This window comes from Condylostylus longicornis, unplaced genomic scaffold (genome assembly GCF_029603195.1).
Source record: "Condylostylus longicornis isolate FDR11 unplaced genomic scaffold, ASM2960319v2 ptg000015l, whole genome shotgun sequence".
In the NCBI taxonomy this organism is placed as follows: Eukaryota; Metazoa; Arthropoda; class Insecta; order Diptera; family Dolichopodidae; genus Condylostylus; species Condylostylus longicornis.
The window spans coordinates 1,218,284-1,290,372 of NW_026577984.1; the positions used below are offsets into that span (position 1 = coordinate 1,218,284).

At 28.4% G+C, this 72,089-nt stretch overlaps 1 protein-coding gene across 1 annotated transcript; it reads right to left on the reverse strand.

The window, feature by feature from the left end:
- Positions 1-3,768: 3,768 nt before the first annotated feature.
- Positions 3,769-54,390, reverse strand: LOC129605837 (craniofacial development protein 2-like). The gene is made up of 4 exons (XM_055515813.1): positions 54,340-54,390; positions 52,781-52,890; positions 4,219-4,851; positions 3,769-4,069 (listed from the first exon to the last, which is right to left on the reverse strand). The coding sequence occupies exons 1-4, from the start codon at positions 54,388-54,390 to the stop codon at positions 3,769-3,771; spliced, it is 1,095 nt and encodes a 364-aa protein (XP_055371788.1).
- Positions 54,391-72,089: the final 17,699 nt, after the last annotated feature.

Consider the following 72,089-nt stretch of genomic DNA (forward strand, 5'->3'; position numbering starts at 1 on the left):
ACATTTTAACAAATAAAAGAAAAGAGCGTAAAAAATTTGATATCTTAACTAAAGATTAAACACCTGTTGAATTTTAAATGAATACCTGGAATAATAATAAATGTATAGAAGATGTATATGTATATATGAATTCTGTTTCGAGAAGGAATTAAAATATACAAAGAGAAAGAGAGAGAAATGATTATAACCATAATCATTAAGAAATTTCGAACAGAAAAAAAATGTCTGTATTTACAGTGGAATTCATTTAAAATATAAGTTAATTTTGGAATTTTGAAAAATTCTAAAACTAGCTAACATATCCTTCAATTATTATGTATTACAATATTAATAATTTGAAAAATTTATTTTTTAAAAATATTATAAATTAAAAAAGTAAATTGAAATTTTTTCTTGCATTCGCTTTCCAACCTTTCTCTTACCACTATTATATTACAATTAATTCGCTACCTTAATTATTAGAAATAAAATTTAATTAAAATTTAATATTAATTATTGCTTTGCCAAACACCCAAGAACTTTGTTCGATTTGCAATTTAGTGAGCATAGTAATCTGTAAACACTGCCTAAAATGCTTTATTTAAGAATGTGTAAACTTAAATGGATTCTACTGTATATTTAATACAGATTATTTTATTCATGTAATATTGAAACTCCTTATTAATTCATATTATATTTTAATATTATACCATATTTTATGAACATGTTATTTAAGTATAAGTATAATGTTGAATTAAAGGGTATAATTTTTTAGGGTCTTTTAAAATATATTTGTAGTAATAATAGTCAGAGTCATTTACTCACTCCTAAAATGCGTCTATATTATTTTTTTTAAATTCGATTCGAAAAGATAAATTTCTTTTAAAGAAATCATTTAATTTTCTTTTATTATATTTTTATATTATGTTTAAAAAGCGTAATAATAAGGTTATTTTTCCAAAATTTTCTTTTGTATTCAAGTGTTTTTTTTCCGTGTTTCTTTTTGTATATTTGAAACTCTTTTGAAAAATTTAAACGGAAGTTGAAATTAAATGTGTCAATTTATTATTCTATTAAAAATAAAGAGAAAAAATTTTAACAATACTTTCAGGAAATTGATCAAATTATCAGATAAATTTGATCTTATACAATAAAAAAAAAAAATAAAGAAAATTAAATTTATTGTGACATTTTTTTATTAATTTTTATTTTGTGGTGAAAAAAAACACAAACAATTTAAGCATGCCTGATTGTATAGAATCAATTTAAGAAATAATTTTGACACACTAATAATTATTGTGTTGCATAATTTAATAATAAATGTGGATGAAATAAGATATTGCACAATGAAGAAGATGTCATTATTAACATATGTATGTACAAAACCGTTTTTGCATATACCTATTGAAAAGTATTACAAATTAATTTAATTACAATCTGGCGAACGTATGGTAGAAGAGTATTATAATTTTACTGCTCTATTTGTAACACTAATAAATAAACTTCCGAAATATAATTTTAAAGTGCGTTCTGAGTTGTCAGTCCGAGCGTCCGTCCTTCTCAGTGATGGCTCAAAAACTAATTGATTAAAATTTACAGAAATTTACAAACGATCTGTTGTAGTAAATACCATGAATCGTATTTCGTTAGGATCCTATATGAAGTGGTTCGGGTAACTGAATCGACTATCATCTAATTTCAAAAGTTATTTGATTATAATTCAAAAACTATTTAAAATGTTGCATTGATATTTTATAAAAGCAAGTGCCGATTGACTCCTCAGGCAAGTGCTATATTATAATTTCAAAAATTATTTGATAATTATCTAAGAAACTGTTGAAGATGCAGTATTAAAATTTTGTACAAACGAATATAATAATATGGCGATCATATTTAAACAGTCAATAGCTATTGAATCGATGCGACCAGATCACGGAAGATGTTTCAATCTGCTGCCGCATGTACCAGATCTTCGATGTTGTTGATTCCGGACCAGTTTTTGATGTTTCGCAGCCACGACAACTGCTTCCTCCCTACTCCTCTTCTGCCTTCAATCTTCCCCTGCATTATTAGTTGAAGAAGCTCATATTTTGTTCCGCGAATTACATGGCCAAAGTAAGACATTTTGCGACGTTTTAAACTCAGGAATAGCTCACGTTTTGTATTCATTCTCTGTAGAACCGCTTCGTTTGTAACGCGATCCATCCATGAGATTCTTAACATTCTTCTAAACGTCCACATTTCAAACGCCTCTATTTTATTGATGTCTTTGATTTTCAAGGTCCAAGCTTCCACTCCATACAGGAGTACTGACCACACATAGCACTTCATGAATCGTAAGCGTAAGTTCAAATTTAACTGCCTGTTACATAAAATCTTTTTATATTTCATAAAAGCATTTCTTGCCATTTCAATACGACATTTTATTTCCATTTCGCAATTCCAGTCTTCGTTTAACCAGCATCCAAGGTATTTATAACATTTTACGCGTTCGATTGGAATGTTGTCGATCTCAATCCTGGCCGCTGTGTACGGCGTTCTTGTTCTACTTACGATCATGTACTTCGTTTTAGATGCATTCATTTTTAATCCGAATGTTTTGCTATGGTGGTTTATTTTGTCGACTATATGTTGTAGGTCTTCTAAGTTGTCTGCAATAATCACTGTATCATCCGCGTATCTAATATTGTTTAAAAAAGTGCAGTTGACTTTTATCCCTACATCAACGTCGTTAACTGCTTCTTCGAAAATGGCCTCTGCATAGATGTTAAAGAGTAAAGGGGATAGTATGCATCCTTGTCGAACTCCTTTTTGTATTAGTATGTTGTTGGTCATGCCATACTTAGTTCTTATACTTGCTGATTGTTTCCAGTACAGATTTTCTATACATAGCATAATATTTTCATCAATTAATATTCTTCGTAATATCTCCATTAGCTTATTATGGTTAACTTTATCAAAAGCCTTCTCATAATCGACGAAACATAAGAAGACATCCTTGTGCACATCACGAAAATTTTGCACAAGTACCTGAATGCCAAACAGAGCCTCTCTGGTACCTGTCCCCTTTGTGAAACCAAATTGTGTTTTGCCCATATGTGGTTCACATTTCGTGTATATGCGATTATGTAGCACCTTCAAAAATATTTTCAAAGAATGGCTCATTAGGCTTATTAACCGGTGATCATCACATGTTTTGGAATTGAACTTCTTGGGAAGCGGAATGAAAGTAGAATTCAGCCAATCTTCTGGATAATTTCCTGTTTCAAAAATGCTATTGAAAATTCTTTTAAGCAGATTAAGATTTGAATCATCTATTAGCTTAATTATTTCCGATGGTATTTTGTCGGGTCCAGGCGTTTTGTTCTTTTTCATGGATTTTATTGCTTTTTTAATTACATCTATCGTTATTGGGACTTCTGATAACAAATTGAATGTTTCAGTTTGGTGTAAATCTCTTGAGGTATCTGAGAATAAGTTCTTAATGTATTTTTCCCACTCCTTCTTTATTTCATCACTTTCAATAATGATTTGCCCATTTTCGTTACGAAGTGTGGTTGTATGTGATCTTCTATACACTCCAGATACTTCTTTAACTTTTTTATGTAAGTTAAAATCGTTGTGATTTTGTTGAAGTCTTTCGATTTCACTACATTCCTTACTGAGCCCATCTGTTTTTGCCTTTTTGATTGAAGATCTTATTTGGTGATGAATACTTCTATATTCTGCAGAGTTTTTGTTTTTGAAAGTACGTCTTTTTTCCATCATCTGCAATATTTCTGGTGTCATTCATTTTTGTTTTGCGACGTACTTCTTGTGACCCAATATATTTTTTGAAGTGTCTTTTAGAACTAATTTTACATGATCCCAAATATTTTCGCTTTCTTCCATAACAGATCTTAGTTGGTTGTTAATTTCAGTAGCCAATTGATTCTTTATATCCGTATTATTTAGTTTTTCCACATCTATTTTGGGTTGACGAAGTTCTCTTCTAGTTCTAGCTAGTTTGATGTTTATTTTAGCTACTAAACGATTATGGTCTGATGGAACATCGGCTCCTGGATATGTACAGACCGACTTTACAGATGAACTAAAGCGTTTGATATGTAATCAATTTGGTTACGAATAATGTTTCCTCTGCTATGCTGGGGTGATGTCCACGTATATAATCTTCGATACGGTAAGCAAAACCATGTATTGGTTATTTTAAGTTTTTGTTCCTGGCAAAACTGTATCAACCGATCACCTCTTTCGTTTCTCAAACCCAAAGCGAAAGGCCCAACTATTCCATCTACTCTTCCTGCTCCAACTTTTGCATTGAAATCTCCTATCACCATATTGATTTCATGAGGTTTTAGTTGTTTCATGAGATAATTAATTTGCTCGTAGAGTTCTTCTATCTCGTCTTCAGATGAATCAGCAGTAGGGGCGTATATTTGAATGATGTTGAGTTTTACTGGTTTAGCATTTATTTTCATTAGCATGATTCTGTCTGAATACGATACACATTCTGTTACATAATCTATAATTTTATCCGTAACTATAATGCCAACGCCATTACGATGAGTTGAGGTATTGTTTCCTGAGTAATAAAATTTTGCTCCTTCTACTCGGCATTCACCCTTATCTGGCCACCATGTTTCACTAATGCCCAAGATATCTATTTTTAAGCGTTGCATTTCTTGTACCGTATTTGCTAATTTACCTGATTCAAATAAGCTGTTGACATTCCAAGTACCTATTTTGAGTGTTGTTTTTGTTTTACCTCCGGGATTCTTAGCACCCTCTTTTTGCCGGAGACTGAGGGCCGTGTTTCTTTTGTACTTGTCATATGATTTTTCTAGGGAAGTTACTTCAGTGGTTTCCCGTTGCCTTCTGAAGGGTTTAAAAGTTTTCCATCTTAAAAATCAGCCGTCCTTTAAGGAAACAGACGCTGTTTGTAGCCGCCTATTGTAGGACAGACGCTACGAGACGCACTCATTATTTAGCCTGAAATCTGTTCAGTTGCCCGGGGGCTACCACGTGGAGGTATAATGAGCACTTGGTGGCAGCTAGACACAGTTGCGACGCTGGAATGCTTAAAAAGCAAACGGTCAACGTTTTCCCTGTCGCTTACACACCCGACACCCCCCTTTCATTGAGTCAGGAGGAATAAAAATCCAAAAATTTCTAATAAAAAATTTTCATTTTTTTCTCTATTACTAAAAAACAAATTTATTTTTATCAATTTAATCAGCTGCTACACCAATTCATTCAGACTGTATCAAACATAATAATGTAGAATTTTGATTTATTAGTTGCAAATTATTTAATTAAATTTCTTTTAAATTTCAATTTTTCAATTTCAAAAAAAAAAATTTTTAACCCAAATTTGTGTGTTTTTCTTTTTCACCAAAAATTTTAATTTATTAATTATTTTTTTAAAATTATTTAAATATACATAAAATATATTAAAGATAAGTATATATATGTACATATAATATATGTATATATAATATTTAAAACGACAGCAATTTACTGAAGATAAAATGAATTCATCATTCAAATTAAAAATGCTTAAAAAAATTCGCTACGAGTATTTTTTTTTTTAGTAAAAATATTGACAGAAAATATCTGAAAATTAATTATACATACGTATAGAGAAAATAAGAAAAATTTGAAAATTAAGACATTTTTTAAATTAATATTTTTTAGCCAAAAAAAAAAAAACAAAAAAAAAAATATTAAAATATTATACTTTAACTAATATCCTTCAATTTTACAGCTTAATTCAAAAAAAAAATCAACCCGCATAACTTCGTTATAAATTTAAAATAAAATGTGAAAAAATTGGGAAAAAAAATTAAATGATTAATTTGATCTAATTTATCTCTGTTAAAATAAATGAAATCATTATTTTAATTATAGATTTTAAGAGAGAAAACAAATATCTTTCCACTCATATCTATGCAGATATTCTTAGTACTCATGTTTCGATCCGATTATACAAAATATGGGAGCATAGTGTGTAAACCAAAATATATCAATTAAAAATCTGGTCTTGAAAGGGGTTGAATTTGCAATTCAATTCAGGATATTTAAAAAATTTAATACAAATTTTATGCAAGTCTATTGCATATGATACAGTTTTGTTCGTACAAATCAATTGGAAATCAGCCCAGTAGAAATCAGAAACAGTATGTATTATAACGGGTGATTTGCATATTTTTATCTTTATTTACATCTCATTTGTGAGTTGTTACAATTTTAAACATCAAATCGAGTTCATCGTAGAGGAACCAGAACTTGTAATTTATCTTTGCCGGAAAAGTTAATGAAGTCAAGCTGTTTACAGCAATATTTGATTTATGTTACTATTTTAAAAATGATTTTGGCTACAAAACGCATACAAGATTCGTTTTGTGTTAGACGTATAAGCAGGGTGCATCACCCTAAACGCCTTTTTTAAAATCTGATTTAAATTATCACACTTTTGAATAAAATATATGATAAAAAAGTTCAAATCTAAAACGTAATCGTGGCTAAAACTAACATAGAATTACATTCGAAAAATATATTACGACGATATATTTATCGATTCAAAAATCTGTTTCTTTAAATTTAAAAGCCAAACGCTTAAAAGATCACCCATTATAATTGCAAATTCACGCAAATGTAATTGTTTTGCAACAAAAATGCAACATAACCGATTCAGTAATTTTATTCATATTCGTAACTTTCCAAACTCACATTATAATATGTAAACAATATTAAAGGTCTCGAACCAGTTTCGATAACAAATGAGTTCATATGCATGTGTCTACATCTACATATTACAATATTAGTATATACAAACAAGATAACTTGTTATAAATGATAAAAGCAACAAAGAAAATAAAAAAACTAAAATAAACTAGTTAAAAATTCATGAATTTCTTCCTTGTTTCATTCAAAAGCAATTTATATAAGATAAATTGTGTCAAATCAATTATAATTGAAAGTCATGCTGTACAAATAATAAACTCAATTCAACCAATTAACAGTAACATTAAAATTTCGTAAATGTCAAATTGCTTGACGCTAAAATGCCTCGTCATACAACATACATGTATGTGTAGACATTTTATGAGATTGTCCAAAAGTGTAAAATTTTGTCAATTTATTTTTTTTTAAGATAAACCTTAAAAATGGGATACTGTCCACATTGCCCATATCTGTAGATAGATTTTATGAAAATAATTGTATTATAAAGGAAAATGTCGTTGATCTGTTCAACTGCAGGGTTAGTCTTATGTAATTTAATCAAATTTCTTTAGAGTAATTTGTTGCATCTAAGATTTCAAATGCGACGTCCTTTTTTATTATGGCTAAAATGGATAAATATGTGTACGATACAGTAAGCAAGCAGATCATAATTGTACAGCAGAAAGTCATTCTTCTATTTCGTATCCAAAGTGTAATCAAAATGACAGAATTGTGGTAAGTGCAGATCCGGTGCTAGCTTGTTCGGCGCCCTACACGGTTTCCTAATAGTGCACCACGTCCATGCGTATCTCACACTGTATCTGATTTTAAAATTACAGGTTTTATTTAATTTTCAGCTTAGTAGAATTTTTCCCTCTACTGAAGCTTCTACGGAAATTCTAACATTGAACGATCGTATATAATACAGCATCAGTTCAAGTTTTTTTCATATTAAAGACTAACTATACAGTTTTGCATTTTGAACTGATCTTAAAAATTTACAAAAAAAAAAAATAAATTTTTGAATGTCAATTTCAAATATTATGAAAAAAAATGCTTAAAGAAAAATAGATTGAAGCTATTTGTATTTGAGCGGTATCTGCGTGTATGTTAGAATAAACGAAGAAATATTAAAACTAAAGCATAACTGTACTTATATAAGCACATTACCTTATGTATGAACGTATTTAAATTTAGTGATTGTAGCTCGAATTGAATGCCAAATTGTCATGTAAATTCTAAACAGAAATTAAATGGTCGTTTATATCGGTTATTCGTTTACAATTTTTTTCCAGGGACGTATTTTGCATATAAAAAAATGTTTAAGAAAAACAAGTTTTCCACAATTTTTAAAACATTTTATTTAATTGATTAAAAAAATATTATTTTTATGATAGAAATATGAAATACTCTTGTTGAAACAGCAATTGGAAGCTTGCAATTTCCGTTCTGTAACTAAGTAACAAACTTTTCGGACTAATTGGATTCTAGAAAGTGAAACCTTCTTTAAAGAACCAAGTTTTACATGGCAACTAGCTTTCTGAAATTTACCTTATTTTTTTAAATAAATCTATTGTAAATCATCAACATTCTACTGACAAAAGACATAATGTCGGTCGGTCCTGTGCTGACTACATCTGATTTTTTTGTATATACGTTAATTGCCGTTATGTGGCTCATATCGTAAATTCTCTGTCAATTACTCTGTGGCTCATATCGTAAATTTTCATATAGAATTTAAGTGTTTCAATATCCATAGATATAAGTAGCATTTAAACTGAACTGACTAATTTTTAGCTATGCGAAAATAAGTTTACCCTGCCAGAGTTAAAAGAAAGAGTCGCCAATGCTTTGTTATTTTTTCCCCATTTCTATAGTATTGCAATTATGTTAAATACGATTAGGATATTTTTACATTTTCTAACTGAAATTTTGAATTTCTTTCTTTTCAATTTACTCTTTTTTTTTTGAAATTCCAACAATAATAACAAATTATTAATTATACACAACGTTTTCCAATTCTTGTTTTATATAAGAATTTTTTTTTTCAAATTTGCATTTATTAGTCTTTAATGGCTATATGCATACTTTTATTTTTCGGGCTGCAAATTTGTACTGATATATTAACTAATCAACTACCAAACAAAAATTTTTCTCAAAATTGCGGATCTCTAATAGGAATTGGAAGAAAAACTAACTTATTTTGTTGTTCGAGTGTGAAGCGAAAATCCATAAAAACAAGGTGGGCCTTCGCTGGTGTGCCTGTCTATGCGAGATCTTTCGCTGAGATTGTGTTGCTAGTGTCCGAGAAGTGTTGCTTGGATTCATCAAAAATGTGGGCTTCGAGGAGGTGCTTTAGGCAAAACACTTGATGATTTCGATAAAAAAATTGGAAAATTTCTATTAAAAATTAAAATAATACAAAATTTCTTTAAATTACTACTTTAGAAAGTGAAATAGCTTTTCTATATATATAATTTAAAACTTGTTCTATTTAAATGACATTGGTAGTAATGAGGTTAACATAATTGTGATAAAATATGCTCATACTTATACCCAAACACTATTTATTATGGGCCAACATTATTTTGTCCATAATGAAGACGATCAATATTTCACTACAATTTTTTTTTATGTATAATTTGAGACTGCAACTGCACACTTCCCGAACATTTGGAGTAATTTTAAGTAAATTCAATTGATTTTATCCTAAAAGTATAAGATTAGTCAAAAATACCAAAAAAAAAAAAAATTTTTTATGAAGAATTTTTAAAATCTTGGAAAATTTGTAAATTTATTACCTCATTTAAATTCTCGTTTTGCTGCTAGGTCTTCAGGAAGAGTTTTTATTATATGTTTCACTTAATTAATATTGTCAGAGTTTCAAAGATTTTTCTTTAAAATGAACAAGAAAAAAATCGAAACAAAATAAAAACAAAAGAAAAATTAATTTTGTATTTTTTCAATTTTTGATCCTTTTCTTCTTGGATTTGGAAGGAGGAAATCAAATTACAAGTAATTGTGATAAAATGTTAATTTGTTATTTTAGGTTTTATACACTTTTTCTTTCTTTTATTTCTTTCTTTATTTATTTATTACCTGGTATTCGCGCCACATTAGTATTTTCTTATTTATGCATAAAATATGTACATACTTGTTTTCATGCGAATCGCAATCGAGCAGTCATGTTTAGAGAGTTTAAGTGAATATACTTATATGCTGTCGCACAATCATTAAATTTGTGTTTAACAGTTTCAACCAATTTTGTTGTTTCTTCAAAATCTATATACCAATTTTCTTTTGAATCACTTCAATTTTTTTTAACTCATTTTAATAGTGAAGGAATGAGAATATCGGGAGGTATGAAAACTATATAAAAAACATACACAAAAAGAAAATTTAATTCCTTTGCACCTGATTTCGCCCGCAGAATATTCATTAAGGTATATTGAAAGTATAGACGCGCGATTTTTTTTTTTTATTTTTTTAACAAGATTTGTTGAGTTTTTTGTTAAACATTAATTTATGAAAAAAAAAAATAATATCAAAATATGATAAAAAATTTGTAGGTACATGTGGTAAATGAAGAGGTTCAATTTTGGTACGGCAAAGATAGGTTGAAGTTTTTGTTGTTTTATTTTTTTTTGGTTTTTCTTTATCATTTTTCTGATATTTTTAATTTCTCGTTATTATTTTCGCTTTTTTTTTCTTTTTTTTTGTTACTGCGATGTATTATAGCGCTGCTAACGAGGTCATTAGTTAAGGCGTGTGTGATGTTATACCATATTTGATGATTTATTACTGAAGGAATTTTATTGACCAATTTTTTTATTTTTGTGTTTTTGAATTTAGTGTTCGTTTTTTTTTTTTTGTGAAAATGTTGTATTAACCCCAGTCATTTAGGTGTGTAAAGTTGGTTTTTTTCGTTATTATTATTTTGGATTTTTTGATTTTTCGGATTTTGTGGCTAAATTTGTAGACAGTCAACACATTTTGAATCTGTTTTGTGTTTTTTGAAAATAAGTTCTGATATTAAAAGTTTTTTATAATGAGACTATAGAAAGATAAGAGTCGCCAGCTCATGGTAAAAGTTGAAAGAAAACGGAATACCTTGATCGGAAATGTTGAATTAGGATTTATTCAGATTTGCTTAAAATTTTTAATAGAATCTTTGAAAAAATTTAATAATAACAAGAAATTATAGCAAAATTTGTGGCCCATATTCTTCAGTGCAATTGAGCCTAAATTAGAGGCACTTGGAAGTCATGATTCTCTACTGATGAAATCACATTGTCAGTCTTACAATTTTAAACTATATAACTTATTTAGAGCAACTTATTTGTATTCTTTAAAGCTAAATACTTTTTATTTTTCTCATGGATTTCGTAATTCCGATATCATCGTGGTTTTATCACTTGAAGCTGAAACCATATTAGTTTACAAATATGTTGAGCAGTAGTAAAGAAATCCCAATCTTTTCAAAATTTCTCTTATCCAGGTCAGATCAGAATCAAATTATTTAAAAAGAGAAATATTTAAATCGTTTGCTTTAAATTTGAACAAAATATTTAAAATTACTTAAAATTTCTGTTACCATATTAGCGATTGATTTAAATATGTTTTGCAAATATAAACGTCCATACGGCAACTCTAATTTGTATGCACGTACTTATATTTATAAAATACATATTCATATAAATACATTGTATAAAATCTTATGAGAGAAAAAATAACAAGAATTTGAGATAAATTAAGTTTTGATGAGAATCGCACGGTTCACCATATTTATGTTTGATTTAAATTAACTTATGCATATTACTATATTAATGTTAATAATTTAAGATAAGATTGAAATTTGCATTGTGAAAATAACTGGTTCCCAAATGATGTACATATATTAATTAAAGTGATTTGTACTAAACAGATAAATTGATTTGAGAAGTTTAAAAAGTTGTTGGCTATATAATTGTTACTATACATATAATAGGGAATAAACTACTGATTTTCAAAATTTTAAAGGAATTATATTAAATTTAATATGAATTTAGAGTACATTCCTGATTATCTTTCTGGTATGGGTTAGGATGAATTTTGGATAGTTTCTATATGAGCTTATTTGTAAATAAACTCATTTTGAATTAGCTAATTGAAAGCTTACTGTAAGGGAAACGTTTGAAATTTTAAATTGTTCCTAACATGAGGTAACTTGTCACAATGCAGATTGTAAAACCATATTTTTTTGCAAGAGTGACCTTATAAAACATAAAGCTTGTACGGGCTCTTCAGTTTTCTTTAAATATTTAAATATTAAATTTCAAATACAAATATTATAGATTTCATGAATATGAAACTACAATCTCTCTGAACATTTATTTAATTAATTACACTGAAAGAGATAAAAAAAGCCATTTTTTAAGTTACGAGTATAAACCACAATTAAAAATATAACACGATTTGGCAATGATCGAACGTAATGTATTTTTTCCAAATAATATTGAAAAGTGTCTATTGGTTTATTCTTATAGGTTGGAAGAAATGTTTGCATAAAATTGCCAAAATGCCATCAAGAACTTAATTCAAATACGAAGTAATTTAAATACGCTCTAGTTAATGTACGGTAAAATTAGTAAATTTTGTTCTTACAGGAAGTTCATTTTTGTGGCTCCAATTTAAGTGAAAGTTTATTGAATTTCAAGTAATTCCAGACACGCATATAGATGGACAGGGTAAGTAAACCAGACGGACAAACAGAAATCATGGGAAAATTCATTTCCATCCAAAATACGGTATGTGAAATTTGGTTCCATCTCACAATCTCCTTTATTGTATGCAGTGCGCGTTCGGTAATAATAAAGAAATTCTGCCATTTTAGTATTTTTGCAATTCATATAACGAGACGGTACTTTACCACTTTATAAATTTATTGATTATTGCTATAAGTTAAAGATGGAAATTATTTTTTGATGATGTTTCTTTAAATGATGCTTAATATGAGAAAGATAAATTTTTAAAAACAAGTGAAACCAACAAAAACCAAAAAAAAAAGATGGTATCGCTAAAATTTTTATTCTTATTTTTAATTTAATTAATTAGGTATGAATATTTTACAGGATTTCCAGGAAGGAATGATTTTGTATTCTGTATATAATAAACGAAAAATATAAATTCGGGATTTGTTGGAATTGATTAGGATTAATGAAGATTATTTTTTTTATTTATTTATATAAGGTTATTTTTATGAGGTGAGTAAGAGAAGAAAGAGAAAAAAAAATCGCGACATTGCGGTTTTAATGTGCAATAATTTTTAAAAGATTTTTCAAATTAATTTTTAAAAGAGTAAATAATTACAGGAGATTATTATAAGAAGTTCTTTACACCTTTTATAGTTAAAAATTACTTCAAATTAGTATAAAAGATTAATGATATAAAAAGTCCGACATATTAAAATTTTGTGTCTCAGAACTTCAGATGGTGTGATGAAGAAATTGTGTGAAAAAATTGTGTGCTGGTATTTGAATGATTATGTTTTACTTAATATTTTTTTTTTGAATTATTTTATATTTTAGTACCTATATATAATTACTCGCCGAAATACCTTAATTTCTTTTAAAATTAATTGAAGAAAATTGTTTGTCATAGTTACTCTCTATAATTTATTATAAGATTGCCATCTGTTGTTAAAATTATTATCATAATTCATTTATGTAAAAAATTTGCCACAATGAATTTTCATAATATGACGATTGTGAAAGTATAATACGAAATATTTAAGATGAAATTAAAATTACTTTATAGTTAAACAATGAATCTGCGCTGAAAATAAAAAGCTTTATTACGCGCAGTTTAAACATTTATAGTCACTGAGCTTACAAAGCTATTCTCATTACTAAGTGCTTAATTATTCTGAAATTTGACCTAGTTTTCAGTACTTTTAACTAGTTCAGTTAATGTGGTCATAGGGTGAATTCCACTTGTTTTTAATTATATTTTTGCAAAAGAGCGGAAGACGTAATTATTTTAAAAAAGTTAAAAATAGGAACTTTCATATGCGCCCACCAACGTTTGTTTCACTCAGTAATAAGCTGTAATGCATGATTAGACCTCAAATTTGCTTTTTCATAAAAATTGTCATATTTTACTATATTTTTACCAAAAGGATTTTTACATTGAATTAAAATCATAATCTTATAAAGGATAACATGATTTCTGTCTAAAATTAAGTGTAATTTAAAGTTCACCATCTTTTTGATCTTCAATTACAAATATACATATATAGATCAAAAATTTGAAATATATATATCTATATATATATATTATAAATATATATATATATATATAGAACAAAATAATTTACAAAATACTTAAATTAAATGAAAAATTTTTTTAAACATATTTTTCATCCATTATTTTTAAAAATCTATTTTAAAAAAAGTATTGAATTACGATGAGCTACACGACGAGTTCATTTTTGTATTTTTTTTCTCATCACAAATTTTCTATAATTTCCTTTTGAATTTGTGCGAAAAATGATTCCCATGACACCAATATCTAATATTTTCCAATTTAGTTTTATTTCTTCGATATGTCAAATGTTTAGATATTGCCTTTTATTTTTATAAAATTTATATTCCCAGAAAGCTTCTGTAAATCAAATACGAATAAATAATGCCAATTTTCGTTTTAGTAAATATCCTTATTGGTTTTTTGGTGTAATATTTGTTTTTTTTTTTGGTTTGTTTTTCGTTCTTGCTCATTTTTTATATTGTCAATATTTTAAAATTCTTATATACATAATATATACAATATATATAAAGAATGAAAATATAATAATAATAATAACAATAATAATAAAGAAAAATTCGCCATTTGTTTTTATTTATTTGATATTTTTAAACTTTTCAAATTTTTTTATAAAAATTTTTAAATTTTGCTATTTTCACAAATATAATTCTGCTGTCTGTCATGATTATTATACAAGTACCCAATAACACACATTATTCATCACACAGATTATCAGTTAGGTAATCTAATTGGAGGAATAACAAAGTATAGTTACTACTGGATATCGATTTTATTAATTAAATTCTGATTTCTCAGGAAAAACCACCTTTCCTGAATATTTAAAGAACTAATCGAGAGATTTTCGCAAAATTATAGAAATTAGAAAGAGTTATAGCTATAAGGACGATGAATTCGTCATATGGTGTGATAAAAACAGTATTTGCCGTAAAATTTTGATTGGTCTTTTTAAGTATCTCAGTATAGAAAATTAAAAATCCAATATTGTGATTATGTTCTATGTTTTATTGTGAATTCATCTCAATGCTTCTTAAACAATATTCCAAAATAATAGATTTTGTATCCACAAAACAAATTAATAGCACAGTTGAAATACAAAAAATGAATATTTTGAATATTTTCAAGCCTTCATTCCTCGAAATTTCACTTTTATTTTAAATTGTCTATATGATATGTTAAGGGCTTACTTTGAAATTTGATAACATTTATTTTTTTTTATTTACGGAACATCCTTTTTTTTCATTCTCCTTTCTTTCCTTTTTTTTAACAATAATAATAAAAAATCCAATTAATTTTATATAGAAAATAAGGATATAAAAATAAATGTGTATTTAGGATCTATAACGAATTTAATAGAAAAAATAAGAGTTCGTTCTTTTTCTTTAGTTTTCTTTTTTTTTTGTTAAAAAATAGAAAAAAATTTTTTTTTTATTAAATGTCTTAAGGTAATTTTGTTATCTTGGAATAGTAGATTTCAAGTTCTAAATATTTTCCACTGAAATTAAAATAATTTGAAAATTTAGGGAAAGTTAGAAAATTTTAGAAAGTATTTCGAACAATTTTTTAAGTAAATCGAAATGAATATGACAGTAAATAGAGTTGGAAGAAATAATTGTAATAATCATAATTATACAATGGATGAGTCATTCAACACTTCCATATAAGCCACCACTGGTGTACAGCTTTTTCCAATGTATGAGTCATTAGGAAATTAAAAACTTTCAAAAAATTCAAATAAAACCGGGAAATTAGAAAAAACATTTTGTTGACTCAATTATAATTGAAATTTTGGGAAATTCCTTAAAAAACTCATATCGTACAGTTAAATATTAATCCAGTAGTTATTTTTTAATAATAGTAACTGTTGTAAACTTACATTAAATTTACCATATTTGGAAATTTAATAAAATTTTCAACCACAAATATTTTTGCTTTTTTTTTTTGTGTACATCAAACAGAGCTTCATTAAACCCGCGAAACGTGAAACCATTTGTATGATCGTAAAATAACAGTCAACAAAACAAAAAACTTTTTTTCTTATTGCTCTTTTCCAAAATATTTTAAATTTTAAAAATCAAGGAAAGAAAAATATAACAACAACAAAAAAAATATTTAATAACTTTTAATTAAGTCATTAACGAATTCAGTCACAATAGGATTAAAATACTAAAAAATTTTAATAAGAAAAAAATATTTATGGTCATAAAAAAAAATTCTTTTAATAATGGGTGAGACTCGTATGTTTAATATTCAATATTTTCTTCGTATGGATCTGAATTTGGCCGGTATTTTGTTATTTTTTACTTTGTTATGCTTTAATTTTAAACCTTAAATTGCAGAATTGGGTTTCGATTTTTAATAATCTTAATACACAATATAAAATACCATAATTTTAGGATTCATTGGGTTAATTAATTCAATGATATTTCAATTTTTGTATAAGGTTTTTATAAATACGTTTTTCGTATTTGATTAAAATATTGTACATACGTGCATTACAGAATTTTGTAGTACATTGCCGAAGTGTTCATAATAAGCTAGATAGTTATTGATAATCTAGAGTTCTATTATGTCACATGTTTTAAAATATACATAATTATTGTAAATATGTTAAGTAAATTATTGTACTAGTTTATTTTATAGCTAGAATAAAATTTTATAGTGTAACTATTCTTAATTATGCCAAATAGTCCAACATTCAAATAGTCCATTTTGACCTATTATTAAACCCTATAATTTAAATTATTGAACCGAAAAACTAATTATTTTTTAAATAAAATCAAATTTGGTATTATTTCATTTTCTAAACACCTTGCACTTCTTATACACTCACTAAATTTATTGTATTATTATTGTTAATAATCAGTGACAGAGTTAAAAAAATACCTTCGGCGAAACAAGAGTTAATAAAGTGATAATATATATTGTATAAAATTAAACAAATAAAAAAAAAATAAAAACTGTAAGATTGTATAACACGCAAATGCAGATTAAATTAAATTGTAATAATAAAAACGCTTAAAAAAAGATATAGTGAACGTTTCTGTTTTGTCAATTATAACCAATAAAAATTTAAAATGCTTTTTAACGTGGATAATTTTATATTATCATAAATTCAATATAAATGAATCTATATATAGGGTGTTTTAGTATTCCTGAAGTTATATATGGAAAACAGTGAAGGTAGATTAACAAAACATTTTTCTTTTTATTTTTTGCTTCTCGAATTATTCAGTATAAAAGTTTGTCGTTAAGCTTACTACATTTTGCTTTATAGAATAGGAGGGGTATGAAAGATATTGAAAACTCTTCAGCCCAATTTGAAAGTCTGTTAATTCATGAAATGTTCTGGTGTTACCGAGATTAAAGACTTCTTTACTTTATGAATAATTTAAGTGATAAATTAAAATTTAATAAGAGAATCTTTTATTTGACTTGTTTTAAAAGAGCGCAAATATTTTTCAACTCTGGCTATTGAATTCTTTTATAGAGTTACAAAATTTTTTCTGTACTTATCATATTTTCAAAAATTATAAGAGAGTATGTAGAAAACACAACCACATATCACAAATATCAATTTAATTCAGCGATATCTTCATTTAAAATTGCATTGTTCCATCACACAATAAAAATAATTCAATAAATAAAATATACCATCGAGATTTCGCACACCTTGTATTAATACAACATATTTGCATATAAAAAAATGCATGTATACATAAATACCTTTAGTGATAAAATTGACATTTAACATGGAATATGATATCCAACTGACATTACATCTTTATAAAAGGCTCTATGTGATTTTCCATATAAAAATGAGATAGAAACAAATAAGAAAACATTGTGATTATATTATTGATTAAAGGGAATATAAGGATTATTTTAATCTCCTGTAGTTTTATATTCGATTCTGAACAGCTCATCGGAAATCACTTAGTGCCCAATAAATTATTATTCAAGTATGAAATTATAAAAAAAAAAAAACAAAAAAAGGAAAATTTTACAAGTTTGTTTTAATTTCAACAAACAAATAAAGAAAAAAAAAATAATGTGAGTATTTTTATGATTTTTTTTTCTTTTTATTGTTAAAATTTGTAATATTGAAAAATATGTTAATGATTCGCCCCCGATCTTTATTGCATTTTATCGAATTCTTATTAAAAGAGAAAAATATACAGTGGTGACACTATGAAAATGTCAATATAATTAACGTTTTAAATTTTATGAAAAGCGATAATTATGCGTGTGTTTGCAATTCTTGAGTAAAAAAGAAGTTGTATGGGATTTTTTATAATTTATTCATTTAGTACTCGAAGAATTTGTGCATTATAGGAATTTTTTTTCTGCAAGTACATGACATGCTTTAAATACTTCAACTGCTTCCAATTATAGATTGAGCAAGGTTTTTTTAAGGGCCCAGAGAATGCAAGAAATTTTGAAGTTAGATAAAATCTTTTCAAAATTAAAAAAAAAATGAATTTGCTATCTTTCGTCACTTAAATAATCCTAAAGCCAATTATAGTACAAAACAAATAATTCTACCGTTTAATCACAAACAATAGCTTTCGAATAGGGTAGGGTTTCAAATGATTTTATAGTTTATAACTTAAAAAACAATACTTCTGATTTTTAACCCTTAAATTTTATTTGAGATACTAACATTTAATTTATATTTCATTAACCGGAAAAAACTATTAATTGGACCAAGCTATTGAATACAATCGCTAAGGCCCTGTATTAATTGTATTACAATAATCACTAAGGCGCTGTATTAAACTGTTAATTTGTTGTTTATTTAAAAACACTTACACAATTCCTCTTCATTTGTTCCCACAGATACGCAAGAAAATGTTATTTTTTTTTACCTCTAAAATTATGCAACAAAATATTATTTTTTTATATTTTTCTTATCAACTATGTATTTTATCACTTAAACTAAATATTAATTATATTTAATACAATTTAAATACACGTATTGTCATTTAAATACATTTTGAAAATATTGTATGACAATGGGGAGCCTAAGTATCCACCCAAACAATTTAATTGCTTCTTTATATGTTATTCTAATATTATAAGCCACAAATTAAGACATTTTGAGATGCCTAATAAAAGTTTTTATTAAGAAAACAAAAAAAGAAGTTAAAATAAACGCGTATAGGTACCTCTATAAAATAATAAATGAATAAAAATGTTTAGAGTTATATAAGAGAAACAAGAAACCAAAAACAAAATAGAATCTTTTACTCTAAATAAAAAAATGCATACATAAAAAACGTATCGTTTTTCATTTTATTGTGCTGATGATACTAAGATACTAAGATCACATACTGTTTTATGGTGTTATTGGTCATTTTTAATGCTTTTGATTCCTTCTTCTTCGTGTTCTTTATATACCTTCCTATATATTATTGCTTGTTTTGTATTTTCTTTCTTTGTTATTTCGACTTACAACAGCGTTATATTTTTTCAATTGATATTTAATAAAATTCCAAAATCCTTTGAGTCGCATTTAAATTTCAAATATTTTATGTGCATATTGGTAACTATTAAGAATCGTGTTGTTTTGGTTAACCACGAAAATTGTTTTTTTTTATTATAAAATATTTCTATTGATATTATGTAAATATTAGCGTTCATTTGTTATTTTCATAGATAACAAAACTAAAATGTTTCTTTTTCTTTTATTTTATTATATTAAAGAATATAAATTTTATTTTAAATGATCATTTTATAAAATTAGGAAACAAAAAATAGAATTTTTATATAGCTATTCATAGTATATTATAATGAAAATATTTTGAATAGAAAATTGATCTATAAAAATGTTTAAGACAATATGATTCGGAGGCGCCTTATCCTGTAGGTTACTAAAAAATTTTTAAATGGAATGTTAAATTTTATTATTTATTTGATTACATAGTTGCTTCAATGGCCTATACCATTAAGAATAAAATGATTTTTAGCCTTTTCCAAAAAAAAAAAAATTCGAAAAAAGTGCTTAACGAATTAGTTTCACTCCTTCCGTCCATCCGTGAATACGTTAACAAAACTTCTACACCTTTCAAGATAGAAAGCTGAAATTTTATAGAGGAAAATTTTTGCCCCCAAATTCTTATTATTGCAGCGAAACCATAAGCATATTTCAAATTTTGTAAATGTTTAATGTTACCATTATCCAAATTTAAAAACAAATCCGCTTTTCATAAATTTTTTGATATTGTTTTCCTTCTAGAATCTAGACCTCAGGTTGTAAGAGTATGAAATTTTAGCGGCTTTAAGACAATAATAAATAGTTCCCCCCCCCCCCCTCAAGTTATCGGCCCCTGAAATTTGTAAAATTCGAATTTTTGACATCAGCTTATATTTCCGAAACTGTAAGCTTTTCCAAATTTCAATTAATGCAGAAAGAAATAAATGTCATGCCATGGAAATATATAATAATTTTTCTTAACTTACGCAATTATCCCTTAATTACGTTATGTTATTTATTAGAGGCGTTAACATTTTTTTTTCGTTTCATTACAAACATTGATCATCCTAAAGGTATGCAATCTTTGAAATATATGTAAGAAAGGAAGTAATTTAATATATATACGATTGAATGTAATTTAATAGCGTGGTAGATATATATAGGTTGTTTTTAAAAATAGTATTTTCACTAGTTGAATGGAAAGCATTTTCACTAGGAAAAGAGCTACACTACAAACCATTAGTTTGTAGTGTAGTGTAGTTAGATCCAACTTTATTACTTTATATTGCGGACATTTTTTTGAGATGAGGAGTTTGAGTTGTTTGACCAATAAAAATAAAAAAAAAAAAATTTTATTAAAATTAGGTGAAGCTCGTGCATTCCTTCATGAAAATTTTATAACAATTTCCTCACAAAATCAACTTATTTTATAAAACTTTAGAACAATTTTCGTTTAATATAAAAATTAATTCAAAATATCACGCTCTTAAAAAAAATCACCAGTTTACTGCCACTTACTTGTAACAGGTGCATTATTTTACTAGAACATATAGTGCTAAAATTTTTTGATGTACCTAAACCAAGTAACTTGAAACAGAAATTTTTTTTCAAAAAAACAAAATTTATATTATAAAATGTTCTGAAGAATTGTTAAATAATAGTCAAAATTTTAAAGAAAACTCTATTCTCTCATATCACATCCCAACCCATCCCAATTGATGAATAAATTTGGAACTCAAACATATTGGAATCTTAACTGTATAAAAGGACGGAAATCTTCAATTTGTTAAAGTACTCCTTTGAATTTTTTTTGAAATAAGTAATAATTTTGTGAAATACATAATTACTGTGTATATATTTAACATTTTTACATATTGTATACCTAATGATAAATTGTTATTTTTAAGAAATAAATAAATTATTAACTTGGATGATATTCTATAGTTTATAAGTGCTTTCAAAATTAAGGTGACGTTGCAGCTTGTTCTAAAAGTAAAAACTAGCTATTTTTCAATAAAAGTTGATAATTTTCAAATAGGGTCCTTTTTGTGATTGGATCTTGTTGTTATATATTATCATCAGCTTATTCAATATGACATGACTAGGCACATTGCAAGATTAAGATTTTTGTTTGTCCTTTTCCTGAATGATTTTAATTTATTTCCTGTGTTAAATGTTATCATTTAAGGAACTGTTATTGTGAAACTACTAATTATATGTTTTACTAAGTGGCGTTTTTAATCAGTTTTTAGGTAAAAATAAACATAACGGGGATTTTACTTCAAATTTTAAACTATAAACATTTAATTAAAATTTTGAGAAAAATCAAATTTTAGGAAATACTTTTAAAGTTCATTTCTAAATTTAGTAATAATTTTTTGAATTAATTGGCTGAATTGCCGTTTTATTAAAGTTTATTATTTTTCATTATAACGCATTACGCACAGATTTGCTTAAAATTATAGCCTCATTCCTTTCTCATCTTTCCTCTTGTACCATAATGAATAATGAGAGGTTACTAGAGCTTCTAATACCTGCCGGAGTTCCTCTAGATAGCTAAACACTTTCTCCTTACTTATTTAATTTTTTTATAAACAACATCACTGTTTCTTCTAGATGTCAGCACGCAATATACGCGTACGATACAACTCTTTTTACGTCCGTGCATAATTATTCAACGGAAAAACTTAAAATTATTCTTCTTTTTTAAAAGTGGAAAATTAAAACTAATAATTCCAAAACTGAGACTGATATTTTCACACTAGAGCAAAAATTAAATTAAAGATTTTGTGTACTGAAGATCAAAACAAGTGAAAATAAATTTTAGCTTATTATTGAAATAGAAAAGTCCGGACTCAGTTGGATTTTCATTAGTATTTTTAATTACATTAGGTTAAAAACTTAATTTCTATTCTAAAATAATTTATTGTTGAAGCCACATTGTTTTTTTTTGGAAATTTAAAAATTCGATCTTTCGATCAGAGTTTATAATAAATGTCGGAATGGGGGGGGAGGATAAGCTGCTTAACTGTCTTATTAAATTAGTTTTACATTAAAGAAATTAGTAAATTTAAATTTAATAAACTTTGATTTTGATACAGCACACGTGATGAATTTGAAGAACAATGAATTAAATTGAATACAAGTACCCTAATTCCTAACTGAAACTTACAAAACATTTAATCTCCTTGAACAAAATCTTGTATAGAAAATCAATTTCAATAATTTTAATGCATAAGTAATTTTTCGTAAAAATAAATGGGAATTTTAAATCATAAAAATTACTTCATTTTAAATAAACATAAAGAATTACTTTGATTTGTAATTTTTTTTTTTGTTTTTCCATATAAAAAATTTTTTAAACCACAAATTGAATTAATGAAAGTATTTCAAAATAATAAAAAATTAATCATAACTTTTATGGTTGAAATTTCATAGGTAACATTGATATTTTAAAAATTTATTTCACATTCAATTTATTCCATATATTATAAGAAATTATTGTTTATTTTTAATTTAATGCAAATTATTAATTAAAAGAATTCAATATTGTTCTAAAATGAAAATGTGGTTAAATATTGTTTTCAAAGCGCATACTTAATACTTTAGCATATTATTAAAATTTTATATTCGAATAGAAAATATGGATTAAACGTGAATTAAATTATTAATGTTACCGCAAGAATAAGCTGACAATATAAATTTTTTTTTTCAATTAAATATGAGCTTATTGTTAAAAAACATAAAAATTTTCTTTCTTTAAAAAATTGTGGTATATTAAACTGCGCATAATAATTTGGTCTCAATTTGTTTACGTAATATTGTACACTTGAGGGTTGTATTTATTTTAAGGGTTGACAAATATTCGAATTTTTGAAAAATATTCAAATAGATTTTTCAATAAATATTGAATAGTAGAAAAAACAATGTGCTTATAAAATTTACAAAATATCAGTGTGCTTTGACTCTTTGGCTCTGACAGAACAACTGATTACAAAATTGTGTATATGATCTTGAACGTGAAATGTCCTACTTTCCTTAAACTGCTCTGTTTAATTCTGAAAACAACTAAAAATTAGAAATTTTATACTATCTTACAGCACTATTTTTATTTGAAATATTTTTAATATTGATCATAGAATTCTAAAAATCAATAATACTAAAATCTTAAATTGAATAACACAATTAAAGCATTTCTAAATTTTCGATGCGAAGTAAAAGAATCAGTCAAATTTGCTTTCATATTACTCCCACATTGATTTGTGCTGGTTTTTGTGAAACTTCATATTTCAAGCTTCAAGTGACATAATTTTAAATTTCTTAAATAATAAAAATCAAATCACATTTTTATTATTAATTTTATTATTAAAAGAACCGCATAACCCTTTTCTAATTTATAAAATCCAAAAAATAAACATAGAAAACATATTCTCATAATAAATTTGACTAAAAAATACTATATGGGTCCTTACATACGTGCAAATGTACACTAACACATATACCTTCACAAATTGTTCTCATATATCTAGTCATAATTTAAAATTAAAAAAAAATTTTATACAATTATTTTAACAAAAATTTCATTATATGATAATTAGATCAGGAACGTGTTCCATAACAAATGGAACCATATTTATTTATTATTGTGTAACTATAATTTTTTCCCATATTTTTAATAATAATTTCATAAAATTAAAATAATTTTCAAATTGGAATAACAAATTGTTCATCAAAATTAAATATTACACACATAATAATCAAAAGCCACACAATGTAAAAAATTCAAGCTATATATATATTTTTTTTCTAATAGAAATTATTATAATTCGATCTTGTGCGCACATAAAAAATAAATTGTATATTTTTTATACGAGCACAAATTATTAGATTTTATTAAAAATACATAGGTCACCCGCATAATTTGAATATTTTTCCAATTTTTCAAAGTTTTCTTTAAATAATATTATTTTATGTTATTAGTTATTATAAAAATTTTGTTACATACATACATGCATATGCACTTATATTGTGTGTAATATAAAATCATATTAAATAAATAAATTTATTTACAAAATTGAAAAATTGAAAAATTCCCATGTTCACCTGAACACGTAGAAAACAAATGATTTATAATTACAAATATGAAATAGTTATACAAAAATATTAAAGTGAAGAAATTTACTCTTTTTGTGTAGGTTCAGCATTCCTTTTTTACACGTCATAGGTATATAAAAAACAAAATCCAAAAAATCATTGTTGCATTTGTTATTAGAGTAGTACTATAAAAAAAAATTTAAAAATAACAAAAAAATGATCTAATTTTTCAATTAAATTGAAATCTTAATTTTAAAACCAAAATAGACTAAAATTTAAAATTCTGAAATAAGACAAATAAGAGATGTCAGACTAAATAAGTTAGTCGCTAAAAATTTAGTTATTTAACATTTTTTATTTGATTATTTTTAAATTGTTATAAAAGATTCCAAAACGACAAAAAGGAATAACTTTAAACTCAACAAAAACTAGTATTTTAAAGTCTCTGCATTTTTATATTTTTATAAAATATTTCGGACACAATATTAATTACTGAACAGATTTAAAATTTATAAATAAATCGATAAATTATTTTATATTACCAAACACAATTATTCATACTACTTATATGTATAATTCTTGGGACATTTTCAATAAAATCGAAACAAATGTGGCTATTGAATCTGTCCGCTCATTCTTCAATATTGCTATAAAAACCTTCAGGAGACAAGAATTATTCAAGAATTACTTTATTTGTAATTTAGTCTTGCAGTAAGAATCTGCTATTTCTACAAAGAAAGTAAATATTTTTTCTGCTACCCATAAAAGTATGCAATCATTATCATCACCTGAATTTATGCAACAATTATGGCATGTTAATAAGTGATATCAAAAGAATAATGTATTTATATGTATGTATATAAATATAACATTATTATTTCTTTTTTAAATAATTTTACTTGGAAATCAGCTACTTTAGAAATCATTGGTTTGGTACAAAATTTATTAATAATTTTACAGGCGCTCTTTGTACTTCTTTAAAATGCAACTTATAGTTGCGTAAATTAATTTTGTGGGAAATTTTCAGTTAAAATTTTTTTTTCTAATTCCTAAATTTTATTAGAACTATATTATTGAAATATGAAAACGTCCGAATATTTGAATTGAATTAAAAAATAAATGCTCTAAATTGAATTCCCAATTTTTTATTTTATTTTTTTCGATAATAAAATCACAGTTTGGATTTATAATATTCAATTTTATTCCTTTTTACCTTTTATTTCACCTCAAATTGGATTTTTATTTTTTTTTTTGTTTTAGATATTAATAATCAAAATATAATATTATTTTCTTTTTTTCTACAATATTTTATTCCCATGGTATTAAAGAAATTTTTTTTTTGGGAAAATAGAGAAAATTCATTTTGATAGAAGAAACCCTGAATAAATATTCCATTTTTATACAAAAATATTTAAAATTAAAAATTGAAAGTTTTGTTTTCTTTTTTATGTGTTGCTGAATTCTATGTTTTAAAGGGCAAAAAAAAAGGTAAGAGAATTTAATTTAAAAAAAAAAATAAATTGAATCCCAATTTGATCATATTTATTTTTCACATATTGAAATGAAATTATTTCACCTTTTCGATTATTTTAGAATAAATTATGGAAAATTTTACTATGTGAAAAATTTAACGAGAAATTTTTTTTTTATTTTTCAATACATTTTAATATTATATAATAATGAATATTTCAGTATGTTTAAATTGGGTATTATTTTCAATAATATTTTGGCACATATTTCTATGCAAATATATGTATGTATATGTATGTACAACAAAATTCTTTGAATCCACAAGAATTCAAAATTTGATTTTAATTAAAATGTTTAAAAAGGTTGCAAAACTTTGCCTCATATACGAGTACAAGTTTGTGAATAAATGAAGGCTTTCCAAAGGATTTAAAATTTATTTTAAAATAATTTATGAGCAAATAGTTTCAAATTTAAAACAAATTTAATTATGCGATTTATAAAAGTTTTCAAAAACTAATATTTTTTTTTTTTCTACTAGGTGAAAAAATCTCGAAAGATGAAGAAGGACGGCTCTATCTGCCTTTTTTCTTCGACAGTGGGGGAGTGTGACTCCTACCCTAGATTGTAGATTGTAGATTCTAAGGGAACTGAGTGGGGACAGGAGCATCCCCCCAAGCCACCGCAGCCATTTTTGACTTATTGTAGCCACCCCACTCTCCCGTCTATAATATCCCCGTCCCAATCACAAAGCCGGAGATATCCCTAAGGGAGTTGGACAATAGTTCCCGAACACTTAGGGACCCATGTCCAAGACAATTGCGGCGCCGAACAGCCAGTGCCGGACAGTCGCAGAGAATGTGCACGGCGGTCTCATCGCCACCCCCACAAAATCTGCACAGGGGGGAGCCCGACTTCCCCAGCCTGTGCAGGTGGTATTTCACCGGGCAGTGCCCCGTGAAGAAATTCGCAATAGTGCGAACCCGGCTCCTGCTCATCCCCAGCAACTCCGCAGCGAATCCGCCGGAGCACGCCGGAACAAACACCTTCGCATGACGGCACCCTTTCGTGTCCCGCCAGTGACGACTGCATTCCGCCGCGAGTAGGCAGGCAAGCCTGGCCCCCACGGCGGAAGAAGGCAGACCACAGAAAGGCAGCGGCTGCACAAAGGCAGCCCCAGATCCCCTCCGTGCCAACTCATCGGCAACTTCGTTGCCCGCATGGCCACTATGGCCCGGCACCCAAATGAGCATCACTCTGTTTTCCGATGCCAATTCCATAAGTGCAGCAAGGCAGCTCCAGACCAGCTTGGATGTAACCTGAGCTGAACGGAGCGCCAGCAGTGCAGCCCTGCTGTCTGAGAACACATAGATGGTGCGGTTTCTATACCCCCTTTCCAAATTGATTCTCAGACAGATCTCTATTGCATGTATTTCGGCCTGGAACACTGTGCAATACGGGTCAAGGGTTGCATATACACGCGTGTCTGGGCGGACACCGTATACGCCCGAGCCCACACCCGACTCCGTTTTGGATCCGTCCGCATACCACACGCTCGAACCCGACCTAAGTACCGGACCACCCCGATCCCACGTCCATCGATCAGGAAACAGAACCCTGTACTTGTGGTCGAAGTTGTACCGCGGCAGACAGGTATCTGACATGGTTATCCTTAGAATCGGATCGCCCTCAATGAAGTCTCTGTGAGTTCTGTGGGCCAACTTTAGCCCTGCCCCGTCCTCGCCAGAGAGAAGTCGGTAAGTCACCAGCCGAGCTTCCTTCAATATATGGAGGTGCAGTGGTGGCAATCCGATCATCACCTCCAATGCAGCGGTGGGAGCCGTCCGCATCGCCCCGGTCACTCCCAGGCAGGCCAGCCTCTGTAGCTTTTCTAGCTTGGCCCGCACACCCGCCTGCTGAGCTTTACGGCACCATACATTCGACGCATAGGTGACGATGGGCCTAGCAAGGGCCGTATATAGCCACAGTGCTATTCTGGGACTAATTCCCCAGGTCCCCCCGATGAAGCTCCTACACGTCCACAAGGCCGCCGTAGCTCTCCCGATAACTCTATCGATATGGGTATTCCAAGAGAGACGATCATCCAGGGTTACCCCCAGATACTTCACCTCCCTCGAGTAACTAATACGTTCACCAAACAGAATTGGGCTCGTTAATCTGTCCCTGCTTCTGCGTCTGGTGAAGGCGACCAAAGTGCTCTTGCTTGGATTTATATTTAACTCAACGCCTTTGCACCACCTTTCCACAACACGTAAATTTTGCTGTAGAAGATCAGAAATAGTGCTCTCAAATTTTCCCCGCACGACGAAGGCCACATCGTCAGCGTATCCCCAGACACGCGCCCCGGAGCCCCTGAGAGCAGCTATTAGATCATCCACTACAATGGACCACAGGAGGGGCGAAAGAACCCCGCCCTGCGGACATCCTTTTGCAGCGGAGATGAAGAGTATATCGTCAGCTATGGTGGACTTAATAATCCTATCCTGTAGCATCCGATTGACCCATCTGCTAGTCGTCGCATCAATCCCTCGTTTGTGCAACGACTCACAGATGACATGATATGGGGTGTTGTCAAAAGCTCCCTCTATATCAAGGAAGCAGCCAACTGCTACCTCCCGCACTTCCAGTGAGTTTTCAAGGACCCCCACCAGACTCTGCAGAGCGAGTACAGTAGACCTTCCCGACTGATAGGCGTATTGAGATTCATGCAAGGGATTGCTTCCCAGTGCACCGTCCCGTATAAATCTATCAATCACTTTTTCCATTGCTTTCAATAGAAAAGAAGTAAGGCTGATTGGACGGAAAGACCTTGGGTGGTTGCTTGGTCGCTTACCCACCTTCGGAATATACGTCACTTTAGCCACCCTCCATGCCTGAGGGATGTAACCCCACGCATAGCTGGCGCGAAAAATTCCCAACAGTGCTCTAGCGATATGTTGGAAACCCCTCTGCAAAAATGCAGGATATATCCCGTCATCACCTGGAGATTTGAAGGGCCTGAAAGAGAAAACAGCCCATCTAATCCTGCCCATCGTGAAGACTAGACGGGATCGTTGCCAGTCATCCCTCCTGGGCCAGGGTGCCCCCGGTTCGATGACTGCATTTGAGTGATTCCGAAGAATCTCCGAGTCAGGAAAGTGCGTTGACGCCATAAGCTCCAACGTCTGCCTTCCGTTCTCAGTCATGGAGCCATCAGGACGTTCCATTAGGCCCAACCTACTAGCATACTTTTTGGAAAGCACCCTGTGAAGACGCGCACTGCTGGGGAGTTCATCAATGCCCTTGCAGAACGCCCTCCACGAGATTCTCTTCGCTTTCCTAATTTCTTTATTGTATTTTGTGAGTGAGTCCTTATACTCTTCCCACGAACCTGACGCTTTGGCCCTATTGAATAGCTTCCTGGTCTTTAGTCTAAGCCTTGAAAGCTCCTCATTCCACCACGGGCACTTCCTATTGCTCCGCCTCGGCTTAGCACGGCAGCTCCCGTGATAGGCATTAGTAATAGCCGCCGTCAGGGCCTCGCTGGCCAGTTCGATATCCATCACCGTTCTGACAGAAGCAGGAACGGATCTAATCCCATCCATGAGGAGCGTTTCGAATTGACTCCAATCTGTGGATTGGGGCACCCGATATATTTCTTCTGCCAGGCCCCCGGAGACCATGATATCAAACCTAATCTGCCTATGATCGGACATGGATGTCTCATTTGAGACATGCCATCCACCAACCCTACTGCCGATAAATTCAGTGCAAAGGGTGATGTCAAGGACCTCTTCCCTAATTGCATTTATGAATGTCGGCCTATTGCCTTCATTCATAATCATTAATTTATTGCTATATATAAATTCAAGTAGGCACTCACCTCTTTTGTTTATATTGCTGCTTCCCCAGACGGTGTGGTGGGCATTGGCATCACTTCCTATTATAAGTTGGAAGTTCCTCCTTCCACAAAAGTCCACTAGATCCTTCAGTTGCTCGTCCGGGTGGGCACAGTCCCCCGGGAGGTAGGATGAGCAAACAATGAACTCTGTCCAGCCCCCGCAGGACTTCACCTTCACCAACGCAGCTACCTGATCCTTAGAACAGTAATCTGGAATGGGAAAATACGTTAGCTTTTTACTAAACAAGATGCAAGCCCTAGGCCTGCCCCCAGTTGTATTATCATACAATAGCTCACCTGTTAGGCCCTTAACCTGATCCTTCACTATGTAAGGCTCTTGGATAAGGGCGATATCGAGGTGATCCTTCATAAATCTATGAGCCAGAACATCAGTAGATGCCCTAGCATGCTGTAGATTTATTTGGATGCACCTCACAGCCATATTATTTCCTCCGGCTCTTGTCTATGGGCTTTGGCCCTTTAGACAAAGGCTTTACATGAGCCTTACCTCCCATTTTCGCCTTTTTACACATCTTGGTGGGCGCCTGCCCTGCCACAGCCTCTTTTGCCGCCCCAGGTGCCACGCTAGCCCCTGCAACAGCAAATACCGAAGCATTTCCGGGCTTCCCAATGGGCTTGAGCCCTTTTGGTTCCCCCGGGACGCTTGTATTTGGCGTGCTGGTCGATGGTCCTTCCGTTTCCCTTGCCGCCATTTTCGGAGCGACTTCAGGCTTTCCAATGAGTTTTGGCTCTTTTGGTTGGCCTGAAGTGCTCGTCGTTGTCGTTGTCGCGGTGGGCACTGGTTTTTTGTTTTGTCCTGCCCTGCCGCCAGCACCTTGAGAGGATTTTCTTCCTTTAACCCGAACGGTAACACGGAAGAAATTCAGGAAAAGTCGGAACTCCGCTTTCCGTAGATCTTCCAATCCGGAATCATCCACGGAAAAGGTGATGGAGCAGCCCCCGTCCTTTTCCTTATCCATCCTCAGCACCCTCCAGGAACTTATCTTGAGGCTGGGATTTTGCTTCCCTATCCTACTTAGAAATTTGTCCCTGGAGAGACTGACGGTTGTCTCGTCCTTTGGTACGTAGGTGACGCAGACATGCTGTTTGGGCATGCTGTCGCCATCCAGTACCACGACATCGCAACCGTCCCAAGGCTTTATCTTCCTGCAGACACTGGTTATCCACTCCCTGGTGTCTTGATTGTTGCATGTTACGGATATCCATCCGTCCCTTTGCAACGCTGCAGTGAATTGTGGATGAGAGTCCACAACCCTATCCATTTCATCCATGATGGCTACTTTGATTTTCCCCATCTGGACTTCGGATAGCCTTTCCTCTGGATGCAGTCTATGAGTGATGGCCACCTTGACCTGTGCTACTGCATCCCGATAAGAAGTCATTTTCGGGTTTTGTTGAGGAATGTTCCCAGGGACCTTTTCCTCAACATTGCCCTTCATCGACCTCTTCTTTGAGGGCCCTGCATCAGGGGTGTTGCTTTCCGACCTTTCCCTCTTTTGGGGATGGTCGGCCACAACAACCGATCCGCAGGCCTTCAGCTTTTCCAGCCTTTCCTTCTCGTATCTGCGAGCTTCCTCTGGGGACATGCCATCCCTGATATAAGCCGCGATACGCCGCTTGGATGCACCAGAGAAATATTGTTTTTTTCCCCTGATGTCCAACCTTTTCAGGTCCTCCTCAGTTTTTTGGATAATAGGTCCAAGAGGATCCTGATTATCCGTCTCCATCGGAGGCGAAGCCTTTTCCTCCACTGGCGTGAGAAGGAGTTCCTCCTCTGCGTCAGTTGAGAGAAGCTCTGGTTCCGAAGACCCTTGAGCACTAAGTGGTTGTATGTTGTCCTTAGTGTCGTTGTTGTTGTTGTCACTGTTGTTATTTGTCTTGTTGTTGTTGTTGTTGTTTTTTTCCATTTCTGTCCCACGAGTAGCGCGGGAAAGTAAAGTCACCCATGGCAGAGCCCGGCATACCATGGGAAGGCTCATTTAAACTGGAGGGCGCCTGGTATCCAGAGTCCGCATACTAACGACTAAGCTCCCCCTTAGCCACGCAGTCATCGGCATATGCTGTTCCACCTTGACTTGGGACGCCTGTCGTCAGCTGACGTATAGATATAGGGCTGAAACTCACAAAGCAAGAGGCTCGCCGCGAGACATGACCACGACACGAACGTAACTTTGATCGTTTCAATCACCCCTTTATCCTCCGCCATTACCGGGGCCCACCACTAGGAGGTGACAGTGCGGTTTTGGGCCCCGACTCCTACCCTAAAAAATCACCTAAATTCTGAACGGATAAAACTGGTCCTACAGACCAACTATTACCTATTAATTTGGATTTTCCGTGCAGGAATTAAATACCTTCCATAAGGAAATTGGTATTTCGTGTTAAATCGAATGGTCTTGTTCGTTTAAGTCTTTCTGTCATAACGCCGTTGTCTAGCAGCCGAGCTGGTTCCATATTTACATGCTGTTCTAGACGAGACCAATGCTTTGTAGTACAACTTTAATTTCATCCACAACCAGAAGAATTCCTAAGTCCCTGTGGATATCACTTTTCTATGATTAATTCTATGTGTTTCTTCTTTATATGCTCTTTCCACCTTAGCTTGACTTCTAAAGTCATTCCTAGGTATTTTGCTGAGTTATGGATCGCTAGGTTCGTTCCATTTACGTTAATTTGTGGTGGATTTACTGTTTTCCGGTTGTTGAAGTTTATGTGAACCGATTTTGCTTCATTCAACTTCACCCTCTAATCTTTAGTCCACTGGCTTATTTTGTTAATTGCCTACTGTAATTTTTTTGTCGAATCGTCAATGTTCGCTCCTACTGTACCTATCGTAGCATTTTTTATTTGTGGCATATCACTCGTGTAAAGCAGGTACAACGTTGATAATAATATAATGGTATAATTAGAGAAATTAAAACTGTTCTAGTTTGTAAAATTTTGGAATTCGAGTAGAATTCCTTTCTTTGCATTTCCTATTTTTTAATTGCTCCTTTATGCAAGTATATACATCAAATTTTGTTCTACGTAATGCTGTCAAAACTCCATAATTTTGTATGCGTTTTGTTGGTCTACAGTGTTTTTTTTTAATAATTTTGTGCATATTAATTTGATTTTGATTCTAAAGTCAAAGAAAATGTTAGGCCATATTCTTCTATTATTCTCAACCTTTATTCTTATTTTGCAAATTTATAATTAATTTTGAATTATATTTCCTATATCTTTAATTAATTCCTATATCTTTAATTTTTTATATCTTTAATTGAACTTCAAATTAATTTTCTTCTTAACAGTTTAGAATAAATTATTTTAATTATAAATGAAATTCGTCACACAAATTTTTCATAATATCTGAAGAACAAGATTATGATTTTGAATCAAAAATTTTTACGGAGCAATCAATTAAATCTATCATTATTATTTTTTTAATAGAGAAATCTATTAAAAAATAACAAAATTGTAAAGCATTTCTCATTTAATAACTAACAAATATAATTTTGTACATAAATATTATTCCAAATATAAAAATAAATTAAAATTCTAAATATTAAATTTATACTTTAAAATCGATTACATCGATAATTCTCCTAATTTAATAGTAATTTCAATTAAAAACAAATAAAAAATCAGAAAAACAATTATTTACCACTTAATGTACAACTTCATTTTAAAATTGTTTTTTTTTTATACGTGAATTACAATATTATTAAAATAATTAAAACATAACCAAAAAAAGTCAACAAAATTCGTTGTTAAAAAACGATCACATCAATTATTACACGCCATATATAAATTAAATCAAGGTGTGCCATTTATAATGAAACGTTTACACATAATGTTTAGCATCATTGAAATCGATACAAAATTAAGTACATAGTATTTTAAAAACACTCTTTTTTTTTACAAATATGCAAATACGAATGTATGTAACTATATGTATATATGCTCAAATGCGTATAGTACAGGGTGTGCAACAATCGATTGAAGTGAAAAAGAAAATAAGGAGCTGAAATTTTTAAAAATCTTTTTGAGCCTTTGTAGCTGATGTATAAAGTACAGTATATAGTGCATTCCTAAAAAGTATTGACTTTTCACTTAAAAGTTATCAAACTATTTCTTGGAGAGTAAAGAGGCCCCTCATGGCCCTCGTCAGCTCGACCTATAGAATTTTTTGTGATTCGCTATCCAGTTACATGAGCTTTATTTCTAGGCTCCAGATAAATCTCAGTATTACTTCCACTTGGAGACGTGCAATTTCAAAGCCCCGCCCGAAGCACTTGACCTGGCCACAGTCTAACACTCTCATAGCATATGCTCTGCCGTCTCATCCTCTCTTCTCAAACAATAAGAGTGAATAAAAAATATTTTAGTAAAAGCTCACTTCGTGATTTTCTACTCAATTATGTAAATTTTATTATTTTTGGTTCATTCGGGCTAATTTTAATTATTTTGATTCTCGCACATATCGCACATCTTGTATATGCGTGTATATCTGAAATACATAATAGCAATACATATAGACTGAAATTTTCTTATTTAATGTAAGTTTTTTTGATAATTCTTTTTGGTTGTCTGTTAAATTTTATTCAATGTTATATTACTAAAAGTGGACAAAAAGGTGATTAAAGCATTCTTTGCTTTTTTTTCCTCCATAATTTTAAATTACGTTCACATTGTGGTATCATGAAATGCTTTTTACGTTTTGAATTGTAATTAATTGATTTTGGTAACGAATTTCAAATTTAAATAACATAACAGAGTTTTAAGAGAGAGAAAATTAAGTGAGAAAGCGAAATTTGTATTTCATTGTTAATATAGTGTTTACTGCTCTTGTGGTAAGAATAACGGAATGAACAAATTTTACTCAAATATTCTCACTTTCAAAAATTTTTATTTTGTGTATAACTTTCACGTGATAAATAAAGTTTTCCTTTTTATAATATAAAATAATGGCGATCAAAAGGACTAAACAATAATTGTTTCTATTTCTATTTGAAAAAATGTAGAAATTGATAAAAAAATTTGGACCATCATGGGTTAAAATTACTACGTGTTTAATGAGCAACTTAAAATTACCTGCAATTGTAAGAATCTTAATTTATTTGTTTTTAATTGAACACATAATTAACTGAGTCTCAAAAAATTATTCGGTAATTTGTCCTGTTTAAAAAATAATTTTGCAAATTCTCTTATTTTTAATTTTTATTTTATTTATGTAGTGTTATTTTGAAGGTAAGTTGTCATTTGTTTTATGTATTTTATGTAAAATATTTTATGTATTAACACGAAGAACCCATAACTATATACGCGAACGTCGATTAAAATTAGCAGATAAAATGTGTTCTCCTGTCAACTTTTTAATCTTAATTACAAAATCGGCTATTGGCTTGTTTTTATTATATTTTTGGGATCTACAAGAATCTTATGAAAAAGCAATATTTTCAATTTGTTTTTTAAGTTAGTGAACAAATTTTTGGTGCATTAATTGATTAAATACATAATAATTATGTATTTTTCTCTAAATATACATGGAAGTTGTAACACTCAAAAGGTGTTTGATTTAAAATTAAAAATTCATATTTATAACAAATTTATATTTATAACAATAAAAAATATTACAATTTAAGAAAATTTTTTAAGTAAACATAATATGAATGAAACGCTTTAAACTGCTAACTCTCTCAATAGATCTGAATCTCTTTGACCAATATTGGAATAGTATAAGTTCAGTTTTTAAACGAACATTAGTAAAAGGAAAGCTTATAAATTTAAGATAGTATTCTTAAATTGCGTAAATTCTTAAGTGCCCTGAAAATTGTCTTAAAATCCTGGTTCAGAAATTCCAATATAACTTTTTTTTTTAAATATTTTGATATAATGAAATTATTTATTAAAGACCACATCATTTACAATATAATATTTACGTATAACAATCTACATAAAAGCAAACGAAATACATTAAAAAAAATCTATAAAATTGTCATACTATATTCGAGTGTGGTAAAAATGTTTAGAAATCAAGACATTTATGAGAGATTTATGTAACCATCGGGAACATTTTGTAAACTGATATTTTTCTAACTTTAGTTCTTTTTTTAATTTTTATTGATATTTTTTTTTATTGTCCAGTTGTTCCGTTCTGTTAAGCATCTTTTTAACTTGTACATATTTTGTACATTGTATAGGTATACCCTTTTTATAATAATAAGTTTAATACTCGTATGTGTTTTGTGTTGTGATTGTTTTATTTCTTGTTTAATTTGATTACTAATATAATGAACGAGGTGAGGACAACATTCCTGTGTTAATTTACTGATAAGAAAGAATTTATATAAGGAAAACATATAATAAATGTATATGTATATAACTATCTTTTTAACTGCATATTATATACGTCATGTTGTATTTAAATGACAAAATGAAAGCAGAAATAAAGAAATAACAAAAAAAGGATATAATCACAATATTGATGACGATATGTGCATTGAAAATATTGGCGTTTTTAATATTTAGGGAAGACACATGAACAGACAAGTAAATTGTGACAACTTGTATTATGTTTTGCTTTTCTTTTTTGTTGTTGTTTTGTAATTTGATATTTAAATAAAATCATTTTAAACATAAAATATTTTTTTATTCGTTTTGACTAATGTTAGTTTGAACTTCTATTTGATTGTTCTGTATGTATTTTACTAAAATATCTCAGATACTTTTAAATTCACACACAATATTTGAGCCAATTAGTGGAGCCGCTCAGCCAATTAGTGGCCTATCCAACATTTTTGCAAAAATGAGTTATTATGTTCAATAGACCTGTAATGGCCTAAAGAATTGTTGTATATTTTCTCCTCTTCTCCTCTACTCCTCTTTTCACTCTTTTTGACATTAGTTCGTTTTTTAAAATTTTCTTAAAAATTAAATATTTTACAATTTCAATCGTAATTTACCCGAAATGTAATTTTGGCAAAAAGGCCACTAATTAGATTTTATCATTATAATAGGAGGAATTTATCATTTAGATTTTATTATAATAGGAGGAATTTAATTGGATAATTTAAAAATTTTTGTCGAAAACATTTGAAAATTGAACTGATACTTTTACGCTTTTATTGCTAGACAAAATATTCTTGCAAAAAATATTTTACAAATTAATTATTTTAATATCTTTAAAAAAATATTTTATTTATTTTTATATGCAATAGTTTTCTACATTTAAGTCATAAATATTTAAATTTTCAAAGTTTCGCTTTTATCAGTGGTTCTAAACCTTTTCATAATTGAAACCATACCTACTAAATATTTATTTATAAGATAATCGAAAAAAGTGTTTCGAATTTTCTAAATTAACAGTGGGTATATACTAACGTGAGCAAAATATTGCATACCCTAGGAATATAACAGCAAATTATGATATTCTTTAGGTTCAAGCTCTCAAGTAAGAGAATAATCCTACTTTCTTGTCCAAGTACATATAGCATGTACTGATAATATAAAATTTAAAATTATTTGAGGTCTATTAGTGCACGACAGTATGTTTGCAGACCTTAGATCAATCCGTATAAATAATAATTGATCCGATGTCCAATCCTGCGCAAAAAAAAATTTTACTGAATTCGAACCTTACAAATCTCTTAGTTTTAACAATCTTATAATTATTTTTCTTTAATTACATTATTAGTTTTATTTTTTATACTTCAATCAGCTTCAACCTGAAAATATCAATTTAATTAATTATTATGTATTTTTACATATACTTTTACATACATACATTTTTATTGCATATTTTGTAATTTAATACCTTGGACCTATTGAGCTTATCTTCCTATAAAAATCAAAAAGTTAAAACAATGCCAAACATACAAAAAAATCATTGCTTGATACCCATTTTTGTTAATTCATACACACGTCATATACGAGTATACATACATATTAATATATAAAAATTAAATCTTAATCATTTCAATCAATAAAGAAAAAAGTGTTCCAAATTTTTTGAAACGAAAGGGTAAAAAAAAAATAAACGAAAAAAAAACAATGTTCCAATCTCACCTTAACTGCGCGTAATCCAATAACCTAATGTAACGCGGGCAAGGTGTCTAAATTAGACGATGAAGCAGTTTTTTCTTTTGTTTTTTATTTTTTGTTATTGCTTTTATTAGCATGTAGCTTATCCATTTTAAAATAAAACCATATTAGTCTCAGTTATCATATAATGATGATCAGGTTCGATGATGACGATGTCTGCTGCTATATATGCATGCAATACATACAAACATATTATATTATATATCTATAACTGTTTTTAGTATCTTTTTTTTTAAATAATTATCTTTATCTCTGCTTTATTAGTCATTTAGTTTACCTGTGTCTGCTTGATAATGAACATGGTTAAGATTTCCAAAAAACTAAAAAAAAAAAATTAATGAACATTAGCTATATGTTTTAAATGTGTAGTGTTTACAAAAAAATTTGTATGCACATATATGTATGTATGCTTATATAATGTATATGATTTTGATGATTTTAAACTTTTCAGATTTACTTTATAATTTTTTTGATTTAATTTTCAGATAGCTATAAAATTTCTTATGAATTTTTCTAATTTAGGTGTCCATTATTATCTCTCAAGGAAAATCAACAAAAATATTTTGAATTTAAATACATATATATATGGAATCTAGATTAAATTATACTAATGATTCATTCAGAAAGATATGTAATTATGATTTAATTTTGATAGCAAAATAAGACATGATTACTTGTAGAATAGTTTGGCATATAAGAGCGTTTTTGCACTAGAATTATAAAACAATATTGTTCTCTGATAACTGTTTGCCGAAATATTTGTCGAATTTGATACTCCACCTTGATAACTATGGTGAATCGATATAGGACGGATATCATTCTATGCCATCATGGTATGTATCATTCCTTTAATTATCTTTGTCTTGTTATAATTTTTTCTTTAGCCTTTTCATCATGCGCAGTAATGTTTAAGGCTTAAGCAATGCTGTCAAAACTATAATAAATAACCCTATTTGATTTATTTTATTAAAGTTAATGAAATTTATATTTATTTTCCGTACTTATTGAGACTATTCAAATTATATTCATATAAAACATAGCCCGCTCATATTGTTGCGATGCTGTTGTGACAAACATTTTATCCTCAATTTCATTTACCATACAATATTTAACCTTTATAATTAAACATGTCTACATTAATTTTTGAAGTATTGCACCTCCTATGTTTTTCTTATTCTTTTATAAACAAAACAATATTTATAGCTTGTATTTTAAAGTGACCATGTGATAATGGTCCAAGTATATATCAATATTCTTCTTTAATTTTAAAGAAATTTGATATTTGTGACAATAATTTTTGTTAATATTATAAAAACGTGTAATTAATTTATAATTTGATTGTGTATGAACATTATGCTTATTGTCAAGGTAATTTTCGTAAACTATATTAGTGCATGTAGATGCATTCGATAATAGAAACCAAAAACATTTGAAAAGATATTTGAGATCAAATGAATGCAAAACAATTTTTTCTACAAAATTTCCGTAATCAAAAGTCATACTTCAGTTTTCGAACAGAAAATAAAATATTTGTTCTTTCTTATTGAATCTCAGAATCAGAACTCAAAACTTCGAACAAATTTCTAAGATTATATAAGAAAATAATTCTACGAATAATATTGACAAATACCCTAACGGTCTGTAAAATTTCGAAGTTGATATATTTAAGAAAATTTTGACGAAAAGGAAATTTTATGGGACTGGAAATTTCTTACGGGATGTTTTATTAATAATATCCTTTTACAATAAATCAAAAAATTAATTTAGATGACAATTACTGACAGATTAAAAAGTAAATTGCTAGTTTTTTAGCACTTTACTTAAAAATTTTGAAAAGTGCTTATTAATCCGTGTTTCTGTTTACAAAACGTTTACACCCTTGAAGATAAAAAGCTAAAATTTCATATGTAAATAGATCTTTACTAGAAACTTGTGTTCGTATATGAAAATTTTTAACCTATCAATGTCCTCTAAGAGTTATATCCTCTAAAAAGTTCTAAAAATGTCATTTTTTGACCATTACGAAACCCCAGAGATTTTTTTAATTCTGCAAACGCTAAAAGGTAGTGCTAACCCTTTTCTACTGCATTACAACTTGTTTGATATTAGGAAATTAGCCACTCAAATCAACTGATATGTAAACTCCGTTTTTTTTTTAATTTGTGATACCTCTTTTCACGTAGCCGTATGAGTTTGAAATTAATTTTTATGAATTTAGATACTACTAAACAGTTCAATTTGTTGGAAGAAAATTTTTCTCTACCTCATTCCCCTCTCAAGTTATCACTTCTCGAAATTCGTAAAATTTGATTTTTCGGCATCTTATATTTGCTCATCCTTAATGTATATGCAATAGTTTTATACATACTTTTGGTAATATCATTGAAACTAATTTAAATAATAAAGTTGTCATATTTAATAATGAGTAGATTTTTGTATTTTCACTTGTTGAAGAAAGAATTGCTTTTTTACAAATCATGATTTTGACACAACTTAATTCTCTTTCTCTTTAATAATATTCATCTTACTTCTTCGAATACAAAACTCAATTTCCTTATTAATAACATTTTGATTATTATTACTTACTCAAAAAAATAATAAAAGACATTTTTTTTTTTATTTATTAAATATTACAATAGAAACACCTTAAATCTCTTAATAATGTTAATTTAGTCCTCAAAAATAAATATTCATTTGAAATTAATGTGTTTCTCGTCACACACAAGTCCTTAATTTAATTGAATTCCTCCATTTTTATTACGTGTTCAATGTAGTATTTTACCGATTATAAATTATTATTTATTAAATTTTCGATTTCTCTATTAATATTCCAGTCAAATAATGAAATTTTAATGTCATCTATTATATTTGTACTAATATTATTAATATATTACTATATTATTGTTATATTATTTAACTGATTCATTATATGATACAAGGTGTACAAGTGTAAAATATCAAAAGGATGGGCAATTATTTATTATGTTATTATTGACACAAACTTCCATCCATCGTCAGCTATAGCTATTGTTAGCCATAGGCACCAAAATTGTTTTCTTTTTTTTTTGCTTTTGAATTATTTTTAAAAGTTATATGAAAATTGTAAATCCCATAAGAATTGTTATTCTATATTATTTCATTATGATTTCGAATAAAAAATATTAAAAAGTTTATAACAAAAAAACATTATTTTCCTTATAGAAATCTTGAATACAATAAATATTAAAGTATTGTGTACGCGTATAATAGTAAATGACAAACAAGAAATAAATTAAGAATGGTTAAAATGGGACCTTCTTATTATTATCTCGAATACATAAAACCAGCTAAAAATATTTGTTAAAAATATGATTGTTGTGTCTTTTTCAAAATCATTCTCGATTACTGTTGCACTTACATAAATCGGAAAACAATTTTTTTTTTTTACTTTAATAAATTATTTATATAATGAAATTACAATGCTCAATGTTACATAAATAAATATACGCAATAATGGTCCGAAAAGTTATTAATTACATTTTTATTAAGTTGCTGTTAAATATAAATGTTATTGTACACACGATTACCCATATAACATTTCAAATTACTTTTGAAAAAAAACAAAAGTTTTTGTGTAGAAAATTTTAATTTTTTGTTCTAGAAACTGTTGATGGGAATGCACAAAATCAAGGGGTAAACCAACGGGTCGAGATAGCTTACACTACAGAATTTTTGGCAAATTAGAATCGTAAGCGCTATAATCACAAGGACCTCGAGAAACGAAACCACATGAGAATACTCACGTTTTCTTAACAGGGCATTTCAGGCTAAAGGAACACTTAAATACACTAGGTTTAGAAATTTGAGTGGCTAGTAGGTTTTACGGGGAAATAAAGTAAACCTTAATGAGTGTGAACCGCTGATCCACCGTAGGGAGTGCGTGCATGAGCTCTAGCTCGTGGGCATGTCGTTCCGCGAATTTGCCTCGAGGGTATTCTAGCAGGACAGTGAGCACTTAGGTGGCTCCTTAATAGATCAATCAAAATTTACAATTAATCTCATTTATCATTTTATTTTGAGGAGAGTCGACTATTCCAGTATGTAGTGAATAGCATGAAAAATCACAAACTCGTTCAGAAAATTGACTTTCTGTAAAATATTAAAAAAATAATAATAACAGACAGGCAACAGTGATCAGCAGTGTTACTTGGGAGAAATTCCATTTTTTTTCTTAATTTATTATAATTATGATACTTTATTAAATTTATGCATTTATACACGACCATTATGATGAGCCTTTAATGACTTTTAACTAATATTGTATTGTAAAAGCGTTACAAATGCAATAATGACAGTAAGAAAAAAAAAATCTGATCGTTATCAGATTGAACATGATTAGAATAAGAAATCTGTAAATAACAAACAAAAAAATAAATGCGATTAACATTCAGAGTGATACCAGAGTTAATGTTTATTGGTTTTTCTAAATTGAGTTTTTATAAAAGAATTACAATTAAATTGAAAAAAAAAATATTATTACTTTTGAAAAGAGATCAACTTTTTGTATGAATATTTTCAAATTTATAGAGTCATGATTCATGACTACATTTTATAACGCATTTTATATTTTAATAATTGTATGTAAGAACAATAAAATAAACAAATAAACAAAAAGATCTTATTCATTCAATATTTTCGGGATACTGTTCTGAAAAATCGATTGATGATAAGTTGAAATTTATTTACAAATAAAAAATATACACAATCTTGAAATTTGAACTTTTAAGAACTTTACATTAACAAGTCTTTGCCATTCGACTGGACATGGTTTTATATCTACAAAAAAATTTTTCATCTTCTTCACATCTCTTCTTCAGAAGGAATACATGGCTAGTATATGATACAGATAGCCTTTTCCACTTTCTCACGTCATTGACTTAACTAGGCAGTTGACTAGACATTCCAATAGAGTTTCTTAATTTACTTTATTGTTGAATTATTAAACTTAATGGTTTTTGCTTTTTATACATGCGAATTGCCTTATATATATATACCCCGTGAAGAAATCTTTTCGCCAAATTATATTACATGCAAATAAAGCTGCTAGAATAACAAGTAATTTATTTCTCCTCATACTAATCTCATACTTTACGTTATGTTATCTTATGTATGTGGCGAATTTAATAAGCACCTCGACCATATAGGTCTTTTGTGCATTCTCGCGCCAGATCATTAAAGTTCAAGATTCAAGCTTCCGATAAATTTTAGCAGGTCCGTCATGTACAACAGTTCATGAGATTCCAGTGCCCCGGTCGCAAAATCTACAACGCTGCGTATTTGATCGGCCAATTTTGTGTAAGGGCCCATGCCCAGTGACGAACCACGATAGAACCCTCAGTGAAGAGCGGCCCCGTCCCGCAATGTCAGAAACACCCGTAATCCGTCGATCAAAGAAGTCTTTGATTCGCGACAGCCCCGCATGGAAGCGCCACAGCTCCGAAGCACGCCCTTCCGCCTAAATCTCATATTTTATTGTTTTCTGATAATATTTTCTTCATTCTCTACAAACTTCCGTCAAAATTTTTAAATACTAATAAATATAGAAAGTTTAAATTAAAATAAAATTAAATTAAACCAAAATAATACTAAATTATGCTTGGACGTAAATATTTCAATAATATCAAGAGGTCAGCAAATTTTTTAGATTTTACAGATCAAAATTTTTTTTAGACTTATTGGCTCTTATTTGAAAAAATAATCATAATCGTAATAATTATTTTTTCATTACAATTTTATCCCACGTTCTTATTTTTAAAGATCATTTCTTGCTTCTTATATTTTTTTAATAAAATTTATTAACATAAAATCATTGAATACAAAGTGATTAAACTAAATAATATAAGTGCATTTATGAATTTTATTTAAAAAAAAAAGATTATCTCTAAAATTAACAATCAATTTTAGAAATAAAAAATAAAAGTTTAAAGAAAAAACCTTCGATATTTTTCAATTAAAAATTATTGTAGAAAATAATATGGAAATAAATCTCATTAAATCATTGACAAAAGGAATAAATAAAATAATATGTAATGAAATTGTATATAAAACTTATATACATACATATATATATTATATATTTGAAGCTTCAATATAGCAAGAAATCATATTAAACTTACAATTTTATTCCAATAAAATATGCACAATTTTTTATTTCTTATATACCAACTTTAAAATCAGAAAATTGATACACGATTTTTTCCACCAGATACAATTTATTTTGGCGTAAAAGGCAACAGCATTAATGGCAGCTACTCCAGTGTCACTATACACTTATAAAAAATATGTATGTATGCTAGTAAATTTACCAATATGTATACTTGTATGTATATGTATAAAAAATTTGCTTATTAAAGTATGTTGGTATAAGATATCGAAAATCTTTATTATACTATAATTGGATTTTAATCCTTCACATAGAGTAGAAGTATAACAAATTGGGTTTTTTCGACTTATACCATAATGTATAGGACAGTTTGTCAACTCCATTCATTCTTTCGTTAAATTCTTTCGTTAATTTGTGATTTAGCTATGCACTATAGATTGTGTTCACTCCTTCTAACGGAAAAATTTACCACTGGTAAAATGACATCAGCATAAAATAGTTAATTTTCGATTATAAATGTATGATCTTGTAATCACCACCTGTTTCTTATCAGTCCATAAGATATAGAACCACCACAGTTAAAATATTAGTTCTTCACGCAAATAATTTCAAACACTCATTGTGACTTTCATATAAATTTGGAAATTGTTGTTAATTTTTTAATTAATTTTTTCTTCTTATTGCAGAAAATCTTTTCTCTTTGTTAGGCCTTCATAACGCATTGTTAAAGGAAAGTTAACAAATGTTTTCTATTTACGTTTGAAAGCACATTTTCTCGTTTTAAGACAGTTGTGATTCCAAAATTACTCACTCAGAAACATTCACATCAAAAAGTGAAATATTCGTTATACATTCAAGTTATTCCATCCAAAATGCTTTTTAAATGTTTTCGACATTTCGGTTTAACATGAATATGGGAATAATGGAAAAACAAACATTCGAAATATCGAAACTTTTCGAACATTAGGTATACATCATTATAATATGCTATATTGTAATGTAGGCATAGCAATATACATACAAAAATCTGAGATTCTCAAGATATGATAAAACTTTATTGTTCCCTATAATCAACTGTCAGTGGCTTATAAATAAACGTGGATTATTTGATTGTATAGCTACATCAAAAAATTTTCATTTTCTTCTTTTTTATTTTGTAAAAAAAAAAAAAATATTCATAAACATTCTGAAATTCTCCCCGAAATTTATAGCAAGAGAAACGAGAGAAATGAAAACAAATTTTTTACAAATTGTTCCTATTTTGTTCATTGTCGTCATATTCTTTTCTGTTCCTGTAAATTTATTTACTTATTTTACAAGTAAAATATAACAGACAACAATATAAGATAATGACGGGAATGAAAGGAGACAACTACACTGGTAGTATTTTATAGTAATGAGGAAAACAATATACAGAAATACGCCGTTAAAAAACAAAGATATGATTGAAATCATGACATTCGTTATTCTCTGCAAAATCAGGATTCCATTGGGAAAGTAAAAAATCGAAGAAAAATTGATAAAATTTTAACCATCTCAGGAAAAATTAAGAAAATCGTAGCGGAAATCGACACTCGCAAATCAATTTACTTATTTTGATACGAAAAAGCCTACACTTGCTAAATTTTATAGAATCCTTAAAGACTTACATTAAAAGGATTCGAAACTATTTAATGCCTTGTGCCGGAACTATTTAAAACTGAAATTGGAACTTCTCATTAATATAACAATTGATGGTGGTCGTTCAGTTCCTTCCTCTTGAAACACAAAACAATTATTTTCTTTTTGAAAAACTACATGCGCATTAAGCGAAGTATTACTGTACTTACCTTGTGATCCATATTTGGAGTATAAATTCTATATACTTATACATGTTTAGATGAAATCGTTATAAAGTGATATCGAGGAAAAAGACAGACGAGAATTATATCACATCAGTATGAACAAACGAACAAATGGACATTTTTCTTAGTAGAAGCAAATTACAAATCCAAATAACCAAAAAACAACAAATTTTAAAAAAACAAAATGAAAAATAAATTTAACAAAGTTTTGAACGTGCGCCATCTCATCATCAGAAAAGAAAACAACAATTCATTCGTAAATATTTGAATAGGAAACTGAATAATTTTCTTATTAAGAGGAAAATTTTACTTTATGCTTATGTACGTACATATATATGTATATATGAACAATTCCGACAGACAGAATAGTTTGTAAAATAAGACTGATGAGGATGATGGTATTTTAAAACTTTTTATAATATATTTTAAATAAATTGATGGGGTACATTGCAAAGTTTCCGCATCTATCAAAAATGTATATTTTAAAATTTTGTGACAAGTTCTAGAATTTTTACCCAATTTCATAAATATTATTTTAGTGTTTGAATAAAACCATTAATTTTTCTTCTTAGAGTTGCTTTCGTTTTCTTAAATGAATAGCAATTTTTTGTAAAAAAAAATAATTTCAATTACAGCTATTACTCTAAAAATGATTGATAATAATAAAAAAAATTTTGAATACCGTAACTGCAGCTATATTTGAGTGACACAAGTCCGAATTAGGAAGACCAATACATGAAGAACTTGGCAAAAATTAAATGAATTTTAAAATTGACATTCAACAGTCACCAATTCTTTGCTTTATTCAAATTTGATGTAATAATTTTTTATGTGCGAAGAAGTGAAAAAATACATGATTGCTTATCATTTCTCAAAAAGATTTTATTACGCTAGAAAACTAATTTAAATAATTGATAATTCTTTTAATCTTTTCATTTTAACAAGTATCTTATAATACTCATTCCACTCTTTTTGTTGTATACAATTTAGTGTTTTATTTTTCACATTTTTATATCCATAACAATCAATTCACCCCACAATCATCAACAATAACATAAACGATCATAACTAATTTAACGCTCATTTTTCATTACAGTCAACAAAAACAGTTTATTACGCTTATACGTTGCGCTGTCTTATACTTTTCTTATTGTTGTTATTAATTCTTTTTGTTATTTTATTAATATATTATTTTCTTCCGTTCGTAAATGCAAGGGAGGAAAAAAGTTAAAATGGAAAATGTGTATAATATTATATATATATATATAAATAAATATACTTGTATATACTATACTTATATTGTGTTATAATAAAAACTGCTAAAGTAATGCTTGTATGTATATTCGAAACGCTTATCCAAATTAGTTGGCTCCTTTTTATAAAATAATAAATTTATTATGTTGTACAATGAAATCATCCAATGTTATATACACAGTCATATATGTATATTATAATGTATACAATAATTTGTTTATATGTACATATGTAATTTTGTATGTGTATAGTATAGAAAATTAAATGTTCTTCTTATTGGATAATTTTGTTTCAGTTGATTTTCGTAATGGTTTGGTTAATTCTTCTTTAAAAATTTTTGATTTGAGGGAAATAAAGTGCTGAACATAAAAATGACAATAGAAAATGACATCAGTTATAAAAATATATACATTATATTACATATTTATATTTATATTTAAGCACGTTTAAAGTCTTTACTTTTAAAAATAACAATAATAGCCTATTAAAATAAAAAATAAAAAAAAATTAAAGGAGTTAAAGTAATAAATTAACAAACAAATAAAATAGAAAATTATGTGGGGGAAGACCTATAAATGCCATCTATATGTATATTTATGTACGTAGAGATGCAACTTGTACGTGTGTATACAAAGAAATAAGAAGATACCTTCCTCTTTAATATTATTATCGTTTAGTTAGCATAATGTTATGTTTAATATTCAAAAAGTTTAGGAACGCGACAAATTTTCTTCGTACTTCATGCCTTAAGGCTTATATAGTTCATCAACATAATTGTATTATACGCGTGTACATAATATGTTTGTGTGTATAATTGTACGAATATGACAATTTTGTTACTTTCTTAATTGTGATGTTACATTTATATTATCTTTTTAACCTTTTTCTTTTAATTTGTTATTAGTATAAGTATACACAATTTTTATACATATATGTATACATATGTAAAGTTATGGTGGCTCATGGGCCACACAATTTCATTAATAAACAATTTGAAGCAGTGTATTTATTTTATACAACTTATACACATGTTGGAATTTATTAAATCTTAATCAGTGTAGCCATTTATTACAATTTAAATTTCAAAGGGAGTAATATGAAACGTTGGGACATTCCTTGTTAATAATTATTTTAAGAGCGATATAAATTGATTGGAAAATGTACTTTCGTTTTGCATAACAAAAAATAATCTATAGTAGCAAAAATTTACAGTCATAAATTGTAGAAATTAAATGTAAGTCACTGTAACGATAGTTAAATCTAACTGAATATGTAAGTGACTAAATTAGTGTTGAGGTCTAAATGATTCTTAAATTATTAATTTTAGTTCAATAATTGTAGATGTTTTCGAATTCAATTTAATTAATTATTTAAATCTTAATTACAAAATATATTTCAAACTCTACGCCCATTTAATTTTTTTAGTTACAAGATTTTAAGAGTTAGTTAAATTTACTTTGATTGTAGTAAATTAATCGCACTACAAATATTGTTATCAAAGAGTGTACATTCAGCCAAATATCTGTATACAATTACAGCCGAATAGTGTCATGAAAAACTTTCTTGGAGCGCATAAAGCAATAAACTGTACTCCAGCAATGTAATTCCAAATAAATTTGCTATTCATAATAGAACGCAAAAACTATTTTAAATTTTTCGTTTGTCACTATTATACTCAGATATAGAGCCTTCTAAACGCGAGACATTGCCATGTTCGTTTTGCTATAAATAAAATAGGGGGCGAATCGAAGCTAATTTAATAAAAATACGTTATTATTGTTACCCGTTCTGGTTACATATGCTTGCCATGTTTTTACAACTGTTATAATAAAAATTGAACAGTTCAACAATTTATGTGTTTATTTTCTATAAGAAATAAACTGACACATCTTTTACTTCTTTTACATAAAACAACTCACATGCGTTTACATACATTTTTAAAATATTATAATAAATAACAACAATGTAATGGTTAAGAAATAAAGACACAATTATTTTATTGTTTTTGTTTTTTACTTTATTTTATATTTATAGTAAAAGATTATATTTGAAATTTTGATTTATTACAATTTTAGTAAATATTGTAAATGCATATATATAGCAACTTACATTATTAAGTAATTCCGAGAAGGAAGAAATGTTTTACAAATTTATGATTATGCGGTTATAACGAACATCCTCCCATTGTTTTACTATAATTTCAGTTTCGTAATAATTGTGTGTACATGGATGTAAATAGAAATATGCTTCATTATACTACTACATTCTGCAGTTAGAGAAAATGAAAAATTTCTTTCAATTAAAATATTTCATATTATTTATGGTATTTAAATATAAATAGTTTTTAATTATTAGTATTCAAATGGTGTTCAAAATTCGATCATCAATTTTTTACATAATTATGTAGGTACATACTACAAAATTAACATTGAATGATGAGTTTTGTAATTTTTAATTGGTGACATTCATTTTTTAACTAGTGTAGCTCCATAAAATCATGTACATATAGTTATCAAAAAATTAAAATATGCCAGGTAATGCAAGCTCAACCAAACTCCATTTTTTAATTAGAATAAGTTTAGAATTCTGTGATTTTGAAGGAAATTAGACTAAGACAAGAAATGTCTTAGGCTAATTTCCTAATAATAGGAAATTAATATAGACCAATAATATGTAGGATTTGGGTTTTAAATTTTAAAATATGGAAATTGATTTAAACATTTATTTCTTTAAATCTCAATTATTAGGAAAGTATGCCTTGAAATTGTTTATTTCGAATATTTATCATAACAACATGAATTTTATGGCCCCGATATACATTAAAATTTAGGATTCATAAGAGTTTCAATTGATTTATATTATCAAATGTAAATAAACTAGAAAATAAAAAAAAGATCATAAATAGGCACATAGGAAAAGTTTTAATTAAATTTTTTCAACAAAAATGGTTTACAAGATGCAAGCATTTTTTATTTTTATATTAGGAATTTTAAATAATTGGAACTAAATTTCTTGTTTACTCATATAAAGCTGGCCCTATTCAAATATAGTTCCCATTCCAAATTAATCCTTTTTCCCTTTAAACAAAATAAATGAAAATTTGTTAGCATTTAAAAAAAAAAAAACACATTTTTATAAAAATAGACAAACCAAACAACATAAAGCTTAAATTTTATTGAAATTGAAACTAATCCATAGCAGAACAATGAATAGAAAATTTTTCTGCTCAATTTAACAAAAAAAATCATAATCCTTATTTTATATTTCATAGATCCTTTTTTTTTTGGTATCAACCCTTATAAGTATATCAATAACAAGAAAAATAAACAACTAAGCAAAAAAAAAGGAAAAACAACAAGAGAAGAAAAAAAATAATGTTAGACTTATTTTCTATCTCACTCTTTTATTCTAACAATATTAGGGAAGTTTTCGTAGAAATTTAACAAAATCTTCATTTTTTTGTCGAAAAATACATAATTTCGATTTGGTAGGCAATATAGGAATATCAAAAATAAGAAAAAGAGAAAAAGAATGTTCTGTTTATAGAAGGCTTTATAAATGTGGATAATAAAGGGGAAAATTGTTTAATGGTGTGTTCAATTTTTATCATTTATTTTTATACCATAAAGGGGGCGAAATATAAATATCGAAAAATGAATTTTTATTTTTTAAAATAACAACGAACGGATAATGTAGAGAAAAAAATTCCTTTTTTATTGTATTACATTACAAAATGGCTGAAATGAATATTATGTGTATATATACAATAATATTTTTTCCATTGAATGGAAAATTTTAATTCAAATTATTTATAATGCTGTGCGTAATTTTAAAAAAATTATAAATGACTGATTTAATTTTTTTTTATTAAATTTTGAACTCTTCAGTTTTGGCAATTATTATTTGAATATCTAGAATACTTAATTAATAGAAGCTTATATTCATTCATCATATTTAAGATACTGAATGCAAATACTTTTTGAAACTTAAAATTTCCGAAATTCTAATTGGACCAGTTACGGGAATTGAATTTTAATTTTTCATACATTTTAACAAGTTTTAATATTATTATTTAATAAACGATTTTTTGCAAATTTTGGGAATTTTATCTAAAAAAATAATTCTTGAATACTGGTACCATATCAGTAATTTCATTATTCTTATTAAATAAATTTTCATTAACCGAAAGTTCCCGGAAGAATAGTTAACAAATCGTTTCGGAAAGTAATTTTTGGCTAGTCTCAATTTTCAAAGGAAAGTTGTTAATATATCGTTTGGTTATCGATTTTTGTTATATGAAAATTGTTCTAATATTTTGAATTAAAAGTTTCTTATTTTTCTTCAACTTATATTGCAAAATGGCAAACATTTCCATAATTATCTATAAAATCTAATTTTGCGTTCTTTAAATTAACTACTCCATATTGTTTTGTTTAAGTGCAGCATCAACTTGGTTTTCTAATCTTATATATTATTACATGCAATTTTTCTTTCTTTTCTTACAATTTATTTCTAAGTAACGGCCAACACTTTTATTATATCAGATTTTAAATTACATAGGAACTACAATTCAAGTCATTTTTTTATACTTTAGCATCCTTTAATTGTAATACACACCTTTCATATTTTTCTCTGCTATTTTTTTTTTCTAAATTATGAATGAATTTTTGAAAGATTCTTAACTTTATGAATTTTAAGCTTAAGTACAATTATTGTACATTTGGTGTTACATGGTTTTATTTTTGTTTGTCAGAATTGTACGTTAATACCATATGTGCACACTCATAATATAATAACCATAATGTTATGTATCTTTACTTTTATCTGATAAAAATATCGTGTTTATATGAATAAAAACTTATGAATAAAAATTCCCAGATTTACACATACAATGTAATTCATTCGTTTTTATTTCAATTCTGGAATTTTATCGTAAAATTTTTAAATAAACAGAATTCTGTAACAAATTATTATAAAATATGACGATTCAAAAATTACTTTACTCGAAATTATAGTTAAAATTATATCCGATGTTTGTATTATATCCGAAGGACACAGTGTTTGCACAGAATTACTGACTCAATGGTTACAACACATTTGGAATTTTCAGATTAGTTAGGCTGCTACACTTAATTAAGTAGAAACATTTTTTTCGTTTTGATATTTTACGAGATCAATTTGAAGGCTGCTGAATTTTTAGTAAATTTTTCAGATTATTTAGAATTAGTATAAGCGATTTGTTTTATAAATACGATTTTCATAGTGATCATGATCATATTCGAACGAATCCTGATAATATTCGAATTGTTAATTTAATTGCCTTATCTAAATACTTGCTTATCTGCTCTTAATTAAAAAAACAATATTAACTAATTATATTATTAATATTCTTCTCTTTCTAGCATTATTTGGTTTTATTCTTTTTTTCTTTCATGAAAATAAAATGAATTTATGATTTTAGTATAAACTATTAAATATTTGCTTATTTCACTTACTTCAGCGCTGGAACGGAGGATGGTTGTGATATAACCAGGGGTTGTGGAAAGAGGTTTTTATCTGGCTCAGCAAAAGAAATAATTTTCGATGGCGCTGGATGGGATGGATCCTACAAGATAGTTACGTTTTCCAACACGGCTTCGAAGAAGTTCTTATAGGATACATTAGTAGTAGTAATAAGAGAGGGGGCTCCACACATACATCCGCGCGAAGCCCATGCACTAGGCCAACAGAAAAGGCCCATCGGCAACCCCCAAAACCAACACCCAACAACCCCCTTGCAATCCGATCCACCAGACCCCCTATCCAAACCAGCCAACCTCACTGGCGAAGCCCAAAAGCCGCGGAAGAGACACCCCAGATAGGTCCTCGGGGCCATAAAAATAAGCCCCCAAGACACGTTTTCTTTTCCACATTAAAAACGGACAGGCACAGAGAACATGCTCTATATCCTCCTCCCCCGTCTCATCCCTCCTGGCCATTTTCCCCAAAAGGCAATGTCCCGTCAGGACCCCCACCAGTATGCTGAGATTAGCCCTACCATACCTCAACAGCATCCTCGTCGTCCTTTTGACCCTGAAAGGCCACATTGTTTTGATCACCCTACACGTGTGAGCCTCCTCCCACAAGACACCACTCCTCCTCCTACACTCACCATCTATGACGTCAAGATACGCTCCTAACGGCGGACGCACCGACCCATCCAATATGTCAGGATAAGACTCGAGGGCCCCAATTGCCGCCCTACTATCCACAAAAAGTGCCAGCTCGCATCCCCCCACCGGTTTAGTGGCAGCCAAATCCCTACATCTATCAGGCAGCCCAATCGATAGCTCTATCCCCAACTCCTCGAAGAAGACCCCCGCCCCCGTACCATCCATGGTCCTAAAACCATCCATATAGATAAACAACCTCTTATGCATGCATAGCCCTTCCACACTCCAATCCTCCCTTTTGAAACCACAACCCCGTAATCAACCCTCCAGTCGGTATATAGCACCACAAAGTCAGACCTAATGTCCAAGGGCCACATTCTATATTCGCCCAAAATCCTACTGTGTGTATATTCCCTGTTTTTGAGTATGGCTATCGCTTGTAACCGCAAGGCACTTCTCGCAGCCACCGCTTTCACCTGCTCACTCACCTGATCCAAGTCGAGAATAACCTCCAAACCCAAAGTGGGTGTAGTACGCAATGCAACAGTCACCCCATACGTCAGAATAGGCCTAACCACACACTCATACAACCAGTAAACCAGCCGAGGACTCACTCCCCAACGTCTACCAACCGCCCCCTTGCAGACGAATAACGCAATCGTGGCCCTCTTTACAATATTCTCTATGTTTTCCCTCCACAGCAGCTTACTATCCATAACCACACCCAGGTGTCGCGCGCAGCATCTAAATCCAGTTCGACCCCTGCCATCCTAGGCAGGGCAAACCCGGAAAACTTCTCTTTTCCTCGTGAACAACACCAGCTCCGTTTTTGCGGTCTATAAAATCGATCAGTCTATCAAGACCGCCCTGCATTATCGCACTCAGTACTTCCGGATACTTACCTGAGACCAGGATTGCCACATCATCCGCATAGGCAGTAACTTTGCATCCATTTTCCCCCATAAGCCTAAGATAACCTTCCATCCCCCCGTCTGAGCGATGCCTCTCACCTACAAAATCCTCATCTTACTTGAGCCCCACTCAGCCACTACCACCTTCGTAGTAAGCATGTGTCCTATACATCTGATTTTACCTTCACCTACCTCTACATCCTCAAGATCCCCTATGTTAGCCTCAACCAAGAAAGCCGCCAAAGTATAGTCCTTTTACTGCAGAGACACCTCCATCTGTGTGACCGACGCGTGCAGCGCCATTTCTACAGATTCCTTCTTCTGTAGGCATGTTGGTCATTTGACAGACCCGACTCCCTTTCCTCATTCCTTATATATTTTTCCACTAACCTCTCCATGGTCCTCAGCACGAAGGACGACAAGCTGATTGGTCGGAAATCCCTCGCACTGACATGACCATTCCTACCAGACTTCGGCACGAAAACCGTCCTCACCTCTCTCCATTCTCTAGAGTCATACCCCATATACAGGCAGCTACAAAAGATTACCATCAACCAATCAATGATAACTCTCGGTGCCCTCCGCAGCATAATAGGCCGCTTCCCATCCGTTCCCGGAGACTTGTAGGAGCCAAAAGACTTAATAGCCCACCGTATTCTCTTCCTGTATCGGCCCGGTCATGGCAGATTCCACGACTGCCGGGTACCCATCTCAACTTGCCTTACGGGGGTTTCTAAATGGCGCCCCCACCTTCAGTTGCAAATCTATCCTAAAAGGAATCCAGCAATGGTCCGAGAGGGAAGACTCCTCCTATACCATCCATCTACTAACCATTAAGGCTTCGAAATTAGTAGCCAAAATGAGGTCTAGCACATATCCCTTATGACGAAAGTAGGGTCGCAGCCCCTATTACATACATAAAGGTTAGCACCATTAAGAAAATCTACTAAGGACTCACCTCGCTGATTAACATCCAAGCTTCCCCACAGAGTATGGTGCGCATTCGCATTACACCCAACCAGCACATCGTGCCTCCACTTTCCGATAGCCTCCCTGAATTTTTCCGGCGGCGGCTCTGCCTCGCTGTCGTAGGGCATATAACATGAGATGAGAAGAAGAGGACAATCCTTCTTCTTCCTCTCCCACCTCACCACAGCCGCATCGTCGTCACAAAAGTTATCTAAGGGAAAAAGTTTATAGGATACGTTAATGAAGCTTGACGGCATCTGGGAAGGAGCCATCCAAGAGCTGATGTATTTGGCAACATCAAGTCAAGGCATTATTGTAGATGCCTAAACCCTATGTCGCAGTGGAGAAAGTCATCAAGTTAGTGATGACATACCAAAAAATGGCAAAATGGTAAGATCCGCTTCTCCAAGGCGCTGCTAAGAATCGTTTGGGAAGGCGATTTAAAAACTGGAAGTAATCCAAGTCAACCTCAGTCACAGTAGGATAGTTACCAACAATCTTGTAAGGAATATGAGCGCTAATAACATCCGCTTCGCGCTCATTTAGGAACCGTGGTTGGATAGTAGAAAAAAAATTCAAGACTTTAGGCTTAAGGACTATGTCCTGTAATACAAAATGGGAGTAAAAAGACAAAAATCTTATATTTTAGTAAAGAAAGAACTAATTTTTTTTCTTTTAAAAAATTTTAGAGACGAGAATACGACTGCGGTGAGATGGAAGGAGTAGAAAATGAGATGTGATGCCGATGCATACCACAACCTGGGGTAGCTCGAATGTGAACAAGCGAGATGAGTCCTTAGTAGCTTTCTTAGCGGTATTAACGTTTGTGTATGTAAAAGCAACTCTGTTTATCTCTGGGGCCCTAACGATCAGTAGATGAATGGCATCTTAGGAGTCTTCACTTTCGGACCACTGCTGGACATGTTTCAATATAAAATTGCAACAGGGTGCGGGGATCCTTTTGAAAAATCCTCACAAAACGAACAAGGATTGGTATTTGCATTTTTTTAATTTTCTAACAAATTCTTTAAATCTTTCAGCACACAACAAAATTTAGTAATTGATTATCATCATTATAAATAACATTCCAACTGAAAGAACTTTAAATTAAGAATATTATGTTTAGTGGAATTTACTAAAAACACATTTTACTCAAACACTTATATACATCTAAATAGCAATTTCAAACAATAGTATTTTTAATAAACAAATAATAGTTTCATTATAAATTCATACATATGAATATTTAAAGATTCTTCGAAGAAAACTCCTGCTATGTAAATGATCAATTTAAATGCTAATATTATGATTAAGTCATTTATATTATCAAATTGATGGAAAGAAACAAAGACATACATATCTTCTTCTTTCCCATTTTTTCATTATTTTAAATATTTTCTTAATATTTTAATTAATAATGTGCAAAAAAAACAAATCGAAGAAATATTCGACAAAAATTCCTTCAACTCATCGTATAAAAATATTTTGAATAAGGTAAAAAATTAGTGACCAATTAATAATCGCATTGTATTAGAATACGAGTCTCCATAAAGTATGTGCTGCTAAATGTATATGTATATTGTAAAAAATTATGGATTCCTTTAGAATAATATTTGAACGCCATTATATACAAACATATATGTGTAAAGGAATAGGATGGCGAAAACGCTAACACATTGATTAATTTGAAAATTATTTCAGTTTAAAATGATGCTAAACTGATTTATTGGTCGTCATATGTACAAATATACACACAAGTATCGAAAATTAAATTTATTTTTTATGATTAATAAAAATTGGTTATTAAAAGGAATATTACAATTTTGCAGATACGTACATGCATGCCTCAATTAATTGAAATATTAAAAATTCGTTCTTGCAGAATGCGACAAAAATCATAGCAACTATAGAGTAAAATTATGAAAAAAAAGAGGTAAAACCTTAGAATTCATCAACAAAATACAAACTCTTAATACGATTGTTAGTCTATAATTTTTAGGATACGTAAAATTACCGTTCTGTTTATTATATTCAGAAATAATCGTCTTAACAATGCGATCAGCCTCTAAAGATATTTCGGTTGATGTATTTTCTTTCTGTTGTTTTTTGTTCAATTTCTCGTTATTCTAATTTTTCAAGTACCTTTTCAAAAGCATCCTAGAAATTTTTTTTTTCCTAATTAGAACAAAAAATAAAACATATTTTATTGCAAGTTATTATAAATCAGAATAAATTATTTTAAACTGTATGAGGGTTACCATATTTAGTACAATTGCTATAAAATAAAAAACATTTAAGTATTTTTTTAATAAGTTTAATACCTCAAATCGAAATTAACTACGCCTTTTTTCATCTATTTATAAATCTTCATCTCCAGATTCTATATATGTATGTATTTGTACAAACATAAATTTTGAATCATATTTGATGAAAAATTTTCAATAATTTATAAAATCATTTACATTTCTCAAGAACATAAAAAAAAATCCTATGTTACTAAGTTTTTTTAAAATTTTTATTTATCACAAAATGTTAAACGTAGGGGTATAAAGAAAAGCAAATATATACATACATAAATATAGCGTGGTTGCCATGTCAAATCGCGATATTTTGTAATTTTTTTACTTCCCAATGGAGTTACAAACTAAAATCAAAGAAATTAGGAGAATAATAAGGGTTTTGAAATTACAAAGAAAAAATTTTGTTAATATAACTCAAAAAAGGTGTATATAAAAAATAAAATAAAACAAAATTTGTAGCACTTTAAGTCAAAACCTTAATCTTGTGTTTCTTGAAACTGTAAGTTTTCCTTGTCTTTTGTATACAAGAACTCAACTATGTACACAAATTGGTATACATATATGGACAAATGTAAAGAAACAAATGTGAAAATAATCTTTAAAAAGTTTTATTTGCACCTCCCATTGGGCGTTTATTAAATCATTTCGGAATTTCTTTTTCTTCTTTTCTCTTTCCCAATAACATTAAATTAAATCATTCTATTGCAAAATATTTTGCACAAGAAACACAAATAAGCTAAACTTACAAAAACTCTCGACAAAACAAAAACAGAAATAAAATCATATTATTGTTGTATTGCCACCATAAACAATTTCATTGCATTGCTTTAAATTGCATTAAATATTGCACTACAATGCAACCAGACAACAAAATAAATAAGAAGAAAAGAAAATGGCAAAACTGAGAAAATCAAAAATGAAATATTAGTAAAACGAGAAATTTTCTCGTTAATTTGAGGTTAAGAAAATATTTGCCTGAGATTTCTAACCTGGATTTGAAACAAAAGAAAAATAAAAAAAAGAAAACTTCAAAATGCTTAACATCAATAATAAAAATAATAAAAAAAAATAAACAAGAAAACTTCATCAACAGAGAAAATAATGAGAGCCAAAATAAAAAGTTTGAGTTCATCTCTTTCAATTCAATTCGATTGCCAAGTCATGAATGTTGATATTGTATTTGTATTGTAGTGTAATTTTCGTTTGGCAAAATGAGTTGAGCGCCAATAAAATTCTAAGGTTGCAATTCTAAAAGATGCATTCACCACACAACAATCAATAATTTTGTTTATACTTCACTTATGTATGTTTTCTTTAAAATTAATTTTTTTTTAAATCAATACATAAGTTGGGGGAGAGAAAGAGTTAAAAACAAAATAAAAATTTTAAAATAATGCGTTATATGAAAGAGTTGATACCTTGCGTTGAGTAAAAATTGATGAATAACAAATATAAATAAGAGATGAAAACTCAATCTATAATAATTATATAAACATTGAAATATAAAAAGAGAAAAACAAGAGAAATAAAAAAATTTAAAAACATTGAGAATTAAAAATCGTCATCAATTGTTCTCTTGTCAATATAACGAATACATAGAGAGTACTGCAACGCAACTATTTGACACTGCAAATCTAATACCGTCTTCGCAGTTAATTTTCATTTTATTTTCGAATAAACACATGAATTCAGAAATGCTTATAGCAAATTAGTATTTAATAATTATTTCTTTATATAATACGGATGGCGTAAAAAGAATTTTTTTTAAACCTACTAAGAACAATTAGTGACTATACATTAAAAATTAAAGGAATTAAATTTTTGTGTTAATATTATCCTTAACGAAATATGACTCATTAATATTATTTATATTATTCATTAACTACTAGGCCCTTTCGTAATTGAAAAATTTAGATTTTGTTAAAAAATCATAAAAAACTGCGTACTATCCTAGAGAAGCGTGAAGTTAAAATACAAGCTGTTTGCTAGCTCGAAACCAAAACTGACAAAATTTCAAAAATTTTTTTTTTAAATATTTATATGTACAATTTCGAATTAATAAATAAAAAATAATTTAAAATTTTTAAATTTAGAATTATTTCGAGTTATAATTAAAGCAAGAAAACATTTCTATATGGTTCTATTTTCTTTATTATTTAAAATTCTCAAAGTCACTAATTAAATCATTTGATTGAACTGGTTAAGGTAATTTAGTAACGTAATTCTTAATATTGTTCAATTACTTTTATTTAGATTCAAATTTTTTGTAACTTATCCCATTTATCGTATTTCATTACCTCCAATCTTAGTATAATAAATTTCTCGCAATAAAAAAAATTCCATTTTAAAATTTTTTAAAATCAATAATTTGAATTTTTATTTCAAAATAATAAATCATACTTTTAAGTTCATAAAAAAAAAATATTAACAAGTTCATATTACACTCGAATATCAATTAGTTCCAAATTACTCGTACAAAATATTTTTGTTCTATACAACAAGAACAATATTATTATATTCCATATACGGTCAACAAAATATATACGAGTATACTCATAGTATGTGAGCGTTATTACTTTAAGTATAGCTATAAAAAGTATGTACACAAATTTATGACATTAACATATAAAATATTGGTTAAAAATTCATTCTTTCATTTGATTTCGCTTCGTATTTTCAACAAAAAAAATCATATTCATTTAATTTCCAGTTGTTTATCGTTAACTCAACTTAAACACAAAAAAAAAAATAGGAATCAATTATAATTGTTATTCGTATAATTAATTTTCTTTAAAGTACGGTTATTAAAATCTAATAAAACAATGTTCTGAATGTAATTTGAAACTTTAACATTTTAACAAGCGAGAATGGAAGGAAAAAAACCAAAAAAAAAAAAAAAGAACAAAATATGTTGGCGACCGCACCCCAAATCAACCAAAAAGAAAAATATTAAAAGAATGTCGAAAATTAAATTAATTAAAAGTAATTATATGCGCTCTTTTATAGCAGTTATACTTTTTTATTATTTTTTTTCTAGCATTCTAGAAAAAAAAAAATTATATTGTTATTTGAAATTTGAAATTATATTGTTATTTCTGTTATTTCGTTTATAACATCGAAGTTATAGATTAAAGATAGTATTGAGAACAACCAAGCAACATTTTTCATTATTTCTCGCTGAGAAATTTATTTGTACTCGGGTTTTGTATATTTCTAATTGACATCAAATTACTGTTAGTAATTTTATTTCCTTTTATCCTACCGCAAAATTAAAATCGTTGCCGCATTTCGGAAATAAACTTTTGTTAGAAATACACTTAACACTTTCCAACTCAAAGATGATTGTTTGAACTAATATTCTAAAAATATTTACATAATTATATAGATATATTTATTTTCCCTAATTTGAGTCGAAAAAACTGTATAAAACATCTTATGTACTTCATCCGAAACTTAATGAAATAATTTTTAATTTAAACGCAATTATTATAATTATTCCTTATTTTATTAACTTCTCGGACCATTATTTTTACCTTAAAATGACAACCCTTTCAGCATATGTTCAAATTGACGATGTTGACACTTTTAAATATGAATTTTAAATGTTACCGATTTGCAATAATGTTAACAATTCAAGTAGATTTTTGAAAATTATTTCATAATTATCCCCCAACTCAATACAAAATTGGAAATATGTAGATGGAAGCTAAACTATAACCCTATTGTTGCCTTTCATTAATTTTAAATACAATCAGTTTCCTTGACTTTATATACGCTAATCTACCAAAAAATTTATATCTAAAAACTTATTGAAATGGAACATAATTATTACAATTAGAATATTAAATTCTTTTAATATTCTCAGTTGCATGTTAAATAGCATTTTGTTTAAACATTCGATTACATATAGTTATACACACATTATACATATTTTTTTTTTATATTTTTATGTACACATGTGTATTATTTGTATGTTTTATTAATAATAAATTGCGCGTTCGTATATACGTACATACATACATGAATATTTTAAATATAACGATGTGGGTGCTTTACTAAAATTGTAATCAGATTTATGTTTATTGCATTTTAATGTGAAAATTCAAATTAAATGTTGTAATTGAAATTATATGAAAAATAAAGGTTTTATAATTAATTCTTTTTTGTTCTTTTTTAATAATCATGAAGATTAATAAAATAATAGATTTTCTTTGATAGATTTAATGAATTACCATTACGTGATGAAAAATTAAAATCATTAATTATAATTAAAAAGTGGAATTTCTTAAAATAAATTTTATCAATAAAATATTTCCTATTACTACTGTGATTTATTCCTGAAACCCAATGCTAGTGGTTGCTTTGTCCGAAATATAGTTAAAAACCCATCCACACGCGTTGCATATTTTATAAATTGAATTTCAATATTTTAAATTATAATCCATAATTGCATAAATTAACAAAAATATTCTTTGTTTTCACTAAATTCCGTTTTTTACAAAAAAATTTCCAATTTTAACAAAAACACATGGTTGCTAAAGGATTTTAGGCAAGTACGACATAATCATCTATGTCTCACATTTATTTCCGTTTTGATTCCACCAATTTTCATTGGCATTTACGTATTTTAAGCCTTCTTGTTAAATGCATTGAATTAATGAACTTTTGAGATGAATAGTGAACCGAAGAACGTTTTAAATTCATATTTTCCTCTAGAATAATTCAAAAAGTTGTTTTATTTTACCCGAATTGCTTATAAACTTTATTTAAGTTTTTAAAATTTTGAAAATTTTCCAATCGCTTATAAATAAAGAATTTTTCTCGAAAAAAATTTAAACTATTTCGCATAAAAAATATTTTTGCAAAATAAAATTTTTGGCAATTACCAATATTATGAGTTATACTTAACTTGGTCTCTTGATTTGAAAATTCATCTTTAATTTTCAAATTTGTTTTCTATTTGTATACAGCCAAAAAAAATTTACCAAAAAATATAAATTTAACAATTTTTTTTATTTATAAAAGGAAAGCGAAAAGCGATTATAAAATTATTTTTTTAAATTACAACTCAATTACAAGGTATTTTAATCCTTTCGCCTTAAATCAGTTTTTCTCTTTCTCCCGCTTTTGCTTTTCCTGTTCCAACCAAAAAATTTCTTTGGAAAAATACCATCAGTAAACCCTAAAATTTGTGCACCTAAAATACGAATCACAACATTAAAAAAAGAAAGCAAAAATTAAAATGAAAAGAATGTGTGCGTGCGGTCACTCTATCGCGGTCAATGCCGCTCGAAATATTTACTTGCATGACAATAATCTAAAATAGTTTTCTCATATTATTCTTACCTTATAATCTCAATGTATGGTAAGTATGATATGGTTTGCTACCTTATAATCCCTAAATTTAAGATTATTCTTTGTTGCAAAATCTTTTTTGCTTTTTATCTTAAAAGATATTATTATTTTTTTTTCCTCTCTTTTATTTCGTTTTTGAATTTAGATATTCAGATTGTCATCAAAAGCATATAATAATATGCTTTTTGAGGTTCCCAATCCCAAGCATAATATGAAAAATCAAAAAATATAACAAAAGAAAAAAAAATAAAAAAAAATTGAATTAATTTTATTTTATTGCGAAAATTCTGTTAAACTGAAATAAAAGAAAAGTAAATATTTTTAAAACGATTAAATATTTACAAACCAAAAAATTATAAACTGCGGCTCTTTTAATATGCGAAATTTGTTGCGAAAACAAATGCCCTGTTTACACGTGTTTTTAGTCACTAAAATTACCCTGAATTGCTGTCAACGTATATAAATCCAATGGAAAGATAAGAAATGGAAACGAACTGAATATAATACAAAAGAAGAAAAATATTGGAAGAAAAAAAATTAGAGCGGCTCTAAAAACGCCTATTCACTATTAAACAAAATATCATAGGGTTACCAAATTAACGAGAAATCTAAAAAGATGCTTAGATATTCGACTATAAATTAATTGCAAATCGGTATTTTAAAATATGATTAATAAAATTAGATTAAAGAAATGATTTGTAAAATTTTACATTACTTTTAAACAAATGCAAAGAATTTTCTAAAGAAAACAATTCTCAAAAAAACAAAATTATATTACACAGTAAATAATCATTGCATATTTTCAGGATGATCGCATAAATTAAAAAAAATTGTAAAGTTTGACATCTATTTAGGAATATTACATATAAATTATTATTTTTTTTTTGTATAGCAAGATATTTGTTGTTAATTTCTTTCTTTTATAGATTTTTGGAAACGTATACATTTTAAATTTTTTAATGGATTTGTCACAACAGCTATAAATATACTTCCAAAAATTCATCTTGAAATATAGAAGTACTTAAAAGGAAAGAAGTACTACATTTCGAATTTATTTTTAGAGCTGAAAATATCACACGGAAATGTACTTACATATGTAAATCTGTTGCAACTACATCTCCGACTTAATAATTATATTTAATCAAGAAAACCAATGCGTATGAAATGTTACTATATAATTCTTAAGACTATACCGAGAACTCTAGTTTGAGTTTGATTAAAATTTACTGCAATATCAATTTTGGGATTTAAACAATTACTAAAACTCAAATTTACCATAGAATTACATAATTTAGCAAATATCATTTTTAAGGTAAATAGTTCATTGCATAATAATGCGGCATTACTGCAGTTCGAATAACAAAGGATATATCCATGAATCTACCAACAAGTCAAATTGATCAGGCAAGCCTTTTTGATACTTACACAATCAAAGGCATCATATCACTGTGTTAATCACGATCCCATTGTTTTACTATGATATTATATGTTATGTTGTTTTATTCTATTGAAAGTGGCGACGACGGTGGCAGTCATAACACTCTATTTCGAACGTAAATTGTAATAATATTTTTTTTTGTTTTGCCTTATTTGTTTTTGCAATATTAACTTTTGATTTTTCTCTTATTGTTATTATTTTTTTTTTATTATAAATTCTGAAAATACGAATTTTTTTAAAACAAAAATAATATGAAATGCTTTATTTTTCATATTATAAATCGATTTCTGGTGCGTTTGAGTTCAAACAGAATTTAAAATTGGATTTTAGGAAATTTTTATTCACTTATATTAAAATATAAGAAAAATTTTATAAAAATTGAAAAAAAAAAAATTTCAAAAAAAATGTGCAAAACAAAATTGTTTTCATGGAATAAAATATGACCCAAGTGCATCAATTAGGCTTAGGACAATAGAATTTTATACAGAGATAAAACAAAAGAGAGAATAACAAACAAAATAAGTAAAGATTAAAGCCAGCAAACATCAGACTTATTGGAATCCAATAAAACAAAAAAAAAATTTCGTATAAAATTTAGCGAATACATGATTGTGTACAGAAGTAATCGTATGAATTTTGATGAATTTTTGATTAAAATTATGAAAAAAAAAATAAACGAGATTGTTGTCTAAAAGGGAAACATTATATTCGGGTCGAAATTGATAAACCAAGCAAATATCAATTTAATACTGAAATTGTATTGAAAATCACATACTCACAATCAGTAACAACAATTTAACAGCGTTTTTTTCCAGGTTATCAAGTACAAGATAACGTTAAAAGAACTGTGCGTGTTCCTTGAATTAAAAGTAGTACTAATCATATTTGGAGTGTGAGAAAATTAATTTCTAGTATAGAATAAAAGCTGCTTGGTCTGTGATAAAATAGATAAGAATGAAGCTGAAAACTGTTAGTTCCTAAAATGAAAATTTGCAATACGACTGTTATATACTCGTAAAAAGTTTGTTGTGTTAGAAAGTTTATAGAAAATTATTTGATAAATATATTCGCGCATACTTCAAGTTAAACGAAAATTGTATCTTTTTCTGTATTCTATGAATATTACATAATTATTTATATACTAATTTAAATAATATATTTCACAATTTCTTAAAAAATCTCATTTCCAAATATTTTTCAACATCAACAATTTAATTGAATTTATTCACTTTGTTACCAATCTGTTGTAATTAGTGGCTTTAATAATAATTCGTATAACACAATAATATTCAAGTGTAATATTTTAAATTTATTTAGAAAGCACAACAAATGATTGCAAATACATATATGTAAGGGAAAAATTACGAAATTAAACAGCGATTTGAAATTTTTAAAAAACCTTTAGGGCAGAAATGAAAAATGAAAAAGAAATTGAATAAAAATTAATGCAAATACATGCAATATTTCTTAAGAATAAGTTGATTCATAAATTCATAATAATAATTTATTTAACACCTTGTTATTGTAATGGACTTTTGTATTTTGTAAGGTAACGTATATAATTTTTATTTCACCATTCTAGTTTTGTTTTTGATATTGTCTATGAGCTTACGATTTCATGTAGCCTATTATTGTTCTTGTATAACTTATCCAGATTAACCATTTGAAAATTCTAAGACAACTTCTAAAGATTTTCGCTGCGCAAATTTATTTCCACCATCAAGGAATTTCTGTAATGGCATACTTTAATTTTACTTTAGAAGATTATTAACTATAGAAGACTTCAGAAGATAGAATCCCTAAAAAAGAAATAATAGATTACATTACTTTGACTTCTTTTTCCAAATTGATTTTTGGTCGATGACCGACAATTAATTTGTTACCTTATGAATAATCATTCACACATTGATAAAGAAACAAATACTCAAAAAAAAACTAATATTTTGTGATTTCACATATTCATGATACTAAGGTTTAAATATTAAAGCACAGCATGTTAAGGGGAGTTATTATTTCAACTGTATTCGAACCAAACGGTACAACTAAATACCTAAAGTACAAACCAAATGAAATAATTTGTGTACACATAAAATCCTATCAACATGCTAAGTAGTTAAAAGGACTCTCAGAACAAATTCATTCTCTCTTCATGGAATACACATACAAAAGTGTGTACATGTGTAACTATTTTAATAAAGAAAATGCAATTGAAATCGAATTATTCGACACTTTGGTTTTCATTTAATTTTCTTGCCTTTTTTCTTTTACTTTTCTTTTTGTTTTTATTTTTTTTTTGTTTATTAATTCCAAAACTATTAAATTTGCACTTTTCAACTCACGCTCTTGTTATGTTGTATAAAAGGTAATCGACTAATAAAATCGGCTGGAGGCGTTTAAATAATAAAACATAAAGTCCAGCATTTAAATAATATATATATACATATATGTATGTGCAGAATATGTATGTAAGTTAATATGAATGTATATGTATGTATGCATGAATAATATGAGATATGAGTGTGTTGAAAATTAAAAACAAATTTTAAAAAGGAAATATTTTCATAAATTTTAATGTTTAACAAGAGCATTAAAAATTTTTTAAAGATGAAATGAAACAGAAGATAATTCGAAATGAAGGGCATACAAACATCAGAACTAAGAAAGAAGAAAAAAAAAAACAAAACATAAAAAAGGAAACTGAAGTCCAGAATTTGTAAATAATAAAAGAAAATTATATTTGAGTTAAATATCACCCTAAGGTGATAAAATAACCAAACCAGACCGAGAAAAATTTTTTGTAATATTACAAAAATATATGGAAATTAATGTAGCTATGTGTGTAAGTATATATTTGTGCAGAAAACAGGCGATAATTCATAAAATAACAAGAAGTATTGGTTAAGAAGAAATAATAAAAAAAAAAATTATTTATTTCCATTTCATTTAATCGATGTAACCACTAATTTTAAGTCACTAACTAAAAAAAAAAACATGGCAAACGGAACACCATTCGAAAAAATTAATTTTTTTTTTTAAATTAGTATGAAAGAAACAAATCTTTTGATAATAAAATGTTCAAAAAGTGTTAAAACACCAAAACGAATGTAACCACAATTGAAGATAGGACGCAATTTTTTTTGAAAATTGATGAAATGAAATTATTATTCAATGATTTATTCAGTGATGTTTAAATAGAGCATGATCCAGTATGAAAAGAGGAACATGTCATGTTTCGATGAATGTATTTCTAATATTGAATTATTAAGACTCAAATATCATAAAATATAATTAACATATAAAACGTCGATGAAATAATCCAAGAGCTCATAATGTTCTAAAAAGAATATTATTCGGAAATGCTCAAATCTTGCACCTCTTATATTTGTTCCATCAAATTTAGAAAAGTATTGGTGCACAATTGCTGTTAGTTTATGATGTTGTTGATAGCAATCTATTATAGATCATTTGCAGATGAGAATCAAGAGGAATTATTAACCAGAACCACAACTTATTACATAAAAAACTAGGTTTCAAAATAGTTTTTTTTCCAAAATCAAGTTTTCTTACTCTATAGGCAATGTTTTGTGCAGCTAAATTCCGATTTAGAAAGTTCCACACAACATAAAGAAAATTGTTCTAATGAAACCTTCTGCCGTTCCTATAAAATTTTTGTAGGAGCCTTCGACAATTTATTCTGTCTTTATCAATTTTCTTTTACTGCAATTTTTAATTACCTTTTTTTTAAATACTTGTGGATAAATGAAAATTTCTTCATAATCATGCTAATAAATTTTATCTTAAACCGCTCCATTACAAATGCAAATTCCTATTAAACCATTTGATTTCGGAACTACATTATTTTAACTATCACGTACGATTTTTTAATTTTATAATTAAATTCAAAATAATTATGTGATACTATTTAAATCTTAAATGCTAATGTTTATATATTCAATTGGTTTTAATCACAATTTTTTGATCAAAATTCTTTGAAATTGGACAGCTCTTACGAGCCTTTTTCCAGTTTTAAAATAATTTCATATTTAAATTTCGTGAACACTTTTTTTTTAATTATGTCTGTGCCATTATTAAAATTCTTTTCCTATAACAACAAAATTATATTAATATGAAAATGTATAAAATAAGATTTTGGATGTGTATAAAAAAATTCATTTCCAACTTAAAATTTAATTATATATTCAGTTCAAATAATGGTAATTTAAGGTTCATTTGTAAAAATGTGACCCAAATAAAAAATTTACAAATAAAAACATTTATGTACGTAAATATATATATGTATATATATAATATATAAATGTATGTATCTATCATATACCTTCACATAAAAGTACAAAAGATAAAGATAAAGTGTTTTTTTTCTTCTTCAAGTCAAATTCCATTTTGGCATGATTATAATTTGTTTTAATTATACAGAACCAAAATTGTGCATAACGATTCAATTCTAGGTTATATTATTGGTATAAAAAGCAGCTCTACAGAAGTTCTTATAACTCATTTAGTAAATAACTTATTATTCAACGTCATTTTATCTTCGAAAACTATATGTACTAAAATTATATACGCTTGAAAAAAAATTAAAAAACATTTTAAAAGAAAATGTTATTGTAAAGAGATGAGAATCGTCATTCATTAGAAAAAATTCATTCTTGAAAATTGAAATATCTGGCAACCTTAATTCAAATATCTGGGTTAGTTTTATTTAAAAGTAATTTTTTTTTGTATAATTAAAATTCATCACCATTGCAGACTTCTATAAAATTTTAATTTGAAAGTAAGCTGAGCCACCTCAAATAAGATGTTAAAAAGTTAATTATAATCTGGAGGTAGATTGCAGATTGTCGATGGGATTGACTCTCACAAGGTGCTTAGATTGATAAAGATAAGTGTCGGTGATGTACTTTTGGCACCATGTCTATACTTAGTCATGCGGCCTAATAGATTCGACTAATAATGGTGGAGGTGAATTGCCACCTTTACCACAAAAATTATATATAAGACATCAAAACGTCATTTCACTTTGATACGTCAAAAATACTCCGAAAATTCCGGAAATAAATCTTTTTTTTATACCTATACCGTCCAATAAATAAACCGCTCTTATTCTGATCTCTTAAGAAATTCCTGAAAGGTCAACGAACTTATTGTTGTTTCTTATCTTTCTTTCGGAATTGTAGACTGTCCATATATCCATAAGTCGATTACAAATACTTTATACAACGTTTAAACGTAAAAGAAAAAAATTGTGCTTAAGAAGCCTCAATTAATCAGCTTAGTAAATTTTAGCCACATAATATAAGACACTTTTATAATTTTAACTAATTTTTCGTTTTATTAATATTGTTTTGTTAACTTTTATAAATATTTTTCGTAAACTAATATTTTTATTTTTCATCATAATTTCTTTTAATTTCATTTTATTTTTCAAGCTTGTAAATTACATTGCTACCGATCAGCAAATATTATCAAAAAGTAAATATAAAATCAAAAATGAAAACCCCTACAGTTAATTTGCACTCTTTAATATTAAAAATTTCACAGGATTAAAAACGTTTCATATATATATATATATATATATAAATTTGTTAGTATAACATTAAATTAGTTTATTCTCGTGATCCTTTTAAGGTCAATTCATAAAATAATGTTCAGATGAATCAATGCTTATAAAATAAAATTATACTCGTATATGCATATAGTGAAGGTTTTAAGAAATTGTAGAACAGTATAACATAAAAGCCTCGTACATAATATTATAAGAAAAGGTCAATTTGGCAACTAAAACGAAAATAATTTATGAACGCATTATTACTGAGAAGCAATAAAAAATGAAATTGCAAACATTCGTTGTTCTTCTCATAAAATTCTTATTCTTCTTCTTTTTCATAAATTTTTTTTCATACATCTATAGTAATGGTTCGTAATACAAAATTTACAAACCCTTTTACACGTATAGCCTAAAGAAAATTTTTGGTACTTTTTGTAATTCTTAATTTAAACTGCTAGTGTACACCTTTATAATAAAATTTGAACACAAATAATACTGAAAGGAAATAAATAAAAAAACAAAGTATTCGCATATTTTTTTCACCCGATCTTGTTAATGAACTTAATTCATGTTAAATTTACTAAAAGTATTATAGAAATGTGTGTGTTTTTGTGTGTGTACAAAAATGCTTTGAAAATCCATTAGTAATAAATTTTAGTTTCATTATACCCATTCGCAAGAATCTTCATAGGGGATATAATATTACTTTTATGTAATAATCATGATCAGTGTCGAATTCTGAGTCGATCTAGCTATGTCTGCCTGACCGTTTTAAGCCAGCGATAACCCAAAATCTTTCTTTCAAATCCATGTATCTTTGAGGTTAACCGAACCGATCAAAGATTCCGAACATTTATCTTAGTTCGAAAAATACTTTCGTCATACGTCGGAAGCTACAAAATCTGCAGTATTTATTTTCGTAAAAACGAGAGTTTATGCCAATAAAATTTCGTTGTATTTCCATAAGTTTTTACAAGACTATTAAGAAACTGATATAAACAGTAACAAGAATAATTTGATCATGCTTCAAAAACCATAAACGTATCGTATTCAAGTTTTACATAAACTTACTTAGTAATTAGACCAGTATTCCAATAATCTGTTATATTTTTTCTTTTCCATAACTGATTGAAATACGTATTCCTAAATTACCATACAAACTCATTTCAACACAAACTCGGCACATGCAGGTTTAGCAATATTATTATTGTGGCAATTGAAAAAAAATTGTTAGTAGTCCAGATATCATAGAGTTGACACGATCAACTCCGCTTTTCTTGTTTTTATTAAAGGCACATGCACACATAAGGTGATTATCGAAAGCATCATGCTATTGTATGGTCCAGACATTTGGGCGTTTCAAAGTTGTAAATTCATTTACTAAGTGACGGGAACATGGAATTTCATAAATTCATTTGTTAAAAAAATTAATTTGATTTTATTTTTTCGTTCATAGTTATAAGAGTTATGAGAGTGACATGGAAAATGCTTTCTGAATTTCGCAATTCGCTCACGAGATACCGATATGCATATAAATGATATAAAAATTTTTATCATATTACGGGGCACCGGGCCTGCCTAATAAAAATTGAAATAGTCGCCCATCATTGCAGTTAGTGAAATAGTGAACATTGCCAGCATATCCTTTTATTAATTGTTTGGCACATTAAAACTTATAACAACTATTGCTTTTCTAATCGTTTTCATATAAAATTACACTTCGTTCTTCACTTGCTAATCATTATTCATTTCATTCTTCTGAATTTTCGACATTTACTCACTGTAATTAAATTTCTTTCAAACAAAGCTGTTCGATTTTAAATCACTTTGCATTGGTATTTTATGAGACTCAAGTTCAACTATATTTCATCTTTATATTTAAAGAAAATAAAATTTATTTCTTTGCAATAATTCTTACAATAATTGGGTTCTTTTCTTTAGTTGATATTAAAGTTACACTAAATAATATGGCAAAAAAAAAAACAGAAAGAAAAATGGGAAAGGGAGAAGATATTTGGCACTTTAATTATGTAGTAATAAGTTGTGTTGAAAAATGAAGGAGAAAAAATGAAAATGTTTATATACGAGTTTTGTGAATTATGAGAATGAATCA

Excerpts from the sequence above, each read along its gene's own strand:
- LOC129605837 (XM_055515813.1), bottom strand. The coding sequence starts at position 54,390 with ATGGATGCAAAGTTACTGCCTATGCGGATGATGTGGCAATCCTGGTCT. Across the intron at positions 4,852-52,780 it reads TCCTCCGTTCCAGCGCTGAA|GCAACGGGAAACCACTGAAG; the intron begins GTAAGTGAAATA and ends ACCCTTCAGAAG. Across the intron at positions 4,070-4,218 it reads AGAAACGAAAGAGGTGATCG|TTCATCTGTAAAGTCGGTCT; the intron begins GTTGATACAGTT and ends CAAACGCTTTAG.